At 31.2% G+C, this 72089-nt stretch overlaps 4 protein-coding genes and 2 pseudogenes across 15 annotated transcripts; 3 read left to right on the top strand and 3 right to left on the bottom strand.

Moving 5' to 3' along the window:
- The first annotated feature begins 19784 nt into the window (after positions 1–19784).
- On the top strand, positions 19785–21327 carry LOC111283763 (adenylate isopentenyltransferase 3, chloroplastic pseudogene; annotated as a pseudogene). The gene is made up of 2 exons (XR_016339444.1): positions 19785–19994; positions 20238–21327. The product of XR_016339444.1 is annotated as an adenylate isopentenyltransferase 3, chloroplastic pseudogene (transcript).
- A 2520-nt stretch (positions 21328–23847) lies between these two features.
- On the bottom strand, positions 23848–24276 carry LOC149519771 (uncharacterized). The gene has a single exon (XM_089757837.1). It carries the CDS (start codon positions 24274–24276, stop codon positions 23848–23850), a length of 429 nt encoding a protein of 142 aa, XP_089613963.1.
- An 8550-nt stretch (positions 24277–32826) lies between these two features.
- On the top strand, positions 32827–39554 carry LOC111283467 (DUF21 domain-containing protein At4g14240-like; annotated as a pseudogene). The gene is made up of 10 exons (XR_016341017.1): positions 32827–33236; positions 33375–33453; positions 33612–33649; positions 33729–33842; positions 35538–35605; positions 36185–36272; positions 36409–36932; positions 37227–37273; positions 37379–37460; positions 37605–39554. The product of XR_016341017.1 is annotated as a DUF21 domain-containing protein At4g14240-like (transcript).
- Positions 39555–41268: 1714 nt separating this feature from the next.
- On the top strand, positions 41269–45798 carry LOC111283434 (uncharacterized). Of its 2 annotated transcripts, none has more exons than XM_022871996.2 (9): positions 41269–41406; positions 41843–41907; positions 42162–42324; positions 42566–43407; positions 43667–43840; positions 43947–44063; positions 44491–44670; positions 44781–44827; positions 45256–45798. In XM_022871996.2, the coding sequence occupies exons 2-9, from the start codon at positions 41860–41862 to the stop codon at positions 45572–45574; spliced, it is 1890 nt and encodes a 629-aa protein (XP_022727731.2). In that variant the 5' UTR covers positions 41269–41406; positions 41843–41859; the 3' UTR covers positions 45575–45798. The 2 variants fall into 2 exon arrangements, with proteins under 2 accessions (XP_022727731.2, XP_022727732.2); XM_022871997.2 differs by having other exon boundaries at positions 41382–41513.
- Positions 45799–46429: 631 nt separating this feature from the next.
- Positions 46430–46824, bottom strand: LOC111283435 (small polypeptide DEVIL 14-like). Its single transcript, XM_022871999.2, has one exon. It carries the CDS (start codon positions 46683–46685, stop codon positions 46569–46571), a length of 117 nt encoding a protein of 38 aa, XP_022727734.1. The 5' UTR covers positions 46686–46824; the 3' UTR covers positions 46430–46568.
- An 8309-nt stretch (positions 46825–55133) lies between these two features.
- Positions 55134–67269, bottom strand: LOC111283999 (protein HUA2-LIKE 3-like). 9 transcript variants are annotated; one of them, XM_089758557.1, is made up of 14 exons: positions 66910–67269; positions 64893–64969; positions 64170–64293; positions 62763–62851; positions 59906–61996; positions 59144–59609; positions 57765–57873; positions 57541–57653; positions 57282–57469; positions 56734–57187; positions 56187–56622; positions 55874–56069; positions 55663–55715; positions 55134–55572 (listed from the first exon to the last, which is right to left on the bottom strand). In XM_089758557.1, exons 4-13 carry the CDS (start codon positions 62771–62773, stop codon positions 55682–55684), a joined length of 4098 nt encoding a protein of 1365 aa, XP_089614683.1. In that variant the 5' UTR covers positions 62774–62851; positions 64170–64293; positions 64893–64969; positions 66910–67269; the 3' UTR covers positions 55134–55572; positions 55663–55681. The 9 variants fall into 9 exon arrangements, with proteins under 9 accessions (XP_089614683.1, XP_089614685.1, XP_089614687.1 ...); XM_089758559.1 differs by having other exon boundaries at positions 55890–56069; XM_089758561.1 differs by having other exon boundaries at positions 55914–56069.
- Positions 67270–72089: the final 4820 nt, after the last annotated feature.

Raw genomic sequence — 72089 nt, 5'->3', positions numbered from 1 at the left:
AGAGCATGAGAGATTAATGGATGTTAAGGATGGAGGGACATAATTAAGTAGAGCACAAAACTTTTTTTCTTTGGTTACATATAAAAATAGTCTATAAATTATATATTTTTTTGTTAATTTGGTACCTAAAAAAATAAAGTTATTAGTTTGATACTTTAATTTTTATTCCGTCATTCACTTAAGTATTTAAAATTAACGTTGTCAATTAACTTGTTAATATGACATAAACATTTAATAAGATGCTGACATGTGTCAAAAGGTCCAATTAGTGCTAATAATCAATATCATGTCAGCATTAAAAAAATTTCAAATAAATTTTAATTTTTTAATTATAAAAAATTAAAAAAAATTTAAAAACCTAAAATTTTTTTTAAAAGGTCTAAAATTTATTTTTAAATATAAAAAATTCCAAAAAATTTTTAAAAATTCTAAAAGAATTTTTAAAAATTTTAAAAAATTAGAAAAATAACAAAAAAATTCTAAAAAGTTTTAAAATTTTCTAAAAAATTAAGGAAACTTAAAAATTTTCTAAAAATCTCAAAATTTTTTAAGAAATTCAAAAAAAATTCTAAGAAAGAAGATTTTAATAAAAATAAAATTTTCTTAAAATTAAAAAGACATTTACTAAAACTTTAAAATATTTAAAATAAAAAATCTAAAATTCTTTGAAAAAATATAAACATTTTAAAACATTTTAAAAAATTATGAAATTTTTTCTTTTTTTTTTTTGGTTTTACAATTTAATTTTTTTATATTTTTTGAATTTTTTTTTTATTTTTGTGATTTTATATTAAATTTTTAAGTTTATTTATTTTAATTTTTAAAATTTTCAGAATGTTTCAAAATTTTAAAATTATTTGATATTTTCAAAATTTTTAAAAAAAAATTTAAATTTTTTTTAAAGTTTGCATATTTTTTCAAAAATTTTATATTTTTAAGATTTTCAATTTTATATTTTTTTAATTTTCAAAAAATTTAAATTTTATCTAAAAGTTTCTTTTTTAATTTTTTGGATTTTTTTAAAAATTTTCAGAATTTTTGAATTTTTAGAATTATAATAAATTTTATAATTTTGAAAAATATTTCTTATTTTTTGGCTTATATTATTTTAAAAAAAAATTTTATAGTTTTTTTAATTTATTAAAAATTTTAGAATTTATTAGAATTGTTTGAATTTATTTTTAACTTTTAAAAAAATTTTTAAAATTTTTAAAATTTTTAAAATTTATTTTCATATTTGCCTGATATTGATAATATAATGTTAATTGAATATTTTTTATACATTTCAATATCTTGTGAAATATTTGTACCATTTTAATATTTCAGATTAATGGTATTTGTTTGAGGTACAAATGTAATAACAGAAATCAGAGTTAAAATACGAAACTGATATCTTTTTATTTAAATATCAAATTGATAAAAAATATAAAATTTAAGGATCATTTTTATATATAAACCTTTTTTCCTTCCACGTCGACCGTGCGTGAGTGTATAAACTAATGGATAAATCAAACTATCAAAATTAGGTTTGAGCGATCCATCACTTGATTATGCCTAACATGTACGGCGGGAAGACTTTTTGGCACAAATTGAATTATTGATATTGGAAAAGCAAGGAAAACACCAAAGATAAAACTGGCAAAAAGATGCATTGATCTTCCGAATCTAGAAAAGGACTTTCATCCTTTCACGTCTATGGCAAATTCTAAATGGATTCTCTTTAACTTTAAAACCAAGTGTTTTCCAAGAGATTATGCTATGACTTTGAACGTAGTTAACTGGGAAGAAAAAGCTTGTAATTGTTACATATCAATCTTTCGGCACTGCTTTTTCCTGTTCATGAATCCAATCTAGATAAAAGAAATAAAGAAAAAAAAAAAAGAAAGAAAATTCTTGTTACCTAATCATTATTTTCTATCTTAGGTCAAACTATGATATTAATTATCAAGTAAAATATATATATATGATAATTTTAAATATGATATAATAATATAATATAAAAATAATATAAAAATATATGAAATTAATATAATTTAAAATTTTAAAAAAAATTATTTATATTTTAGTAAAAAAAATATATTTTATGTTTAATTTACTAATATGAACTATAATATAAAAATTATTTATTTTACTCATATTTAATATAAAATAAACATAATATAAACAGATAAATTTTAAAATTTCCAATTAAATGACATTTTTTTTAGTATATTGACAAATAACAGCTCACGATTCTTACTTCTTTTATTGATTTTGATGATCAGAAGGGGCAAATCATTGTGAAAAGCTTTACCACATCTTGTTGACTGAAAGTAGTCAACAATGCCATTGTTGGAAAAGTCTGATCCTGGAGATTGTTTGTGATAACCTTACACTTTCCATTTTCGAATCGGAACCCTCCATCTCAAACTTTTTGAGCTTTTTGTTGGCTAAAAAAGAAAGGATGAACTTGTCGACAGCTACATTTTTTAGGGAAAGTAGTAATAATTATGAGATGATTACTTGTATAATTTGTCAGATTGACGTTTCTCAAACTCGTATCAGAAGGGGTTTACAAACTCAACGACTTCTTCTTATAATGAATTTTGAGGGGACTTTTGGCACGGCTGATGCGAAATCCTGGGCCAACGTTACCGTGGACACACCACTGGAGGAGAGAATCATGCGTGAAAGTGCCATTTGCAGTAGAGTGCAGCTACAGATAGCCGGGAAAACATTCCGGGGTTACTGTATAAGAATCTATTACAGGGACATTTGAAAACAAAATAAAAAATAATGGAGTTGTCATCAATTTTTTTTGATTAGGTACAATTGGTCACCTACTAAAACATATCCTTTTAAAAAAATTTTAAAATTTATTAAAAATATAATTTTAGTAGGTGACCAATCGCATCTAGCCAAAAAAAAATTGTGACGACTCCGTTATTTTTTATTTCGTTTTTAAATTCGTCGGACGGACACAAAATTGTTACGATAAATTGACGACTTCATTGGGGATACCTTTTATTTTCGAGAGTCAAGCCAAAATTAACTACTTGTTATCCTCAAATTTTGATTTAAATAGTCCTAATCAATTTCTTAAATTTTTATTCTTCATTTTTAGTAAAAAAAAAAACAAAACAAAAAAAATCAAAAATACAAAGCAAAAAAATTCACACACATTTCTTTTATTATGCCTCTTATGTTTTATTGTTATGTATATATTACTTTCAATAAATTAGGATATATTTGCACACAATGGCACGATGCATCTCATACATGAGCTTTATACCCGGGCTTCGTCATTTATAGGAGGAAGTAAAGTACCTATGCTCTCGTGAGATGATAACCTCCGTAATGGCAAGCGAAATACTTTCACTCGAATTGAACCCTTTCCATTCGTAGCCTGTAATGGGTGAGGACCGGGGTGCCTTACTAGTCCAACATGGACGATAATGAGGAACAATTTGGGAACCTTTAGACCCTGTCAATCCAAACCCAGCATATAATAAGCCTAGGAAACCAACCTTATGTAGAGCCTTGTCCATCTTCTTGTAGGAAATACCTAAGAATAAAAGTTGTGTATAATATGAAACAAAACAAAATAAAAAAAAAATCTAAAAAACACTAAGAAACAAAAAAATGTTTTTTTTCGAACCACGCTAACTCAATTTTGTTTCTTTTTTTTTGCATTAATCATATCATACAATTTTGCATCGAGATATTTGCTCTATGACATATTTCTCCTAAAAAGTTTTCATGGATCTCGTAAAACTACAAATTTGCTCATCCTCAGTCAGTGTGCCATGTGAATCGTATAATGAAATACATGTTTAGTCGAAAAAAGTTCAACAAAAGAATGAAGATTGTTTGCCTACCGATTATGTGTCTGAATTACCCGAGAAAGTACATTTAGATCTCACACAGAATGATTTAAAAGAGTTAACTGCTGTCTGGGGTCAGTTAAGTGAAGAAAGAAAAGAAAGCTTTTGCAAAAAGTATAGGCAGATTGCATCCCTCATTTCAGTAGTGATTGATGAATAGCTGGTCAAAGCAGCTATACAGTTTTGGGATCCATCCTATAGATGCTTCACTTTTAATCAGGAAGATTTTGTGCCAACTATCGAGGAGTATTCGATTTTGCTCGGGATAGAACTATAATGTCCAGATAAAGTATTTACCTAAAAGCCAAAATCAAGTTATCGCAAAGAGTTAGCCAAGCTTATGGGGGTTAAAGTAGAAACCATTTATTCTTTCGTGAAATCTAAAGGTGAACATCTCAGTATTCGTTGGGATTTTCTTCGAAACTTCATTCAAGAGCATTTAAATGATGACCAAGGTATGGCTGTGTTTGCTCTAGCATTGTATGGCATGATAATATTTTTGAAGACTTTGGGTTACATTGAGATAATTGTGGTAGACTTTTTCGAGCAAATTAAAACTCAAGCAATTAATCCTGCTCCAGCAGTCCTAGTCGAAACCATCAGGTCATGAAATTTTTGTCGACAAAATGGAAAAGGGCAATTCATAGGATGTGCATCTTTATTATACGTATGGGTTAGAAGTCATTTCAAGTGTGGAAAGAGTGCATTTTCGAAACCATATCTTCGAAATAAGGCACCAATCAAAGAGTTTTGTAAAAGTCAATGGTCAACATTGAAGACTAAGGAAGATTGGATCATTTTCTTGCGAACGCTTACCAATGATGAAATTGAATGGATGGCACCTTAGATGCCTCGAGTGCCTTTGTTGTATCGTAGAGGAAATGAGTCATGGATACCGTTGTTAAGCTTATGAGGTATTGTAAGTTACGCTCCATTAATGGTGCTTAGGCAATTTGGTGCAAAGTAATTTATTCCTGCCACTCATGGCTTAGCCCAAGTGGAATTCATTTACGAAAAATCAAATTCACCAAAAATCTCAGAGCAGTTAATCCAAGCATGAAAGAAAACACGAAAAATGAGACTAGGGCCTTTCATCGACAAAGTCACTCCTGATTATCAGATTTGGAAAGCAAGGTGACCTAGAGACATAGTACTCTCTCTTGATGATAGCTCACACTAATAAGTTAATCTTTCAACAGAAGTTCAATTATCAGAAGTTGAGCTTATGAAGAAAGAATTAGAAGTTGAAAAAGAAGAAATGAAAAGAAAGAATTTGAGACTTCATGAGAATGTAAGACAATTGAAGTATGAAGCAGAGTTACAAGGGAGCAAATTAGAAAAAATCATAAAAGAATGAGATGTGGCTAATAGTGATTTGAAAGATCTACACCAAGAAAACAAGAGGTTATGAATCTAATTCAAAATTGAAAAAGTCACTAAGTCTTACCTTAGTCGGCAACATGAAGTGGATGGGCTCCGAGAAGAAATAAACCAATGAAAAGGCAAAGCTCAAGAAAAATAAGAAGAGACCACTAGAATTTCTCAAGAATGCTAGAACTGAAAGGGGTTATACTCTACAACCTCAGCAAGATTGGCAGAATACCAAAAAAAAAAGAAAGATTGAAAACCATGCTGGCAAAAGAGAAAAAAAAACACTTTGAAGTACTAAATGAGAAAGAATCACTTCATCGGATAATTTGAAGGTTAGAGCTATAATTGTAAGATCACAAGAACCATATTTCAGTAATGATAGATGAGTGGCATAAAAGGAAAAAAGATTGGATCTTCACATGTGATTCAGAAAGAGATGCTCGCATGATGTGGAAAGCAGAAAGTTTAGGAAGGCAACAGTACATAGAGCACATAACCAGTCAAGTTTGTAAGGCAGTAAAAAGGTATGAGAGATGGTTGAAAAGGTAAAAGCATTAAGACAAGAAGTCAATCTTGTAAGAAAATATGGACAGCACCTAGTAAACTTTCTAGACGAGGTAAAAGACCATTATGAGCAAGTTAAACGCTTCTATGGATATAATTCTAGGATGATAAATCTCATGTAATCAAAGTTGTATGAAATCAATGAAAATTTCTAGTATTGAAATTTGTCTATGAGCAAATATTTTTTTACTTGCATTCATGCATCATTTGCACAATTTTTTTTAAAAAAAATCTTTCAAAAAAATAAAATTTCACATATGGCATTCTGATTTTTTTAAAAATTTTGTGGTAATAAAGGTTCAAAAATAGCTCACCCTTCAAAAATTTTGTGGTAATAAAGGTTCAAAAATAGCTCACGCCATTCATACAATACCAAGACTCAAATAAGAATTATGAAACAAGAATAGACCAGTTGATTTGAGAGAATCAAGAAAGCTCAAGAAGAACTAAGAGGAGATCTTAGTACAATAATGGATATGCTCAGAAAACTTGACAAGGGAAAAGCAGTGGAAGAAAATCTCAGCTTTCAAGAACAATCGCCAGACATGATGGATCCTATTTACCCTCCAGGGTTTGAGCCACAACTGACTCAACCTTCTCAAGGAACTGGAGTACAAATTTTTATTTTTGGTGGATATCCCAATCCTTATCCAGGAATGACATCTACACCTACTTTGGGATAATTTTAAAATTTTGTTAATCTTGTTATAATGGAAAAACCACCCGAGCTAATCCTAGTTCTTGATTTGGATGATCCCAAAGAAAGAAAAAAGCTAGGGATAAAGATATCTGAAAAAGTGAAAGATAATAGTGCTCAAGAAAAGATAAAATTATTAAAAGAAAAGCTTAGAGCAGTGGAAGGAATGAATTTTTATGGTTTCACAAATGCAACTGACCTTTGTTTAGTCCATGATATAGTCATTCCGTCTAAATTTAAGGTCTTTAAATTTGAAAAATATGATGACACAAAATGCCCGATGACCCATATCACCATGTATTGTTGAAAGATGGCAGTACATACTCACGATGAGAAGTTGTTAATACATATATTTTAAGATAGTCTTACGGGTTCTGCAGCTAGATAGTATGTTCAATTAGATAGGACTCGTATTCATTCTTGGCAAGAGCTTACAAAGACATTCCTTACACAATATCGACATGTCACGTATATGGTTTCAGATCATCTATCTCTACAAAGTATGAAAAAGAAAACAACTGAAAACTTCAAAGAGTATGCATAAAAATGGAGAGATGTGACTGCACAAGTTCAACCTCCTCTCATCGAGAAAGAGACAACTGTTTTATTTGTGAATACTCTGAAAGCACCATACTATGAGAGATTGATAGGCAATGCAACCAAGAACTTTACAGATATGATGATATCGGATGAGATTATCGAAAGTGCTATAAAGAATGATAAACTCGATACAGGAGAGACAAGTGAAGTAAAGAAAAGTGGAGCTCCCAAAAAGAAAGAGAATGAAGCCCAAGTAGTAAACTATGTAGGGTAACAGTTCAAAGGTTTCACGTCCTACCCTGTACCAGTCTACCAAACCCATTACCCTTTCATAAACAATGTTACGTCTATCCCTTATCCATATCAACCATACCAACCACTACAACCACCAGCTTATCCATATTATTTTTAGCCATATTTTTGGACACCCACCTATTCTTATAATCGTCCTACTATACCTACAAGACCAGAATAGAGACCTAATAATCGTCCAAGAGCCCTAAAAACTATCTAAGAAAAACTCACTTTCGATCTCATTCTCATGACATACACAGATTTGTATCCCTGACTTATTGAGAAATATCTACTTGCTCCTATTATTATTGAACCTTTAAAACCTCTGTTTCCCAAATGGTATGACCTCAGTTCGTATTGTGATTATCACTATGGGAATCCAGGTTATTCCACGGAGAACTGTACTACTTTGAAGCGTAAAGTGCGGGGGTTAATAAATGAAAGAGTATTAAATTTTGATACCAACCAACAAGAGACTCCAAATGTCAATGGAAACCCTCTACCAAATCATACTAGGCCATCAATAAATGCTTTGGTTGATGGGCAAACAAGCTATGTGAAAAGAAGAATAGAAGAGGTCAAAACACCTATGGTTAAAGTGTTTGAAACGTTGGTAAAAGCTGACATGTTGAAGCCAATAGAACCTCAAAATTACTCTGAAACGATTAATTTAACTGAAAGCTGTAATTATCACAGAGGTGTTCTGGGGCATTCTATCGAGAATTGTCACCAATTCCATCAAGAGGTGTAAAAATTGATGGATGAGGGTCGAATAGAGTTTTACCAAAAGAGAGAAGAGTTGGTGAAAGCTGAAGTGTCTACCATTAATTCAAAGAATAAGTTTATGCGTAAATTAGTAACTATCTATGATGATGAGAAGCCAACAGCAAAGCTAGAAAAGCCCATTTCCCTACCAGTGGTGACAATTAAAGTTTCTGGCCTTTTTTCATATCATAATGATAAAGTAGTACTTTGAAAGTACGATTATGATGTCGTAGTCAACCCAGATACTACCAACATAACGGGTGTATGAGGCATAACTCGAATTGGCAGGTGCTATACCCCAGAGGCTCCAAAAAAAGCTAGAAAAGAGAAAGCCAAGGTAGGAAAAAAAAATGAAAGTCAGAGTAGTCTTGACGTAACCTCAAAAAAAGAATGCTAGAAGCCAGTATCTGAGAGTGAAACAAGTGAATTTCTAAAGTTAATAAAACATAACGAGTATAGCATGGTAGAATAGCTTAGCAAGATACCAGCTAGAATTTTGTTATTGTTATTATTGCTCAGTTCAGAGTCACACTGTAATACTTTGTTCAAAGTGCTAAATCAAGCATATGTGTCTCACAATGCTTCTATTGAATATGTGAAAACAGCTTGTTGGCAATCTGACGATTTCAAACTATATCTCTTTCAATGATGAAGAAATTTCTCCTGAAGGTAGAGAAAATACCAAGGCTTTTCACATTACTGTGAAATGTAAAAGTCATATAATGGCTAAGGTTTTGATTGATAATGGCTTATCCATCAATATTATGCCTGTGACTATTTTGGCAAAACTTTTTGTTGATGGATCTTATATGAAACCTAATCATATGATAGTGAAAGCCTTTGATAGAACCAAAAGAAAGGTGCTAGGAGATATAGAAGTGCCATTACAGATTGGCCCATGCACTTTTAACGTGAAATTTTAAGTTATGGACATCTCTCATTCATACAGTTATTTATTGGCTAGACCGTGGATCCATATGGTAGGTACTGTCCCATCTTTATTACATTAAAAAGTTAAATTCATTGTTGAAGGGAAGCTAACATGTGTGACAGGAAAAGAAGATTTATTAGTAACTCAATCGATAAATACTCTAGAATGCTCTTATAGATCCTTCGAGATTGCCAATGCAACATATATAGCTGAAAGATCTAAATTGTATTCACCACACTTGTCTACGATAACTAAAATGGTAATCAAACAGCTTACCAAGATGGAGTGGTGACCTAAAGCCAGACTTGGAAAGAACCTGCAAGGAATCACGAAGCCATCGACCATATATGAAAAGAGAGACAGATTTGGCTTGGGATATAAACCAACAAGAGGGGACAGAATAAGAATAGTGAATGAGAAAAGAGATAAGAGGATAGCTAATCTTAAGGGATATGAGCTGGAGTTAGAGCCCATAATCATTTCATACTTCTATGATTCCTTTCACTCGAGAGGATACATTTATTCAGATTTATCGGGAGCCCCAAGTGCAGGATTCGTGGAAAAATTTTCAGAGCTGGCCATTCAAATGATGGATGATGGAAAAAAAGAGTCAAAGTGAAGAGCCGTTCGTGTACCCTTGTCCTTTAGATTTTAAGCTGGATAATTGAAAAGTTATAAAGCTACCTGTTGTCTTTAAAACTTTGGAAAAGTAATGTACTGTGAAACTTTAAATCCCTAATTACTTTTTACGAGTATTAGGAGATCTTTTATGGTATGTTTATGTTTGTCATTTTAATAAAAGACTTAAAAGATGCATCCATATTTTTTCTATTATTTTCATCTTCATTTTACTTTTCATTCTTTTCTTTCCATCATTTTCTTACCATTCCATTTTTATGTGCCAATATTCTCTTCATCTCACCCTTTGTAAGGTCCCAAACAATGAACATGAAGATGATCATGGCAATAATCTCAAATTTGATTTTGAAAACTTAATTCATGTTGATGAACTTGATAATGAGAAAGATTCAGATAACTACACACTGCCTCTTGATTTGTTAAAATTAATAGAACATGAAGATAAGCCAATTGAATCCCATCAGAAAATTACCGAATTAGTGAATTTGAGAGATGGTGAAAATAAAAAAGAGGTTAAAGTTGGTATATCTCTTTTACCAGCTGAAAGATAGAAGCTAAAAGAGCTGCTCCAAGAATATGTAGATGTGTTCGCGTGAACTTACCAGAATATGTCAGGACTCAACACTGATATTATAGAGCACAAGTTACCTTTAAAATCAAGATGTAAATTGATGCAGCAAAAGCTAAGGCGCATGAAACCAAAGATGTTGCTGAAAATTAAAGAAGAAGTGAAGAAACAATTCGATGCTGAATTTTTTGAAGTGGCAAACTATCCTGAATGGGTAGCCAACATAGTGCCAGTTCCTAAAAAAGATGAAAAATGAGAATGTGTGTCAATTATCAAAACTTGAATAGGGCAAGCCCTAAAGATAACTTTTCTCTACCTCACATCGATACTCTAGTAGATAATACTGTTAGGCACTCCATATTTTTCTTTATGGATGGTTTTTCAGGCTATAATCAGATCAAAATGGCTCAAGATGATATGAAAAAAATCACATTTATGACCATGTGAGGGATATTCTGTTATAAAGTTATGCCTTTTGGGTTGAAAAATACTGGTGCTACTTATCAAAGAGCAATGGTAACTCTCTTTCATGACATGATGCATAAAGAGATAGAAGTGTATGTGGATGATATGATCATAAAATCTCGTGAAGAAGAAGATCATATAGTCAATCTTAAAAAGCTGTTCGACAAGTTAAGAAGATTTCAGTTGAAGTTGAATCCTATCAAATGTATATTTAGAGCCAAATCAGAAAAACTATTTGGCTTTATAGTCAGTGAAAAAGGAATCGAAGTTGATCCAGATAAGATACAAGCCATCCAAAACTTATCTCCTCCATATACCTCAAAAAAAGTATGAGGTTTCTTAGGGAGATTAAATTATATTGCTTGGTTCATCTCTCAACTCACTTATAAGTGTGATCTTCTTTTCAAGCTTCTTAGAAAACATGATCCTGAAAAATGAAATGACGAATGCCAAAAAGCTTTTGATAAGATCAAAGAATACTTATCAAATCCACATGTGTTAGTGCCACAAATGCTAGGAAAACCTTTGATTTTATACTTAACAGTGTATGAAAATTCAATGAAATGTGTGCTGGGGTAAAAAGATAAAACTGATAAGAAAGAATGAGTAATTTACTACTTAAGTAAAAAATTCACTGATTATGAGTTAAAGTATTCACTATTAGAAAAGATGTGTTGTGCATTAACTTGGACAGCTCGAAGACTTAGACAATACATGTTTTATCACACTACTTGGCTCATAGCAAAGTTGGATCCTATTAAGTATATCTTCGAAAAGCCCTCATTGACAGGAAGAATAGCACGGTGGCAAGTTATGCTTTCAGAATATGATATCATTTACGTGACTTAAAAGGCTATTAAAGGGAGTGCAATAGCTAAATTTCTTGCTGATTATGCAGTTGAAGATTATGAGCCAATAAAATTAAAATTTTTTTATGAGGATGTGATGGCCATTGAAGAAAATGAACCTGTTGAAAAATCATAGAGGATGTATTTTGATGGAGCTGCTAATGCTTTGGGTCATGGTATTGGGATAATTTTGATATCTCTTGATGGGCATTATTACCCCATCACAGTCAGGTTAAATTTTAATTGCACAAATAATGTGGTTGAATATAAGGCCTGTGTTATGGGTCTACAAGCAGTAATTGAAAAAAAGATCACAGTATTAGATGTGTTTAGAGATTCAGCTCTAGTCATCTATCAGTTACAAGGTGAATGAGAGACAAGAGACTCTAAGTTAATTCGGTACCATAACTACATCTCTGAGTTAGTCAAGCAATTTAAAGAAGTTCAGTTTGAGCATCTACCTAAAGAGAAAAACCAAATTGCTGATGCTCTAGCTACTCTAGCTACAATGATTAAAATATATGCAACTACTGAAATTCAACCTATCAAGCTAGATGTAAAAGATGTATCGGCACATTGCTCAAGTGTTGAAAAAGAAATTGATGGGAGACCATGGAATCATGATATCATGCAATACATTAAAAGCTAGCAATACCCAAAACATGCAACAGAAAATGATAAAAAGACTATCAGAAGATTGGTTATAAGTCTCTTCATTGATGGAGATATCTTTTACAAAAGAGGTCGAGATCAAGTGCTCTTAAGATGTGTAAATGCAACTGAAGCAAAGAAGATTATTGAAGAAGTGCATGATGGAGTTTATGGGGCACATACAAATGGTCATATGATGGCTAAACAAATTATGAGGGCTGGTAATTATTGGTTGACAATAGAGGGTAACTGTATTGATTGTGCTAGGAGATGTCATAAATATCAGATTTATGCTGACAAGATTCATGCTCCACCATCAACATTACACGTTCTGGCTCCTCCGTGGCCATTCTCTATGTGGGGCATGGATGTCATTAGTCCCATCACTCCAAAAGTTTCGAATGGGTATAAATTCATTTTTGTGATGATTGATTACTTCACCAAATGGGTCGAAGCTACATCATATGCTAGCGTGACCTGATCTGTGGTATGTAAGTTCATAAAAAGAGATAATATATAGATATGAGCTTTCAGAGATAATTATTTTTGATAATACCAAAAACTTGAATAATAAAATAATGAATGAAATATGCACTCAGTTTAAGATCCGTCATCGTAATTCAGCACCGTATCGTCTGAAAATGAATAAGGCAGTGGAGATTGTGAATAAGAATATCAAAAGAATTCTGGAAAAAATGACTGAAACTTACAAAGATTGGCATGAGAAGTTACCTTTAGCTTTGCATGCTTATAAAACATCAGTTTGAACATCTACTAGGGCCACGCCGTTCTCTTTGGTATATGAAATGGAAGCTGTGCTACAGATCAAAGTAGAAATTCTCTCACTAAGAGTCTTGATGGAGGTAGAGTTAAAAGAAGCATAATGGGTTCAAAATCACTATGAGCAGTTAAACCTTATTAAAGAGAAAAGACTGTCAGCATTTTGTCATGGTCAATTATATCAAAAGAGGATAATGAGAGCATATGACAAGAAAATTCATCCTCGTTGCTTTAGGGAAAGAGACTTAGTGCTAAAAAGAATCCTTCTAAATCAACATGATAATCGAGGGAAATGGACACCAAATTGGAAAGGCCCGTATGTGGTGAAAAAGGCCTTTTCTGGTGAGGCATTGATTTTGACAAAAATGGATGGAGGTGATTTACCTACCCCAATAAATTCAGATGTTGTGAAGAAATATTTTACTTAAAAAAAAGAAAGAAAAAAAATGATGACTTATCTAAGCTGAAAACTTTTAAAAAAGGCTTGGATGTGAAGCAGAAGCATCATTAGAAGAAGATCCTATAACACAGGGGCAAGTATAGTTTGACGAACTTTAAAGAATCAAGAAAGTCATCTAATATAGTTTTAGAGAACGAAAGAGAAAAAAATGATGACTTATCTAAGCTGAAAACCTGAAAAGATAACTTGGATGTGAAGCAGAAGCATCATTAGAAGAAGATCTCATAACATAGGGGCAAGTATAGTTTGACGAACTTTGAAGAATCAAGAAAGTCAACTTATTTAATTTTAGAGAAAGAATCTGGAATATTTTGTTCATGATTATCTTGTGATCATTATTTGGGCACTTTATTTCAACTTAAACACTTTGCCATGCACTTGTTATCAGCTTAATGAAATACACCTATCATTTTCTTTATCCGTATCTGATATTTTTGTTCATCGTACAAGTGAATAAGAGAAATGTGTGATTGCATTTTATTTGTCTTGAACTTAAAATGATGAAAAAAAAAACAAACATGAAAGATCTCAGCATTACTGTTTAAAGTTGACAAAGGTAAATGAAAAAGGATGAGAAAAATATGACAAGACATTGATGTTATAGACTTTAAATGAAAAAAAATGAAGAATAAAATAGTCAGAAGTTAAGAACAGATTGGTCATATAAGAATTCTGATAAAAGAAGCCAAAAGCGAGAGATTTTGAGAACCTTTTTACTACAATAAATAATTTTGATTGCATTACATGCATTGCATTTAGAGCACTCAATACATGCATTCATGAAAAGTTGTAACAAAGATAAAAATTTTCCATTTCTTAACGAAAAACAAGATTTTGGTAAAGACAATGATCAAACAAAAGAATTCAAAAGAGAAAAATTTACTTGTTCAAAGATGAGAACTCAAATTTGAAAATATATGAGATTTTTAAAGTTGTTGAGCCTCTGCTGAGATGAGCTTTTTCAGATGAAAATTTTAAAATTGTTGAGCCTCTGCTGAGAGGAGTTTTTCCAAGATAAAGATTTTAAAGTTGTTGAGCCTCTTCTGAGAGAAGTCATTTCCAAAAAGAGATTTTAAAGTTGTTGAGCATCTGCTGATAGGAGCTTTTTTTTCAAGATGAGATTTTTGAAGTTGTTGAGCCTCTACTGAGAGGAGCTCTTTTCAAGATATGAGAATTTTAAAGTTGTTGAGCCTCTGTTGAGAGGAGCTTTTTCAAGAGAATTTTAAAGTTGTTGTGCCTCTGCTGAGAGGAGTTTTTTCAAGATTTTTAAAGTTGTTGAACCTCTGCTGAGAAGAGCTTTTTTAAGAGAATTTTAAAGTTGTTGTGCCTCTGCTGAGAGGAGCTTTTTCAAGAAAATTTTAAAGTTGTTGAGCCCCTATTAAGATGAGCCTTTTAAACTTTCAAAAATATCGATTGAACCTCTGTTGAGAGGAGCTCTTTTCTGTCGAACCAAAAAAAAATATTTTTTTCTTTTTTTTCTTTTCTCAATGTTTCATCTTTTCAAACAAAATAGTTGTTTGTTTGTCTTTGTCTTATTTCTGATTCACAGAAATATGCAAAGAGGGGCAACTGTAAACACCATTTTTATTATTATTATTATTATTATTATTATTATATATTTATTTTTTTCCTCGTTTTCTTTTTTTTTTCTTTCTCTTTTTTCTTTCCTCTTTTCTTTTCCCTTCTTCTTCATCTTTATCCGGTTCAAATCTAGTGCATTAAATGCATAATCCCTAAAGTCTAAAATCATCGCCTCTAGCTACCAACGGCAGACCGACAAGCCCCTATCACGCATGATAAGTGTGAATCACCAGTTGAAAAAATGAGATTCGAATCCCTGAAGATCTGGGATTTGAATCCCAACAAGCTCTATAAATAGAGCTTGTAATTTACGAAAAAAGGGGAAGAACCGAAAAAAAATGATAAAAAAAATTTTACAAAAAAAATAAAAATAATAAAAAAAATTTTCTATCAAAATTTTTTTTTGTAGAAACATAAAAAAAAAATCAGAAACAATCCCCTGAAACAGGGAACCCAGCGCCAAAATATACCTACAAAAATACACACAAAAAAACAAACCAAAAAAACACACAAACCAAAAAAAAAATATTTACCGAAACTTTGAAAGTCGATCTGGGTCGTTTGGGATACTTTATGGAGAAATCAAGCCCAGATCTGTGTTTAGGGGGACGAGGAGGATCTTTTGGGTTTTTTGAAATTTTTTGACCATCGAAAACGGTGGCTGGTGACCGACGAACGACGGTGACGGCGGCCTGTCGACCGGCATCCTGCTGAAGAAGAAATGAGAGAAAAAAAAAGGCATTTTTTTTCTAAGAAACGAGAAAAATGAGTGAAAAAATTTTTTTTGAATCTTTTATATAAACACTAAAAACCAAAACGACGACGTTTCGATAAAGCCCAAAGCGACGTCATTTTAAGCACCCAGGATCCGCGTGTCAACCAGCAACCCGACTCGAGGTCCGCGCACCCAACCCGCGACCCGCTTCCTCCATCAGTCTCTGACTGGTCTGACTGAACCGGAATCGAACCGTCTAGACCGAACCAAATCGGTACTGAACCATTGAGCCACCTAGACCGTGCTCAAACCGAATCGAACCATCGAAACGAATGGAGCGTTGACCAAATCGTTAACCGGTTCAATTCAGGTAAAAAAAATTTTTTTTTTGAATTTTTATATATTATTTTATTAATATTTATGCATATTAGAATATTTATATTTGTTAGATTAAATGATGAAATTGTGGTTAAATTTTTTTATATAATTATGTTAATTTTTAAAATAAACTTTAAAAATAATAATATAAAAATAAATTTAATAATAATACTAAAGTAATAAAAAAGGAAAGAAAAGGAAATTTTTATCCAATAATGATATTTAAAGGTATTCTGAGTAGTGATGCCTACAAAATCTCTAGGTGATAAGTTTTTTTTAAATACTACCAGTGTATTAGAGTATTTATAAAAAAAATTTTCAATACAATAAAATTTTCTTTTCTTGACAAAAAATAAAATTAATTAATTTAAATAATAATATAAATAAAGAAAAAGAAAATTTTATCCAATGATGAGATTCTAAAAGTATTTCGAGTAGAGATGCTTTAAGAAATCTCTAGGTGAGAAGATTTTTTGTAAAATATTACCAACGTATTGGAATATTTATAAAAAATCTTCAATATAATTAAATTCTTTTTTCTTCAAAATTTCAATTTTAAATAAGAATATTAATAAAATAATTAATAAAATTTCTAACAAAGGAGAATAAAATGTGTGTATAAACATGGTAACATTTTTACATTACATGCATGACATTTTTTTACGAAAAATAAATTCGAGCCTCCGAAGATGAGATTCTAAGGTATTCCGAGAAACGATGCCTAAAAAATCTCTAGATGAGAAAAAAATTCTTCTAATGTTACCAACGTATTGGAACATTTTAAGAATTATTTCAATAAAAAGGTTTTAATTCATTTTTCTCGAGAATAAATTTTTTTAATAAATAAAAAAATCAAGAAAATTATTTTTCGAACACCGAAAATTGGAATATTTTTATCAAAATCAAAGGATAACACGTTGTTAATTGGTACCGTTTTTAACGGGTGCTGTAGGGGTGCTAATCCTTCCCCATGCGTAACCGATTTTCGAACCCAGACTGTTTCACAGATTGTAAAATTATCTTTTTAATAACTTTTAATTAATTTTAAAATTTTTTTAAAATGATATGTTTTAGTAGGTGGTCAATCACACTTAACCAAAAAAGATTGGTGGCGACTCTGTTATTTTTTATTTCGTTTTCAAATTCGTCGGACGGACACAAAACCGTTACGACAGGAGGAAAGTAAAATTATTGGTCTAAATTTTATTTTTTATAATTTTATTTTTTTAGTTAGATTAAATCATAAACTCATTTTTCTCTAAGATTTTTTAAAATTATGAGAAAAATGTAAAGTTTGTATCACTTTTGACTTTAATAATAAATTTTATAATAAATTTAGACCAACCCTAACACGCAAAGCTGTATTTCAAGTCCCATGATTAGGTAAAATTGTATTTCTAGTTCTATAATTGGACACCTGAAAATAATTATATATATTTTAATTTTTATAAATTTAAATATTTATTTTTTATTTATAAAATTTCAGAAAGATAATAATTTTTTAATTATAAGCATAGTTAAAGAATGTATAAAATAAAATTTTAATAAATTAAATTGTTTTCATCTAGATAATGTTGTTATGTTAGAAACATAATTATATGTTATAATATGTTATAACAAAATTAATTATAATAAAAACAGCATTTTTAAAAGAAAAATGTACCAAATTGTTTCAAAATTAGGATTTTTATTTTTTTTATAATTTTAAAAACATTATATTTTTAACATATGAAACATAGTTGATCATAAAAATTAATAATAAAATCAATTTTATATTTTCAATATCAACAATGTTTCTTAGTATGAAAACGTAATAATTGATAAAATATAAATATTTTTATATAAAAACGTAGTTGTGGTAGGTTAGTATAATATAATATTTATTTTGATTTTACCTACATTTTGTATATAAAAAACATACTAATTGATAAAACTAAAATTTTATTTATATTTCTCTATATCAATTATTATGCTTCTTGTTATAAAACGTAGTCATTAATAAATCGTAGTAATTGATTACTTAGAATTGATAATGTTTCGAAGATAGAAAACGTAATTTTTGTTGACAATATAAAAAAATATTTTTCATAATTCAATAAAGACGATGTTCTTAAAATAGAAAATGTAATTTTTATTGAAAACATGAAAAAATATATTTTTTAGAATTTAATAAAAATGATGTTTTTAAGATAGAAAACACATTTTTTGTTGAAAAGATTGGGTTTTTAAGATAAAAACCCAATATTTATTGAAAATATAAAAATTATATATTTTAGAATTTAATAAAGATGACATTTCTAAAATAAAAAAAAAAAAAGAATCTTTGTTGAAAATATAAAAAAAATTATTCTTTAGAATTCAACAAAGATAATATTTTTATAATAAAAAATGTAATCTTTGTTAAAAAGATGACATATTTAAGATAAAAACAAAGTTTTTTGTTGAAAACATGAAAAATTATATTATAACATATAAAATCTAAAATGCATTTACTTTAATATTATTACACATAAATTTTATTTGGGAGCAAAGCCCTAGAATGGAGGTTTACCACTCTCCTTCCAACCCCACGTCGACCTCAACATGAAGGTCAATATGCAAGATTCTTTTGCATAGGAATAATATCATGTTATTTATATGTTAGTATTATGAATATCACATGTTATTCATATGTTATCAAAAAAATATAGTAAAAATTTTTATTAGGTAATCCTACATTCCATTGACCTAAATATAAAAATCTTATATTCTCTAAGTTAACAAAAACTTAGGAATCACATCCTTCAACATCACTTTTCCCAAAATTATTTTCTCTTTTGGAATATAAAATTTCGTGAACCAAACATTTTCTTAAAATTTTCATGGCAGATCATAGTAAACTTTAAGGTTGAAAGTACACCTTTTTCCCATTCTATTATGTATTGTGAGTATTGATAATGGTAAATTTATTAATCATTAAATTTTTTTTATTTGAAAAATGTCAGAATTCAAATTTTAATAGTTAGAACTATAAGTCATTCTACCAACAGACACACAGGCAAATTTCTCTTATAGGTTAGGGCGAAAAAACTTTTAAAAGTCGTACATTTTCTTGGTTTTTCCTCGTGTTTGCATTTACTTTCCAGGAAAATTAAATCTCAAGTAATTATGCTTCTTATTAACAAATTTTTATAAAATAAAAGCTAAAAGTTTCTGTTTATATATCTTTATAAAGTGCAAAGCATGGTGAGGATAGTAATCTGCACATATTTTAATTTTTAGTGATAGTTTTTCTTATCCCATAGCAGGCGTGAAGGCACATAATATTGTCACCATCTATTGCAAATACAGGACAAAAAAACCTACAAAAAACCCATATTCTTCTACAATTTGCTATTACTATAACCGCATAAAGAAATACTAAATCAGAAAAAGAGAATCATGTTGCCATTGCTTTATGATACTGTGCCATTCCACGTTATTGGAGGGTCCAACTCCAAGTATTTATATAAAATACAACAGACATTAAAAATTATAGATCTAGAAACTAAACAAAGCAATTGAACTTTTATAAGGAATATCAATAAAATTACTTATTCTTTGACTAGAGAGAGAGATCAGAAAATGTGACTGCAAGTTGACTCCTGGGGCTGGCATTGCCCTATAAATTGCATTGCTCCTGCTCGTCGTCACTCGTGCAGTTGTTTGAACTACTTGAGAAGAGAATTATTATAGTCTTGGCCTACTTTCTTTCACAATCTTATTTTCTTTGCACGCGAATACAATTCTCTCATCCCAAATTGTAACCTTCATTGGTATTTTCTAAGGCCTGGACGCCTGGTACGATCTTTTTTTGGACTTTCTTACTCAAACCTTCCTGATCAATTTGCGGCATAGACTGAAAGGTAAGGTTTCCCGAAGAACAATTATTTTATGTTCATTTATTGTTATTCAAATTTTCTACCCGTAAATATCAAGGTATTCCAAATCAGCAGAGGTACTAAACAGTATAAATTAAAGTGAAATGAAAGTTTAATTTTTAAAACTTGGGTTCAGCTGGTTGATTTATACAGCCGCCCTTAAAAGGTGGTATTCAGTGAGTTTGAGATTTTTAACTATTCACTTAAAAGGTTGCTGTTTCCTGGCAGATTAATCATGATGAAAGTTGCGCTGTCTATGTGCAAACACACAGTGTCTTTACTGAACGTACCTTCTGGGGTGCTGAAATCGAACTTCTTTAGTCCTAGGCAACAAAAAGAGAAGGTTGTGATCCTAATGGGAGCAACAGGAACAGGCAAGTCAAGACTCTCCATTGACCTTGCAACCAGATTTCCAGCAGAAATAATAAATTCAGATAAAATACAAGTACATGCCGGACTTGACATAGCCACCAACAAAATCACCGAGGAAGAACAGTGTGGAATTCCACACCATTTGTTAGGTATAATAGATCCCAATGCAGATTTTTCGGCAACAAATTTCATTGACCTGGCTTCACATGCCGTGGCTTCAATTTTGTCTCGCGGCCAGCTTCCAATTATAGCTGGAGGCTCAAATTCATACATTGAGGCCTTAGTTGATGACAAAGACTTTAGATTCCGATCAAAATACCAATGCTGTTTCCTTTGGGTCGATGTAGCAATGCCAGTACTCCATCAGTATGTATCAGAACGAGTAGATAAGATGGTTGAAAATGGCATGGTTAACGAGGTAAGGAATTTTTTTGATTCCAATGCAAATTATGCACGGGGGATTAGGAAAGCCATTGGAGTTCCTGAACTCGATCGGTACTTCAGAGCTGAACCATTTTTGGATAAACAACACCGTGCTAAACTGCTGCGAGAAGCAATACAAGAAATCAAAAGAAATACATGCAAATTAGCTTGTCGCCAATTGGGGAAGATTCACCGCCTGAGGAATAAGAAGAATTGGAAGATACACAGGCTCGATGCCACTGAAGTTTTCTGCAGGCGTGGCGAAAATGCTGATGAGGCATGGGAAGAGCTTGTAGCTGGTCCAAGTACAGAGATAGTGGCAGAATTTCTATACAATATCAGCTCTGAGGCCCTGCTCGCTAAACCTGCCAGTAGAGTGTCTTGTGGCATAATGCTGTAAAATCACATCTGACCAGGAAAAACTAGTGAAGTAATAATACATTTCAATGTTAAATAAAATAATGGATATATGCTACTTAATGGAAGTCACTTTTGGAAAAAAAGATACTCCGATTTCATGGCCCCCGCCAATTTAATGATATGAAAGCATTTTTTTCCTTTTTAGTGTCACATCAGTTGAAACTTGAGATGCCATTTTTTTTCCTCATATTCTTGTATCGGAAAGCACTGTTAGGACACCTTTATCTTGCCATTTTAACTGCAAAAATACAAATCAAGTGGTGCAACTGTTTAAACTTGTTACTGGGATTTTGAATTGTACTGCAGATTTAAGGAGAAAAGACCCATGCAAATGTAAGTTATTTTGTTTTTATTTTCATTTGGCAAGACATGTTGATGCAAGTTCATTGTTGACAGAGTGTAGAACAATTTTATCAAAAACACTCCGAACACAAAAAACAGTACAACAGCAGTAAAAGAACTCAAATGCAATGTACTTTAATAGTGGCCGTACAGTTGGAATGCAACTTAGAAACCAGTGCTTGCCGGCTGACTTATAATTTTTAGTGGGGGACTTGGGCTGTTGGAAGAACACGCCTGCTGCTCATGCCCCATGGCTAGCTGGTGGTGTCTGGTAGCTGCTCAGATTCTCATTGCCACTGGCCAAAAGAAAAAGACTGAAAATTTGTTATTAACAAAAATGCATGAGACGCAGAAGATGTTCTGAATAAAAAACGCTTATGTTGGTTATCAACTTTTTTTTTTCTTTTTTCTTTCTTCAATTTTCTTATTTCTAGGTATATATCAAGGTTCGTCTCTCAGGGAGCAATTTACATAAAGTTTTTTAAATGAAGATTGTGAAATTTTTTATTAAAATAATTTAATAAAAAATATAAACTAATAGGTTCATAGAGTTCAATAAAAGATCAATAATATATAAAAAATTATTAAAAATATAGTGTATAATTAAATTTATTCAATACTTATTTAACGGTAAAAATTTTATCAAAATTTTTATTAAAAAATTTATCTAAAAAATATTTCAAAATTTATTAAAATGTTTTCAAAATTTGCTTACTTGATTTATATAATAAAAATTTTTTAATCTATCAATTTTCGTATTCAATTTTAACTTTTATTTAATCAATTTTAATAAATTTTATATAAATCTTTTCCCGTCTCTTATAGGAATCACTCGTTGACGTTCCTTCCAAACTTTTTGTGGTGATAAAAAGAATGTCAAATGTGAAAGATGAAGGATCATTTCCAAATTGGAAACCTAGATAAAATGCTCTTGAGGGATGTGATGCAATATTCTTATTTCTTAAGAATGGCGATAAACATTCATGATCAATTATAAGTTCTTTTATTACCATGTGATCAAATTAAGCCTAATTATATATATATATATATAGAATTTCTTAAAAAATATATAAGTTCCGTTTATTAGCATTTTGAATGGCAGAACCTTAGAATTGTTGGCCCTGCATGTGAAAGGAAACTTAACAACTAGAGGGTATTGAGCTTTGACATTAAAAAACAAATAAAATATATGTAATCATATGTGCTGATAGATTCTTTAGCACCAAAGAAACGAGAAGTGGAGGTTTTCTCGTACGTGCAAAGTTGTGGTGTGGTCCAATATTTGGTTACAGGATCGATTATAGCTAGCATAACCAAACAGTAAACCCCTTATTCTGTCTACTGGGAATTGGAATCAAAGCTAAGCCAATGAATAAAACTTTATTCAATCAATCGATCAGAACTCTCTGTAAATTTCATTCGGGGGACTATTGTTTGTCGTTTCGATCGAAAAGATATATTCTCTTGTGGATATGATGGTAACTCTGGGTATCGAATCCCATGAACTATAACCCCTAATGATATAAAAGTGGATTGCAACTTCTGGTTTGCCTCTGGCTCAAGTGGCCTTGACTCTTTGAGTGTAACCTCTGATGCTGATTCTGATCTGAAGTAGTGTAGCTTAAAGAATCATTTACAGTTGCATTTTCCTGGAGATTTCTAATTATTCAAGTGTCTTAGATTTATCAATGGAATTGTTTCCTTGAGTTGGAGTCGGAAGATGAAAACAAGAATATTTCTAGATTTTTGTATGTTCCTATCAATATGAAAAAGACGATTGAAAACCAAGTAAATGCTGATAAGATTTGGGATAGATATGACAATTTATATATTTGGGTCATTTTTGTTTTGAATTAATTACATGTAAAATATGAAAATTATCGTGTCAATTTCATATTGATACGTTAATTATTTTTTTTTTTTGTTAAACCTATATTTAGTTTTTGTCATAATTTTAAATTATATCATTTTCGTACTTTTTTTTGTATTAATTTCATATTATGTTTAAAGTTACCTGATCTAATTGAAGCAAATAATATGAAGGGCTGAAGCAATGAACAATTGTATGCCTGCTCATTATACATGTCACGAGGAGAAGTCAAGAACCAGCGTAACTTTTAGCTTTAATTTAAACAAAATTAAACAGCTACATTGTTAACTTTCTATGAAAAACTAGCATAATAGCAATATATGTTTGCATCAAACTTGATACTAAATGCAGATAGCCATAATTGAATTACACAGAATAAGTAAAATGATCAGATGAAAATGAGCAGCTGCATCATATTGTTAGTCGCCCTCCACATGAGTAGGTGAAGCTGCAGGTTTCACCAAGAACGACAGTGTAGGTATGGTTAAGCCTCGAAAGGAAGGCGGGCAAGTGAACCAGAATGTCACAGACACACTCAATGTCCACCACCTTCAACCATCGACAACAATTACGTTGTTCAGGTGTCCCATGATGCCCATGACTTTGCCTGTGCCCGTGCCTCTGCCCATGCCAGTGTCCAGCTCTGCGTCCTGATTCTGGTGGGGGAGGTGGCAATGGGATTGGTGGCACCGTTGCACATGCAGAGTTCAACAAGGCATATTGGGAAGCGCAAAGTGGACAGGGTGGTGATATTTTGCCTGGCATTAGTGTCAGATTATTTGGCAGGGCTAGGAAAAACATGGAGAAGAGAATTAATATATGAATCCCTTCCTTTGCCATTCATAATCCTGTCTCAATATTTCCTTTTTTCAAGTTACTATGCACCGAAAAAGGGGGATTTTGGTATCTCGTTTGTATTTCAATTTATACTCGGTTCAGTCGTAAACTTCTTGCCTTCTTTCTTCAGTTCAAATTTCTTCTGAGGCAATTAAGAAATATAAAAAATGGACGTCCAAGAGAAATGGGGGAATTGGTTGTTGATGTTATGGAAGAGTTCAGGTTCTGAATGCATTTTTATTTTTTGCCATTCATTTAGTGTGAAGACTTTGTTAGGTGCCAAGTTGTTGACAATATATAATATGCTGATCTCATATCATTCCTCCAACAAAAATACCACAGCCTGCAATTTGGTTGGTGGTGGCCTCCTGGTGATAATCCTTTTGTTTTTTATACCACAAAGCATATCTAGAACGACACAAAACTTAATTCAATTAATTCATGTCTTTACTTTTAAGAAGTATAATTTAATAAATCTGAAATTCAAATCTTCACAGATATATATATATATATATATATTTTTAGGCTGAGAGCTTGAGACCTCCCTTGTAAAAAAATAAATAAAAAAATGTCTAGGGGATAATAAGAATTACTTTGTTTTATAAACTGCAATACATTTCATCCTAAAATTAACCATGGCTATTTGGGGCCGGTCACCATTTCTTTAACCAGAAAGTCATAGTGAAAAGGGAAAGCCAGATGGCTTTTTTCTGCAATGGCATAAGCTAGCAGAGGTGCATAACATTAACAATTACCAAGCACAAACTGATCACCTTACAAATGGATTGGACGGGATAAGCTCCGGCCAATTTACAAAAGAACATATTGGTGATCTGATCAGCTAACTAAAACATGAAATAGTTGGATGGATAAACCATCAAGAGTAACTTTGGCTAAATCCATAACCTTTTTTTGAACATCAAGTTTCAAGAGGTAAAGCTAAGTTCAAGTAACAGATGAACCTCGATTTCCATTTTAAAAGGACGAACCTGGCTTTCACATACTTTTAAGCACACTGAATGATTTAAGCTTGGCAACTTGTTTCACAGCAGCATTTTGGGCGACCCATAGGAGAATGCTGGAATGAGTATGACCCACTGTTAATCCTAGAGAATCCACTTGAGATGGGCTATTGTATCCAAGCTAAGTAAACAAGCACAGTATGGCCCACGAGTAAAACTTTTTTTTTTTTTTTTTGATAAATGTCAAAAGATTGTAACCGAAAATCACCCAGTTCTAAGATCTCATCCATCTTTATCATTAAATTTAAGTGTCTTAAGTTGGAGACTTAATTAATTTGATTAGTGCATCTATTTTAATTAAGAAATGATATTTAATCAGTTTAGAGTCTAAATTTTGACATTTATAATTAGAGGTGGGTTTATAAGTTTAGCTAAAAGATTGAAAAATTAGAAAATTAGAAAGAAATTTTTTTTCTAAACATCTTTTTTATTATAAAGTTGATAAATTTATATCACTAATGTACCACTACATACAATCTTTTTTATAATTCTCATATTATAGCCAAAAATTTAAGTGTTTTTCAAACAGTTTTACTATTGGCATAGCCAGAAATTTGTATAAGTTGGGTCAATATTATAATATTATTTTTATAAGTTAATAAAATATTTAATATGATATTTAAACTTTAAAAATTTTTAATGTGATATTTGAATTATAAATCTGTTAATTAATATGGTATTAACTTTTAATATGACTAACTTCAAATGATAATACGTGAAAGATAAATAGCTTTCTAAACATAACATTAATTAACAAATTTATAGCTTAAAACCATATTAAAAATTTTAAAAGTTTAGATGCCATATTAAATATTTCACTATAATTAATGATCATTCATATTATTAATTTTTTTATTTATAATACTTTATTCCTTAATATAGCATTAATAAAACTAAATATAAAAAAGTATATCATAATATAATATAATTTTTAAATAAATACATATTTTTTTTACAATTTAGTCATAATTGAAATTTATCTTAATAGTTTCATTAATGGTGCTATTGAATTTTATTTAGAAAATAATTCAAGTAGATGATACAATATATTTTTTATTTCTTTTATAGTGAGAATACATTTATAATATCGACAAGATTACATTTATAATATCAAATAACTAATTACGTATGATTAATTATATCAAATATAACAAATCAATCATTTATAAGTTGAATCTAATTCATGTATAATATGTATTATAAAAAAAATTAAAGAGAAGAATTAAAGTCGATAAGTGAGATGGCAACAAAGTAAAGAGAAAATTTTACCAAGAAACAGGTAACAGAACAAAAGTACAATAAAAAAAATTGGATTAATAAAAAATTAATTAAAATGCATGTAAAAAATTTTCAAACTGATAAGTTATACTTATACTCTTAGTGAAAGAAAATTATTAGAATTTTTTAATTAAGATGAATGTAAAAATGAAGATTGAATTTTTTTTTTTAATCTTTTTCTTAACAAATTTTAATAGTGTCAAAATAAAAAAAAAATACTAAATTTTTATGGGGTTAGATCAACTTATATCATTGTAAAATTTTTTAGTTTTACACTTTTTTAATTATTGATTTTAATAGATGAATGAGAGAGATAAGTAAAAAAAAAATTGATTTAATCTCATCTATTGGATTTATTGAAATCAATGATTAAAAAATATTGTAAAATTAAAAAGTTTTACATTAGTGTAAGTTGATCCCTTCTCATTGTTTATATCAATTATATATATATATATATATATATATATATATATAATTCATTTTCAAAAGTTGGGCGGTTGTAAGATAGCTAAGTCAATGAGTTTTACTAAAGAATATCTTTTAAGTCATGTTTAGTGTATAAGATGATGATAATATAAAATAATAATTATCTTATATTATATTATATTTATATCTAAAGAGATAAATAAATCATAAGGAGGATTAATTATTCTCTTGGTATATAATAATTTAATCCTCTCAAAATAGAGAGGATTAGATTTAATTTATGATATTAAACTTACATGTATTAGTATATTTTTAAAAATTATATTAATAATTTAAATTGTATAGATTTTGAAAAATGATAATTTTGATCAATAAATAAATTATTATATTTTAATCTTTACACACATCAAATACAAGACAATATAACATTATTTAATCTAATTATATTTATAATATTATCTTATTTTATCATATCATAATCTTATACACCAATTATATCATTTGAATAATATATAAGACTAGTTTTTTAACCCATGCCATGCACGGGATTTGTTTATTAATTTTAATAATTAAAAAAATTATTAACTTTAACTTTTTATATTCTTTAATAAAAAATATGCAAACATTTATTGATTTATTATATATAATCATACATTCATAAATGTTAAGGTACAATTAAATAAGAGTTTATATATATCGTAATACTTTTTCAAAGTCAAAATTTTTGTAAATTTTCAAAGAATTATAATTTTTTTTTCATAAAAATTATTTTTTTAATTCATTTACTAAACAATGAAAAATTTGCTACTTCTTTTTTCTTGTTTGATAAAAAAAAAAAGTTTCAATTTTAAATAACCAATATTTTTATTATTGGTTTATAGTTTTTTAAAGAAATATTGTTATCTACATTTTTGGATTCCTCATGTGATATTCGTACAATTTCTTTAGGGTTTATATTCTTTATGTGTTTTATCATACTCTTAATTATGATTGGATATTTATAACTATTTCACTACTTTTAATAAAAATTTACTTTGGCCTATTAAAAATAAAATAGTCAAGGTTAATAATGGTTTACATGTTGATATGAATAAATAAAAAATATATCATTTGATTAAATTGTAAAAGACATTTATATTAGCAAAATATTCTTAAATTATTAAATCGTATAAAACTAATCCAAAAATAAAACATCAAATAATAATAATAATAATAATAATAATAATATATAATCGAACTACAAAATATAATTACTAATTTGCTTATAACTATTTGCTTTTTATTAATTCTTATTTTTTTTTTTACATATATACTTTAACATACATAGTTTTTTTTTTATTAGAACATAAACCAAATATACAAATTGAGCATTATATATAATTTAGATATTTTACATTTATGCATAGCAAATATCTAGTTTAACTATATATATATATATATACATATATATATATAAACATATGAGCCAATTTATTTTAGAATAAATCAAATCTAGATGCATATATCATATAATGCAAATAAAACCAAATAATAAATCCGAAGAAACAAACAAATAGAGGAAAATAATAAAAAATATATATATAATATAAAAAATTAATGAACTATATCTATTACCTAGTTGAAATCCAACCAAATATGCTCTCATTTTCCTTTCATTATTGAAATCTAAAAATAAAAAACAAAAATCAATATTATAAAAAAGAAAAACAACCCAACACCATCACAAACTTATTTTTGAAACTAAAAAATAAAAATAAAATAATAAAGGCATAATATGAATTTACTTGTTCGTGAGTATGATGTGGTTATTATTTTTTTTAATTTTTGTCAAATCCATATATCATAATTGTCAAATAAAAAAAATTTCTAATTCTAATAATAACATATAAAATAACATTGGCTAAACAGTGATACACTTACTTTATGAGTTATTTATTTTTATTTTGAAATTTTGATTTTAACAAATAAAAATTTATGAAGCTCACACACACACCTAAATGAATATATATATATATATATATATATATATATATAGAGTTATGATTAAATTTAAAAAGAAAAAGATAAATTATGATTTAATATATTTAAATTCAAAATTTATGTAAAATTTTTAATTTTTGATAAATTTTGATTTGAATTTAAATAGTTACCCAAAAATATTAAATTTATATAATTTATTCAATAAAATTATTTGACACAAGATAATAGTTTATTAAGCCTTTATATATTTTGAATTATGATTAAATTCAAAAAGAAAGATAATTTATAATTTAATATATTTAAATTTAAAATTTATGTAAAATTTTTAATATTTTATAGATTTTCCTTTAACCAAATATATAAATTGAGAACATATATATAATTTAAATCTCTTATAAAATGTTGGAAGAAACTAAATAATAGAGGGAAAAAAAAAAGAAATAGAATATGAAACAAATAATGAACTCTACCTATTACCTAGTTGAAACCAATCTAAAAGTGTGCTCATTTTCCTTTCATTCTTGAAATCTAAAAAACAAAAAAAAAAAATCAATATTATAAAAACAAAAAAAAAAAATCCAACACCATCACAAACTTATTTTTAAAACTAAAAAAATAATAATAAAAGAAATAAAACAATAATAAAGGCATAAAATGAATTTACATATTCATGAATATAATGTGATTATTATTCTTTCTAATTTTTACTAATTCCTATCAAAACTCATAAACCATAATTATCAAATAAAAAAATATTGTATTAGTTAATTTTTAATTCTAATAATAACAAATAAAATAACATTGTTTAAAGGATGATGCTCTCATTTTATGAGCTATTTTATTTTTATTTTGAGATTTTTATTTCAGCAAATAAAAATTTATTAAGTTTATACATACACATAAAATATATATATGTAAAACTATGATTAAATTTGAAAAGAAAAGATAAATTATGATTTAATATATTTAAATTTAAAATTAATGTAAAATTTTTAATTTTTGATAAAGTTTGATTTGAATTTAAATAGTTTTTCAAAAATATTTAATTTATATAATTTATTAAATAAAATTATTTGATAGTAAATAAAAATTTATTAAGCCTATATGTATTTACAAGTATAATTAAATTAAAAAAGAAAGAAAATTTATAATTTAATATATTTGAATTTAAAATCTATGTAAAATTTTTAATATTTTATAGATTTTGATTTGAATTTAAATAATTATCAAAACACATTAAATATACATAATTATCCAAACATATTAAATTTAAATAATTTATTAAATAGAGTTACTTGATAAATAATATAATATAAATATTATTTTACATGTATAAAGAGAGATTATCTATATAAGCGTCCATATCAACACATCTTATTCGGTAATTTTGTATCTTGTAATAAATATATATATATATATATATATATTAGATTAGAGTAAATAGCATCTCTAATCGAATTTTTAATTGCCTAAATATGTATCATCATAGTCCTTTCATCTACTAGATTGTTTAAATTAACGAAAAATATCACTTGACATAACACATAAACTTTAAAAATTTAAATATATAGAATTTTAAAGTTGATTTGAACATATGTAATTAAACAACTTGGAATTAAAAAAAATCCTAAATTAAAACATAACACAATTAAGGACAAAATTTTAATCTAACTCAACAAAAATTTGTTCTTTATTGATCAGTTGAATATATGTAAACTAACTTAGCACATGTATTAATTTCTAAAAGAATTTAGCACAAATTTGTATCAATCAATTGCTCATGTATACATTTAATAATAAAAGAATTGTAAATTAAGATAACTTCAAATTCTTCACAGGATTCAATTTTTTAAATAAAAAATTAAAATAAAAAAATTATCCAAGTTTCCTGTAATCATATGTAGAAAGAAACTCTATTTTTATGGGTGATAAGAAGAGCCATAAAATTTCAACATAAGACACCACAAAATAAGAACCGAAAGGCTACTTTAGTCATCTTGAATATCAACCAATACCATTAACCCATCACCAAAATCTGAAACAAATGAAAAATGATTTCATCAATTTCTTTTCTCTCAATTTTCTCTTGGTTTTTTCATTTTGATTTTAGAGGGAACAAAGGGGAAGATTGAGGAGAGAGGTCGCCAAAATCTCGACTGGAAAAGGGTTAGATTAGCCCCATTCCATGGTGCTGTCCTAGGAGCTGCAGCAGTGAAGATTGAAGAGGTAAGCGACCCATTCCAAGTTGAAGCTAGAGCAGCGGTGATTGCGTTACAGTGTGCTCATAACACAGGTTTTACAAAGTAATACTTGAAGGAGATTGTCTGGCTATCATTGATGAAGTTGATCTTTCCCCCCCCCCCCCCCCCCATAGAAACCATCATTGATGAAGCTAGATGGATGATAGCCATGTTCGAAGGTTGCCAAATCATGCATGTTACTAGATTTGGGAATAAAGCAGCCCACCGACCATAGTTTGCATTTAGACAGGGATGAATACTGGATTGAAGACCATCTTGATGTAATCACTATAGTATTGCATGATGATTGTAATCAAGTTTAATAAATGAATCTCATTTTTTTCCTAAAAAAAAATGTTGACAAATTGAAAATTTTAAAATCTTTAAAATATCTTTTAATTTAATATTTTATGATATTATAAAAAGATGTTTGGCATATGCATTTTTAAAACAAAAAATTAAATAATTAAAGCAAAATGCATATTAAAATTGGAAGCACGTAATTTATAAGTACACAAAGGCTCTGCGAAGCCTTTATTAAAAAACATCAATGCATAAACATCTGCATCAACAAAGTATGGTCTTCTAGCATTCTTCTATAGCCTTTTAATTAAAAAAAAAAAAAAAAAAAAACCAGTGCATAAAGCTAAACAAGTTTCATAATCCAAGAAATATAATATTGGCCTATGTGTAGTTGAACCACTGAGGGCTGGACTTTCTCAACATCTTTGCAATAGTAGTCTAAGGCTACTTTGAAGAAAGAGCCAGAGAAGCCAAGGTTGAGGCCATAGACAAGAACTATGCCATAGATGAAAGTTGGATTAAGCTGGGAATATAGCATTCGTAGCTATTGAATGGGCTCAAGAAAGACTGAGAAAATATTGCTTTTCTTGGGGCTCTGCGAGGTCGCTTTGTTTGAAATGCTCGCAGATTGCTGGAATGAACTCGATACAAATTCTTCAACGAGCCCATCTTTTTCATTGGCATCCATTTTTCAAATTAGAAAAATAAGGAAATATTGACCACAAGATCTTCTATAACCTACATTTTCTACATTTATATTTTAATCTTTAATATCTTATTTCTCTTTTCTAATTATTTTTATCACATCAAATTCTAATAATTATTTTTTTTAAAAAATTTATTCAAACAAAATAATTATAAATTCTAATATTTTAAAACGATACATTTTAAAATATTTTGCTTTTTAATTTTTTCAAAATTTTAAAACTCTCCCCTAATCATAGTCTAAAGAAAACCAACCACCATGAATTATAACATGCTGATTTGTAATTTTTTAAAAATAAAATGCTGACATGTAAAGAACCGCACTTAATGGTAATAAAGGTTTATTAAAATTTGTTTAAAATTTTTTAAATTTTGTACAGTAAAAAAAATTTTCAATTTATAATTTTTTAATTTTCAATCTTAAATTTTATTTAATTTTTAATAAAAAATTTTAAAAACTTATCCAAAAATTTTCCTCTAAATTTTTTTCACTAAAAAGTAATTCAGTTTGAAAAATAAAATTATAAATTATCTTAATCCGGAAAAAACTCATTTGATTTGACCGCTCCTCTGTATCGTTTTCATAAATCTCAAAGGTCGTCTCCAGCACGCGACACACCCCAGTCCCCACATAGGCACATACAATCCAACAAACCACGAAACAAAAGCAAGAGCGCCACCATTTCATCTGACACCACCACCACAACCACCAACTACAACCCTTCTCTCTGGCCAAAGCAGCTGCCAAAGGAGAAGGACATGCTGTTGGGAAACGCCATTGCCTTAGCTCGGACAATCATGACATCGTCGTTGTCGAGCCACATCGTATTTGAACCTGACAACATCCCCTTCGGCTCCGTTAAGTGGTTCGTCTATGCGGGATTCTCGTGCTTGCTTGTGCTCTTCGCGGGGATAATGTCCGGCCTTACTTTGGGCCTGATGTCTCTGGGTCTCGTTGAGCTCGAAATTCTACAGAGAAGCGGCACTGTCACCGAGAAGAAGCAAGCTGGTAAAACTCCCATTTCAGTTTTCTCTTTTGTTTTTTAGTCAACGGTAACAGAAAAACTAGTAACAGTTCCTGGTAATTAAATTTGTTTACTGTTTCAAGTTAAAGAATTCTTTCTCTTTCTCTCTTTCCTGTGTGCAGCTGTTATCTTACCAGTTGTTAACAAAAGCAGCATCAGCTTCTTGTAACTTTGCTTCTTTGTAATGCTTGTGCCATGGAGGTGAACATTTATCTGTTGTTACTAAAATCAGTGGTAGTTTTAATGGTTATTTGTTTTTTTAAAAAGAAACTATAGCATTTCTTTGATTTATTCTGGTTTTTTGGTTTTTGCGGCCCTTCCTATATCCCTCCATAAAATTTTTCACCCCTTTGTTGCAGTGTTGTTGTCTGTCACTTTTGTTCTGGCCTTTGGAGAGGTATTGTGTTTTTCAATGCTTCATTTTTCAGGTATTTAAGCCTGTAGATTGGATTTATTTTATACTTATTTTTAATCAGATTATTCCGCAAGCAATATGTTCAAGATATGGACTCTCTGTTGGTGCAAATTTTGTGTGGCTTGTGCGTATTCTGATGATCATTTGTTATCCAACTGCTTACCCTGTCGGAAAGGTAGTATCCCAGTTGTAGTATCTTGGTTAAAAATTGTGATTCCACTAGCATTATTTAGACAACAGAGTAGCTTTCTTTGTGTTTCTGCTACATTTATCTGCTAGCAAGCATCCATATTTTGTTAAATTAAAGGCCCGTTGTTCAATAAAGAGTAAAAGTGTTAGTGGGTTTTTAGGAGGATTTGGCATTGGGCAAAGAAAGAAGTTCTGATGTATTGAGTAATTAACAATTTGCAGTGGCATCTCAGGTGTACGGTTCTTAAGTCTTGATATTTCTTGATTCCATTCAAACGGCCCAATGAGTTGTGTTTGAAATTCCCTTAGATATATGTTATTTCTTGAGAGATGTGGTTTTGTTGGATATTAAATTCTGTTTGAGATTTTATACCAAAACTTTTGTTATGGTTGAGCAATCAGCATGTATCCTTGGCTAGTGCTTTATTCTTTCCTGAGGTTGCTCAAATTACTTTTTTGCTTGTCAAATGATAGTCCTGTTTTCATGGGCATCGCTTTAGGTTCTGGATGCTGTGATTGGCCACAGTGATGCTTTGTTTAGACACGCTCAGTTAAAAGCCCTTGTCTCTATCCACAGCCAAGAGGCAACTGCTTTAACCAGACAAGATAATTTTGCCTAAGCAAGTTAGTCTTTGCTTCATTTGAACTTCCACTAACTTGTCATTTCTGTCCTTAATAGGCTGGTAAGGGCGGTGAACTAACGCATGATGAGACAACCATAATTAGTGGTGCACTAGATTTAACCGAAAAGGTAAATGCTGTTGTTGAAATAGCATTCCATGAGTCAACATGGCCTGTCTCTTTTTGTCTTTGTCTGTAATAGAAACTTCCAGTATTCTGACATTTCATTTTGTAGAATATGAATATTGTTCTCTAACAATACATGATGAAAAAATATAATCAGATCTGGATCATTGCTACAAAAGCACAGCCAGATAAACATGGTGAACACACTCATTAAACTTAACCAGTACTAATTATCAAATCCTAAGATATACTATTTCAGTGTAGTCGAGATCCAGAAGAATACACCTAATGACCTTTTACCTGGACACCTGCCTCTATTGAGGGGAAAACTTCCCTGGAATATCACCCTGGGCTCTTAACTTTAACTATTTAAATTGTTTTTTAGAATATGAATAGTGTTCTCTGACAATACATGATGAAAAAATATAATCAGATCTGGATCATAGCTACACAAGCACAGCCAGATGAACATAGTAAACACACTTATTAAACTTAACCAGCACTAATTATCAAATCCTAACATATACTATTTCAGTATAATAGAGATCCAGAAGCATACACCTCATGGCCTCTTACCTGGACACCTGCCTCTATTGAGGAAACTTCCCTGGAATATCGCTCTGGGTTCTTAACTATAACTATTTAAACTGTAGATACAGTGCCCCAAAATGGTAAGTTTTTCTCTACAAGGTTGTGACGGTCTACTAAGGGTTTACAGCTTCTTCCTCTCTCTATATATATTCTCTTTTAAATTGCTTGGCCATTTTAACCTACCTGTCTGTTTGGTTGTTATTACTTCAATGCTTCATCTGTTCCAAAATCAATTAGTTTCACTTTCAATTTTCCACTTTGGGACAACTTAGAAGCTGACAAGAGCTCATTGCACCGTCCTTTATAAAATGGTCACACGCCTGATGTTTGTTGGAAAATGCAGACTGCAGAGGAGGCTATGACACCGAGTGAATCAACATTTTCCTTGGATGTCAATTCGAAATTGGATTGGTGAGTTTCAGCTTGATGGTGTTCTACTTTTTGTTACCACATCATTTTTGCTTCATCTTGCAGTTAAAGAAGTTTGAAGTGATAGAAGCTCACATTGTTCCTATTCCAGATTCTGGAACGCCAAAAATAATCTGAGACCCATTTATCTGTGTTTTTGAGGAAGGGCTCAAATATAAGTTGTCACTTTTAATGATTGGATACACCTATATGTTTCTTGAGTTTTCTGAGGTTTTACATGGGAAAATGAATTGTTGGATGAGTGACGAATCTTGTGATAGGTGGGGAAATTTTCTAGTTGGATCTAGAACTTGGAATATCGCACTGATAGGCATAGCTTAAGAATCCTATTCTAATGAGGAGAATACTTTTTTTTTCTTCTTTCATGCAATGCCAGCTGCTCCCTTTAGTATGATACTATAGAAACAAGATTGATTTTAAAGATCATCCCCTGCTAAAGTGGTAAAGTTCTTGTGAATAAGATGACCCTTACCCTCAAAGGTGTTTATATATAAAGTGCTTCCTTCACTAGTCCTGCATTGAAGTTAGATCATAAATGGATTTATCTTCCTTTTGATTCAGGGAAGCAGTTGTGAAAATTCTTGCACATGGTCATAGTTGTATCCCTGTCTATGCTGGGAATCCAAAAAACATCATTGGACTGTTACTGGTTTGTTTAATAACCCATTGAATTTCTTATGGTTTTCTTTATGTTGAAAATTTCTTGTTAGAGGTTGCCAGTTCAATGTGGAATTAATTTTCTCTTCTTAAAATTCTTATGAATTCTCCTTGGTTTTGAGATTTAGGTTAAAAGTCTTCTCACTGTATGAGCAGAGACAGACTCCAGTTAGTGCCATTTCCATCCGGAGAATTCCTAGGTGTACACATGTTCTCCCCATTGTTTTTTATGTTTCTCTATATATGCAAAGGAATGAATTCCATGCACAGACATATCAGGGTTCCAGCACATATGCCTTTGTATGATATCCTCAATGAATTTCAAAAGGGAAGCAGTCATATGGCAGCTGTAGTGAAGGTTAAAGGAAAGACCAAAGACCCTCAGTTCTTTGATGATGGAAAGAAATTTGACGAGCATAGAGTTACCAATGGGAATTCCCAACTAACCACCCCTTTGCTGACCAAATATGACACCAAATCAGATAGTGTTCTTGTCGATGTTGAGAAAGCTTCAAGGCCTATCACCATCAAGAAAACTCCTCAACCAAATGGTGTCACAATAAAATACTTGAAACATTTTTCAGATGACATTGAAGATGGGGAAATCATTGGTATCATTACCCTAAAAGATGTTTTTGAAGAACTTCTCCAAGTAAGTGCTATTTTGATATCATTCATCCATCTGTTACTTTTCTAACCTTTAGCTCAGCCACCAGACTTGTGGATATACCATGCCAACTAAATTCTTCCGTTCTGGTGGATATATCATGCCAACTAAATTCTTCCTTTGCCCTGTCTAATCTTCTAACTTCAATTAATTAAGATCAGTGGTTTGGCAATTAATTTTGTGAAAATGTGTTTTATCATGGGATTTCCATATTGTTCCTCTTCAAATATTTTATGCAAATTGGATAGATGTACTTGCTTATCCCTTTCTGCATTGTAGGAGGAAATTGTAGATGAGACTGATGTATAGGTTGATGTACATAAAAGGTATAATGTTATTATGGTTTCATAGCTTTTCATCACTGTCACTCTTTCAGCTTGGCTAATAATGTCATCAAACATGAAACTATCCTTTTTTCTATTGTTTTCAAGGATACGAGTGGCTGCTGCCACTGCTGCTTCATCTGTGGCACAGGCTTCATCCAATCATAGATTGATTGGCCAAAAGCCTTCAGTAAGTAAACAATATTTATTTCTTAGTATCATGTTTCTTTTGTGTGCATCATTAGATCATTAGCAAAGTAACAAACTAAAACCAGCATACTGTGGTGATATGTTACCTAGGAGATAATATTAAATTGTGTCCATGATTAAATAGTGCAGAGAAAGAAAACTTTTGGGCATTCTCCATCTATGCGATCTCTCGAAACCTCTTTGGAAATGCATGTCTGGAGACATCCCCTTGGACTGTTTTTGTGTTCGCGCACATCTTTCTGACAGGAAAGAGATTGACAAAATACTTTTCTTTATCAGAGACATTGCCAGTTGTGGCTAATAATTTGGAAATAGCACATAATAAGCTTCTGGACTTTTAAAGATCTACAGCGTGTTCCACAAGTATCATGACACACTCTCCGCTTACAGCTGTGAGCTGGTGAGAAATTTCCATTAATCATCAATTTACCATTGATATCATTTCAGAGTGTTCAAAGTAAGGAAGGCAAATGACATAGAAGTCTGTGGATGATGATTCACAAACAGGGAGATCTCTGGTTAACCCAGGGGAACCTCTTCCAGGTAGTATCTAATAATCTTAGTCGGTCAAAGTAGAATAGAAGTTGACTGATTTTCTCTCCTTGCGGTCTGTTGTAAATTCTCAAATTAGGTTGGGTATATTGCAGCTTATGCATGTAGTTCAAAGTGAGAAAACTAGGCATTTTTAGTGTAAAAGAAAATTAGGGGACATTTTGTGTATGTTAGTGACTAATTCCACTAGCAAACCAGCTATCTAGGTATGAATCCTCCTAAATATGGGTATTGGCTGGTAAGAGTGGTGTTTTGATAGGATAATTTCCTTTCAAATGTCTTGATACAGGTAAAACAAATAAAAAGGTTTTGTATAGAGCAAGGTGATCAGGCTGATCTATTTCTTTCATATGCACAAGTAGTTTTTAATTGCTACCACCTGTGGCCATGAATTACTATGACAACATGAAATGTGATAAAGGCAAAAATATGCCTGTCTATCTATACAAACAATTAAAACTGTACCTTTCTTATAATGAATAGCCAGATCATTTTTGTCTTATAAAATAATTTGAGGGGTAATTTTGAAAGTAATGCATATATTTGAGAATAAAAATGTCTTTCAGTACTGCTTCCCATTTTTATTTCTTCATTGTTTTTCAGTCTTTTTCTACATTGTTTCTTTTCTTTCTTCATGTAAGTTTTCGTTTTGTTCTTCTTTTTTTTTTATGAAATTGAGACGGTTGACATTGGTGTTTAGGTTTCATTTTCCATCAATTTAATTTTTGGGTTGAGGAGCAGGATATGTGCCCTTCTAGGTATAATTTTTGTTTGGGTATGTGTTGTTTTGGTTTTTCCATTAGTTGTATCTGTTTTCATGCATTGATTTCTTTGCATGTGTTGGTGGAGGCTTTTTCTTTGCATATTACTTTCACCTTTGGGTTTTTTTTTTTTTTTTTTTTTTTGTTAATGGAGTTTTTCATTGCATGTTACTTTCATATTTGGGTTTTTTTTTTCTTACGGTGTTTTGCGATGGTTTTTTCCTTTCATCAGCTGTAAATTATATATATATATATATATATTTTTTTTTTTTTGCTTTTGGTGACCGAATTTTTGAAATGTGGATTGCAAATTGATGGAATTGGTGTTTGGTTTTTGATATTATCTTTGTTCTATGCCTATAGTGTTTGCAATTGTTGTTTTATTTTTGTGTCTTTGCTCATTCTGTTTCTTTTTTGGTTTTTGCTGGAGGGCTTCTCTTTTTCTTTTTAATTTTGCTATTCCTGTTGTTAATGATTTTATATTCATTCTTAATGTTAATGGGTTATTTCTGTGCTTTTGTTTTGTTTTATAGGTTTTTCTTTTTTTTAATACTTTTGTAATCATGTTATCACTTTTTTAAGTTTTGTAGTTTGATTTTGCTTGTGATATTGTGGTTGTTAACAAGTTGATCTAGAGTTCACTGAAGAATCCTTGCTAAGAACATTCAGATTAAGGTTCGATCATTCTTTATTTAATTTTGTTCCTGCTTTTAAGTGCATGTTCATCCCTTTTTATTTGAGTGTTTTTTTTTTTTTTTTTTTTTTTTCAGGGTTAAGACTTGCATATCGAGACTTGCATCATTGGTTGGAATGCAAGTCATCGTCTTGTGTCTTTATGACTTAAGGCAGAACAAACTTGTGTGATTGGCTAAAATGCAAGTCCTAAAGTTAGGATTAGTAGTATTTCTTTGGCAATCAAATTCAAGGTCATCAAACCTGGATGTTGGCTAATTTTGCTAGATACGTGGATTTTTCTTTCTAATACCAGTTCTATTTATTTGAGATGGCTTTAGCTTTAGGATTTTGTTAGGGTTATCTTTGTTGTTACGAGGTTGCTCCATTCTGTACAAGACAATTTTTTTGGAATTAGGATGCTTATGATGAAGAGGTATTTCTCGAACGGGTGATGTGCATGAGCGGGTTGCTGTGGTGTTATGGTAAAGGTAGAATAAAGCTGAAGTCTGGTAATTTTGTTTTTTTTTTTTGGTTTTTAAAGGGGGGCAGAGGGCCCCTTGTTGTAAAGCTGACAGATGTTTCATTCAATGAAACAAACATTCCCAGGATACCTCATTTGCTGACCATGTCATTTAACCGTATATTTGGAAAAAGAAAACATCATTAATTCATTGAAATAATGAATTTTTTTGAGGAAAAAGATTTTTTTTTGAATTATTTAAAAAACAAGATGGGTAAAGTGCATTTATAATTTAAAATTTTTTATTTGAATTTTAGTTTGATTTTTTATTTGAATTTTAGTTTGATTTTGAAAGGAAACAAAAGTATATTTTCATTTTATTTTAAAATTTTAACTTAAAATTTGAGATAAAATGGTACTTTAATTTTTTTTTATAATACAACAATTATAAATTTTTTTTATTTTTTTAATAAATACATTTTAATATGATTACAAAAAATAATAATTTTGAATTCATTATCTTGATTTTATTTTATTTTATTAAAATTTATTTTCCTAATATTTATAAATTTTAATAAAAATATAAAGTTAAATCTTGTTAAAAATAAAAATTATTTTTAACAAAGAGAAAAAAATAAAACATATCAAAATAATTTAAACTAGAGTGTAAATCTTGCACTATAACACTACGAAAAATCATTAAAAAAATCTTAATATCAAATTAAAAAAATAAATTTTAATGAAATGCAAATGATGTTATAAAGCTTAAGTTTAAAAAAACTGAATTATTTAAAACTAAAAAAAATGATTACCGATAATCACAAAATTACTAAAAACAATAGGTACAATATAGCTTAATAATAAATCAAGACAAAGTTCAAGATTCAAAATTACATAGTTAAAAATTTTGTCTATTCAAAAACTATATAAAACACTATGTGTCTTATATACAAATAAAAGCTATATTAAGTAATATTATCAGATCTTAATTGTTAAAAAAAAAAAAAAGGACAAATACAAATTCCGTGGGAAAAAAATTACTGCTTAGTAATTACAAACGAATTGGGAGGTGGGTGAGGGAACCTTCCCCAATCAAATAAAAAAAAAGTAAAATTACAGTCCTCTCCTCCTTCTCCAATCACAACGACCCAAAGGGTAGATTTTTATTTCCACCATGAAAGTTTGGTCAATGAAGTCGTTTGTATATGAAACACTATTAGACGAAAACACCCTCAAACAAAATCTCTAATCACGGTGATATCCAATTTTTTAGCTGAATAGTCTTCTCCTCCCCTTTCCCCCACAATATATATATATATGAATTACTATTAGACGAAAACACCCTCAAACAAATCTCTAATCACGGTTATATCCAATTTTTTAGCTGAATAGTCTTCTCCGCCCCTTTCCCCCACAATATATATATATAAACCAACATTACCTTCCCAATCTCTCCCTCGAAACCTCGCTTCATAAAGGTAAGTTTTTTTTTTCCTTTTCAACAGTTAAATTCTCTTTCTTTTATTTTTTTTCCCTCTGCCGCCAGACACAGCATTGTTTCCTAATTCGTTTTTCTTCGTTTCATGTAAGGATTCCCTTCCTTGTTATGTATTCGTCATTTTCCTTAACAGAGTGTTAGGATTTCTATTTTGGGTTTATCTAATTCTATGATTCTATTTTTTGATTAATTGTATTTTGATCCTTAGGTTTTCTTCATCATTAATTACAAGAAAACTTGTGAATTTATGGTTTTTTGGATGTAAATAATTTTAGATTGTTTTTCTTCAATTCCGTCGTAAAAATTAAGGTTTTATGGTTTAAATGTGTTTAACATTATTACAATTATGATTCTCTTGAGACTATTTTCTTTATAGTTTGTGAATGTTGTGTAAATTTTTGTTGCTTTGTTTGCAGGTTTATAGCTGTCCACTATGGGGTTTAATAAGGTTTATCAATGCTTGATGGGTATTTTTCCTCAGGTACCTCTGTTTACTCATTTTTAATCCAATGCTGTTATTGGCTTTATTTTGTTTTATAAAACACAAAACGTAGTAAGTTGGAAATTTTCAACTTTTCTTGTGATCCCTTTTTAGGTATTTGTAAACCATCTTGTTGAAATTCAATCGGTTGCTTCAGCTTTGGATTTTCCATATTATTTCCCAAATTGTAACTCTATACTCCAAAAACATAACAAACATCCAGTAAAAATGTTTTTCTTATGCCTTCTGCACAGGTTGATTCTCGTATTCTAAAAGCTGTTGCTATCGAAAACTCTAAGGATGTCGATGCAGCAGCAGAGATTGTTCTGTCTGAGATTATGCCTTACCTATCTAAACGAGCTGTGGCTGCTAGTTCTTCCTCACAGAACCAGAGTCCTCGAGTGCAACCAAATGAAGGTAGCTTTTGTCATGATTTAGTAGTAGACTTGGTTTATTCTGCAATGTGCTTAGGCTATTTTCATGGATTTGCCCAAATCATGCAAGTTTGTGGAAGATTCAGTTAATTTATCTGTGCTTTCTATATCGTGGATTAGAGGATAATTGCTATTTAGTCTATGCATGTCTATTATTTTCATATTGGGTTTTATTCATTTATTTTTTGACCTTTTTATTCATAAATTGCTTGTTGAACCTGCAGCTGTAGATGAGGAAGAAAACAATCAGTTGAGGAGGCGAAGGGCATTCTTGGGGAAAAGAGCATGCTCTTCTACAGGATCGTTGTTGGAACCAAATGAAGTTGTCAGAGATGCTTGCCTTACAGGTGCTGCCAGCAATGTGGATTCTTTTGAGGCACCAAATATAGCGACTACTTCAAAATTCCATGAGAACAACAATAATGAGGCTGCTGATATTGAAACTGAGGAATTGATTTTGTTAGGGAACCCAGAAAACATTTCTGAAATTGGGAAAGATAAGTCTAGTGTCAGCTTGAATGCTTTAGGGATTGAGAATTCTCTGCTATATGCAGATCCTGAAATCAAGGAGTCAGGTTCATTGAGTAAAGACCAAGCCATAGACATCAAAGATGGGTTTGTGAGGACTCCCCATGTTTCACCAATCACCTCAGCTGATAATTCTACCTCACTGCTGGTTAATACCAGTAGTAGTGGCAGCTCTAATGATTATTTAAAATTTGATGGGCCTGTGGGAGTGAATGTAGATTTCTGCAGAAACAGTTCATTAAATGGAACCATGGTAGGGGAAGAAAATGCTGTGACTCTGCTGTTTGCATCAACTTCTCAAGAACAAATGCCAGAAGGCCTGAGAGCTGGTCCTTGTTCTGAAAGTGGTTCTATTATTCACTCTACTGATTCCGAGAAACAAGAAAGAGGTTCACTAGAACTTAAATCCCAGCAGGACTCCAGTAGTGAAATGGGTGATAATGAGGATGATACCTTCAATTCTGTTGTTAGTAGGTCTAGTCAAACATGCAGAATTGATCTACTTCAAGAGATCATTGAAGATGCTAAAAATAACAAGGTACTCTTTGCTCTCGAACTTTTTACTTCCTTTTGTAATTTTTAGTGGTTATCTAGGTATGAGAATGAATCCTATGCAATGTTAACAATACTACTACTTAGTCTGTTGTGTCATTCAATTGTGGCATGATGAATAACTTATTGTGAGATTCTGATGTTATTGGTTGTATAAGAAGCTTTTTAATATGAAAAGTAGTTTCGCTATTTCTTTTGTTCTATTTTGGGAGGACAGACCCTTAACTCATAAGATTTTGTTGCAGAAAACCTTGTTTCAGGCCATGCAGTCAATTATGAACTTGATGAGAGAAGTTGAACTTCAAGAGGAAGCTGCAGAACAGGCAAAAGAGGAAGCTGCTAGGGGAGGTTTTGATATTCTCATCAAGGTGGAGGAACTTAAACAGATGCTGCCACTTGCAAAGGAAGCAAATGACATGGTTGTTTACTTGTTAACAACCTCATTTTTTAATTATCAATAATAGAGTATAGCTCTATGATTCTTTAAAAAGTATAAAAACTCAGCTGTTGGAATTCCTTTTGCAGCATGCTGGAGAAGTATACGGGGAGAAGGCAATTCTAGCCACTGAAGTGAGGGAGCTTCAAAGTCGCTTGCTCAGCTTGTCAGAGGAAAGAGATAAATCTCTTGCCATTCTCGATGAGGTATCTTGGAACAAATTAAATTGGTCATCTAGTTCTAGTAGATATTTACTATAACATCTTGTCTTGATATTATTTGCTCTGCATGGTTCATTTGTCTACTCAGTTATCTGTATGTCATAAATTATCATTATCATTATCTTGGTTGATCAATATGTTTATCCATGTGGTGGAGAGTATGGAGAAGTTGAAAAATTTTCACAAAAAAATATCGTATCTTTGTGCAATAAACCAATGTTTGGCTGAGTTTCGTAATCCTAAGATAAATAAGCCATTGCTTGAAACAGATTCATGACTGAATAAGTTGTTTGGAGATTGTACTAGATCATCCTTGGAATTTTATGGTGTATTTAAGAAGAAGATGATATTGATATGAAAGACTTTGAGCTCCTTATAATCTCATCTTATTCCTGTATACATTTATCCATAGATGCGACAAACCCTCGAAGTCCGACAAGCTGCAGCAGAGGAGTTGTTGAAAACAGCAGAGCAGGAAAAGCGGGAAAAAGAAGAACATGCACATAATGCTCTTGCTGAACAAGAAGCCATTAGGGTGAAGGTGGTTGAAGAGTCCAAGATTTTACAACAGGAGGCAGAACAAAATGGCAAGGTAGCTTTCATTTCTGTATAATCTGTACTATCCTTTGTGAGTCATAAAAAAAAGTTTAAAATAGATTACTTTTTTTTTACTTAATATTCTATGTTTTTTCTTCATTGCAGTTACGTGAGTTTCTTATGGAGCGTGGTCTGATTGTTGACTCATTACAGTAAGTCTTATTGCCTGATTATTTATTTTTGTCTATTTGTATCCAACATTTTATCTTTTTTTAAGTCTGATTTATGAGTTTGCTGGAAAATTGTTGACTGATAGAAGTGGTATTGGTTATTCCATTCCAGTTAAGTTGATGTGTTCTTGGTAGTAATCAGAAAGTAAACGAATGGTGGGGCAAATATGAATCACCATCTATATGATGGTTATGCTTCTGCTATTCAGGGTCAATCAGCACCAAGGATATTCAACTCATGTGGTAGAATGGATGAATTCATGCATAATATTATTATTTATGGATATATTTAAAACTATGTTCTGACAAACTTAAGTGTGTTAAGTTTACTAGCATTGATTTGTCGTATGCAAGAGGAACTGAATAGCAATGCAGAAATGGTAACAATTTACTTTTCCTACTTTTTGCAGGGGAGAAATATCTGTTATTTGTGAGGATGTGAGATTGCTTAAAGAGAAGTTTGATGAGCGTGTTCCATTAAGTAAATCTATATCCTCAAGCCAAACTAGCTGCATCCTTGCCTCTTCTGGCTTATCTCTGAAAAGCATGGCATCTGATCTTGGTCCCGAGCAGGGGGAGAAAGCTATAACCCTAGAGAAGAGAAGCTCGACACCATCTGTTGATAAGCAATCACTGAAAATCAGATCATCAGAGGAAAGATACAAAGCTGATGGCAAAGAGCTGTTGGATGACGGATGGGAATTTTTTGACAGAGATGCTGATTTCTGAATTGCAGAGTGAAGCTATGATGCAACATAAACGGGTCCCTTCTGGCTTCGGTTATAAATGGCGTTTATAAGTCTGCATTTTTAATGAAATAATCATTTGCTAAGTAAAAGGATCCTTGATTCAAGCACTACTGAGGGACTTGGTATTTCTTTCTTTAGCATATAGGCATTTTCCTTTATAACATTATATTTCTATATTAGTGGCAAAATACTATTATTGCTCAATCTTTTTACAGCATTAAGTATTGAACAAGTGAGTGAATTTAGGCAGTTGCTTTATTTTTCTGTCCATATCTTTACAACCCTTTCGATTGAATGCCGAAGCTCGTGATTCTTTAATCTTCACGTTGATTGAGCTCGTGCATGGCAGGTAGCAAACTTGGGTCGGTACTGGCAGTTCTTGGATTGAATGTACTATGTAATTTTAGGTATCTTCTGTTTCTGGCTTTATAATTCATTTTAGTGGAGTAAAAAAAAATTCTAGTATTTGGATTCCCTGTTGATGCTTAATTCAACACTTCGGTGGATTAAATAATCAAAAGATGGAATGGAAGCATTTAGATGTACGGTGAAGTGCACAAGAGATGAAGGAAATTGAATTTAGATAGGTTGGGTTTTAACTTGAATAACCAAAGCAATTTTGTTAATGCGGAGAAAGCTAAAACTAAAAGTCCTAAGATGAAAAACTTTAGGGCCTTTTAGGTGAAAGCAAATCAAGCTTCAAGAAACATGGTGGCAAGATAAACCTGTGGTGGGAACTCTGGTTTTCTATTCTTTGGAGTGGCAGAGAAAGAGAAGATTTTATAGAAGCGAACGAGCAAGTTCACTATTTACAAAAATTGAACTAACATGTTAATTTTATCAGCTTTTTCTTCTATAATTCATGTAAATCCAAAACTCTCAAGCCTCGCAGTGTATGGAGAATTAGATTCCAGATTGAATTGAAGCGGATGTGGATCCATTCCAATCCAACCCCAAACCATAAGGCAGGGTAGCTAGTCATGCCAACACAAGAGTAACACAGTACATCTCCATATTATATAAAGCCTAGCCCGCTGCTCTCTAATTTGCTTTGAACACCTTTGCCATGATCGATCCTTCATATTCCTCATTGAAAACGAGCTTTCTGCTATATCAACAGTGGAAGGAAATGAAACTTTTTCTTTGGTAATATGCGTAAGAAGTTTGAGTTTTGTTGTTGAGTTTGGAAGGCCGTGGAAGATTTTGAAGCCCTTTTATAGGAAGAAAAGCAGTTTGAGATGCGAGTGAAGCATATATGTGGTGGGTGACAACTGTTGGCCCCTACTTGGTTCACTGGCATTAGGACCCAGTAAGAAGACAAAGCAGAGGCATTAGCTTGTCTGCTTGCCAAACTCTCTTGAAAAGGACTTGTCGTCAACATCTCCCCCTGGACGGTCATCTCGTCTGGCATGCTTTACCCTTTTCATGCTTTACCTTAGCTTCATTCATGCACTTGTCATAGAAGATATGACCGAATGAATATTTTTCAAATTGTATTGAACTTGTACAAAGTATAAGATATATATACAGATTATGTTATACATAAATGAAATAATAGTAATTATTTATTCTAAATCAGTGTAGTTAACACAAAATCTTTGTTGAAGTTTGATTTTTTTCATGATTTATGTGTCTGATTGGTTCTTTGATATAGCCTTTACATTTTAACATAATCTGTCGATTGAAGGATTTGTTTTGCCTGTGACCACAGCTGTTAACTGATTCTCCTTAATACGTCCCTGCAAGATAGGTGTACCATCAACGACACCTATCTTGGATCGAAGAGAAGCAAGTTATGTTCTTGAGACAGGTTTTGTGAGCAAATCAGCTGGTTGGTCCTTGGATGAGATGTGAGATGCTACGACTAATCCCTTGTTGACACAATCTCGAACAAAATGATAACCAATGGCAATGTATTTCATCTTGGAGTGAAACACTGGATTAATACAAACATAGGTAGCTCCAATATTATCACAACAAACAGTAGGTGTTTTTGTGAAATGGATGCCTAACTCAATAAATAAAGATTACACCCAAGCTAGTTCTGACATAGTGGTAATGACTGCACGATTCTCTGCTTCGATAGATGAGCGAGCCACCTAAAGTTGTTTGACGGAGCACCAAGAGATTAGAATTCCAGCAAGATAATGCAAAAGGTGGATGTTCTGTCATCATATTGCCGGCCCAAACGGCATTTGAAAAGGTTGTAACACATGATAAACTTTGTGGTTGAACAAGAAGACCATGATTGATTGTCCCTTTTAAGTATTGAAGGAGACTTTTAAGGGTGAAAAGGACAATGCATGAATTGAGATAATTTATTGACAACAAAGGCTATGTCAGCCCTTGTCATGGACAAATATTGCAATCCACCAATTAATTTTCTGTAGAATGTAGCATCAACCTTTGGAGAACCATCATAAGAAGATAACGAGCAAAAAGTGGCCAAAAGAGTTGCAACTTCTTTTGCACTTGTCATTGATGATTTTTCAAGCAGCTGTTGAATATATTTCTGCTGAGATAGAAAAAGACCAGATTTTATCTTCAAAACTTCAACTCCCAATAAAAAGTTCAGTTCTCCAAGATCTTTTAGAGAAAATTTGTGAGATAGAGCCTAAAAAAAACTGCTTAAGGAGTTATCACTTCCTGTAAGGATCAAATCATCAACAAAGACCAAAAAAATATGCAGTGATGGTAGGAGTGGAATAAATGAAAAACGAACTGTCTGACTTAGATTGAACAAAGCCATAATTCTAAACAAAAGAACTTAATGCATGATACCATGCTCGATGAGCTTATTCAAGCCCGTAAATGGCTTTTTTTTAGTCAACAAACATGTTTAGGAAGAAAAGAATCAAGGAACCCAGCTTATTGTTCCATGAAGACATCTTCAGTCAGTGTACCATTCAAGAAAGCATTATTCACATCTAATTGATGTAAGGGCCATTTTCGAGCCCCAACAATACATAAAATAGTTCGTACTATTACCGGTTTTATAACTGGACTCAAAGTATCTTTGAAGTCCAAGCTAGGGCATTGGTGAAATCCTTTTGCAACCAATCTGGCTTTATATCGAGCTATGCTTCCATCACTACTGTATTTAATGCGAAAAATCCATTTGCAACTAATGACATGTTGATTTGGTTGAGATGGAACTAACTCCCATATTCCATTAAGCATAAGTGCCATGAATTCTTCAGACATAACTTCTCGCCACTAAGGATCCTTTATTGCTTGGGACACGCATGTTGGTTCCAATGGTTAAGGTAGAAAATGCCCTTGTGACTATGAACAATGATTTAGGCTTGAATATATAATTTTGAGAACGTGTGGTCATTGGATGTGTTCTTTGTGATGGTTTAGATGCAAGTAAAGTGTTGGGTGGTATGGTGATGGAATGGACTGGTTGAAGGGTTAGAAGGAATGGGGTGAGTGGAAGAACCTGGAATAGACATTGAAAGAGAAATAGTTGGGGAGCAATCTTAAGACGATGATGCGTTTTGTAATGCTATAGAATTTGGTTGATGTTGTCACTTTTAGATACAATTGGCACAATAAAGTGAGAAGGTTTTGGAGAACAATTAGATGTATACCACATGAAATCAGGAATAAAAGCTGTGGATGATTGTGGTGAAGGTTGAGTTTGAAAAGGAAACACTGACTCATGAAAAATGACATGCTTGGAAACATACACTCTGTTAGTACTTGGATCAAAACATTTATAAGCACTTTGATGAAAAAAATAACCAAGGAACATAGAAGGTTTAGATTTTAAGTCTAATTTATATTTGGCATATGGTTTTAACCATGGATAGCAGAAACATCCAAATACCCTTAATTTCAAGTAATTTGCTTGTTCATGAAATAGGACTTCAAGGGGTGATTAAAATGAAGAAGAGGAGTGGACATTCTATTAATAAGATAAGTTGTTGTTTGAAAGACATAGGTCTAAAAGGATAAAGGTAAGGATGCATGATGCAACAATGTGAGTGCTGTTTCGATAATGTGACAATGATGTCGTTTTGCTGTGCCATTGTGTTATGGTGTGTGTGGTGGAGTTTGAAGATAAGAGATACCTTATGTGGCAAAATATCTTTTAGTTTTTCATATTCTCCACCCCCATCAGAGTAAACGAAAGTTATGAAAGTGCCAAAATAGTTTTCAACCAGAAACTTAGGAAATAAAGAGAAAAGATCTAACTTGTTTTTGAGAGGATAGAGCCAGATATGTTTGGTAAAATGATCCACAAAAATAACATAATATGAGAAGACATCCATAAACTTAATAGGAGCAGGGCCCCAAATATTAGTATATAACAGTTCAAAAGGATGTTGACTTTTTAAGGTCGAATAACCAAATGAGAGCTTGTGACTTTTATTACAATTGCATGAATCACACTGAACATTAAGGTTTTGATTTGAAACACAAAGAAGAGAATTTGATTGAATCATATGTTGAAGAATACAGATAAAAGGATGACTAAGTCTTTTGTGCCAATCACATTTGAAAGTTCGAAAGCTAACTACGGTCATTAGTTGCAATTTTGTAACTTTGACTAAAGTAGGCATCACATAGACATCATCCTTATTTTGGCCTCGTGTTAAGATCACCCCTGTGGGTAGATCCTTTACAACAAAACAATGAAGGAAGAATTCAACAGATGTGTCAGTAGATTTGCAAAACTGAGAAATAAAGATTAAGTTTTTCTGAATGGATAGAACACATAAAACATTTGATAAAGAGTGATTGGCAGATTGAAAGTTCAATGCAGTGAAACCTGTGTGTGTTATTGAAAAACCTGAGCCGTCACCAACTATAATCTCATCTAAGCCATCATAGGGTGAATGCAAGGACAAGTTTTTCAAGTTGGCAGTGACATGATTTGATGCTGCTATGTCCATGAACCAGTTCTGATTATTTGACCGAGACATATTGGCACAATCAGCAACAAGATATGGTTGAGAGATAAGTAGTTGTTTGGCCTTTGTAGCATTATCTTGTAATGTGCTCAATCTTTTCGCATAATTGACAAACAAGTTTGTGCATTTGATATGTGCCAGACTAATTTTGGTTGAAGTGGATTCTTGGTTTCTACTTGGGCAAGGAGCTGGGACTTGAATGAAAGTGGTTGGATGAAAAATTACGACCACGCCCTTGATTATGATATTGTTGGTGCGCTTAGTATAACTTGCTGTCAATATTAGAGTTTCTTGAATAACTTCAATTTTTGACAAGAATTGTTCATACTCGGTGAGTTTGTCATGAAGTTCTTCAAATGTGATGGCTGTTTCTCTTGCCCGAATTGCTGCTCCAATCTCCTTATATTCAGGTCCAACTCCATTTTAAATGTGCAACACTAGGTCATCTTCTTCTACAAGGGCACCAAGTAAAGCTAACTCATTTGCAGAACATATGATTAGCTCTAGATATTCACTGATTGAGAGATCTTCCTTTTTAGTACCAGTGAGACAGTCTTTGAGAGTCATCATTGTTGATCTAGATCGTTTGCATATAAACGACCAAGTTTGCTCCAAGCTGCTAATGACATCTTGGCAGAGGCAATAAGAAGTATAACCTTTTCTGTGATAGAGGCAATAATGGAATGGAGTAGTAATTTGTCTTGTTTGCGCCATTAAGAGTATGCAGAGTTAGGTGTCTCTATTCTGTATTTGACTAATGTGGTTGGTGGACAAGGATAGGTTCCATCCATAAATCCCAAGAAATTGTACTCGAATAGGAAACCATTAAACGGAACTTTCCATGATGGATAATTTTTGGAGGTAAATTTCAAAGATAATTGTGCAACAACACTAATCGACACTAAAGGCTGAGAATTTAGAACATTTTGAGTAGAGGAATGATGGATTTCAAGGTTTGTAGAGCTTGTACTATCATCCATAGAAGTCGAAATTTTAAGTTGTGGTGTAGGAATTTTATCAAGTTTATTTAAGCAAAAGAAGGCTGTGATACCATATAGAAAATATGATCGAATGAATATTTCTAAAATTATATTGAACTTATACAGAGTATAAGATATATATACAAATCAAGTTATACATAAATAGAATAATAGTAATTGCATATCTTAAATCAGTACAAATAATACAAAGTCTTTGTTGATGTTTGATTGATATTTTTCATGATTTTCGTGTTGAATCGTGTGATCTTAACGTTTGAACATAATCTATTGATTGAATGATTTGATTTGCCTTTGATTATAGTTGTTAATTGATTCTCCTAAATTCCATTTACCAATCAAACCCTGTGCACCAATCACAATTTGTGGTAATTGTTGTTTACTTGTTTTATTTACTCAATCCAATTTTTGTAATGAAAGAAATTCATCTTGAAAATAAGAAAAAAAGTTATAAGTAATGGTTTAAATATATTAAATTTTATTTTTTAAAAATAATTATATGAATCAATTAAATTAAATTTTAAAATTTTTTAACTCAAATTTTTGACAAATGAAATTAGTAGAGATTTTTTGTTTATTTTTTGTTTTGCTATTGCTATTTGTTTTTTTTTTATAAGAGTTTAGAAAGGAAAAAATTTGACCTTAAAATTTATTTTCTCTCTTCACTAAAAATAAAAAAGTTTTATTATCAATTAGATTATAATTTATTTTTTGATTTGGGAAGGTAAATTCAATTACATTTTTTAATTATATTAATCATTGAATCAAATATATTGATACAATAAAATAATATTATAATTAATTTAAAAGGATTAATTACTAAACAAGAGAAATAAAATTATAATTAAAGTTATAAACGAATTGAATATAAACAAATGAATATATGTTTATGGTTTTTTCATTTTTTTTTAAATGTGTTTGGGTTGATTTATGTTTAATAAAAAAATTGCTTTGTTCGTTCGAGTTCAATTCATTTGGTTAGATTAAGTTAAACAAATTCATTTGTGAACATGTACGTAATTTGTGAATATATACATAAATATTAAATGAACATATTTATAAACAATAAACAAATCGTAAGTAAATAAATTTAAACAAACTAATCTTTAAAAAATTAGAAACAAAACTTTAAATAGAATTTTGATAAAAGATAAAAATATAATTTTATTATTATTATAAACAAAAAATAAACGAATAAATTTTAAATAAATCTTAAATGATTTTGTTCATGAATATAAATTAACCAAACATATCTCTATTTATATTCAATTTATATAGCAAACCAATGTAAAAATATTATTTATAATTATTTATAATTTAATAAATAAATATAAACAAAAAAAATATTCATCAACAATTCAACGAAAATTTTATTCATTAACTTCCATAATTATAGCCTAATTCAAAACCAATGGTCATTGCCACTATTATATAATTATTAATTAAATTAGGGGAACAAAAAATCAGAATAAAAGAAAATATAAGTGCATCAATTATTGCTGACATTAAATATGTGTGTATTTGTAGCCGACGCCACACAAAAAATTGCTGACAAAATCAGCTACGATTGAAGGAACAATGAAAGTAAAGTGTCATCAAACCTTTCAACAATGAAATAGATGCATACCCAAATGGATAACACATTTTCATTTATTGCAAAGGCCAGGTCTCTTATGAGTCAATGCCATCAAGCCCTTCAGGAGCTTCTCGATAGGGAAGTACTCCACTTACCAACCGTCTGAATCAGCATAGCTTTTTTCATATAAAAAATTACATGAATTAATAAAAAAGATGCTCATTATTTGCTATAAGGCTATGCACTCGCGTGATTCTCTTGATCATGTTCCTGTTATATAAAAGCATCAAACTGTAGATGAAGAGAGTGAAGGAAACAAGGAAGTCTTTCACCCAATGGATTACATAAAAATCAATAGGTTATTAGAATTAGAATTTAAATTCAGATTATAGTATCTAAAAATTATTCACTGGACCAACTATTATCTTGCTAACTCTCCGCTTTCACGTGTGCCGTGTCGAGGAATGGCCAACCGATAACCAGTCCTGCTCAATACAACATGCCGGCCACCTATCATTGCCGGCCGTGACAAATCAGTTCAGAGTTCAGTTTTACATGCGCCCTCGTGTTTCATAAATTTGCTGTCCTACTTAATCCTCATGGGGGCCGATAACCCTCAACAATTTCACAATAAAACCTATAATTTTTTATTATAATATTATAATTATTTAATTACAATAAAAAATTATATAAGATTCATCACTTACAAGCATAAACTCCATATAAAATTTTGATAAATCTTATATAATTTCTAATTACAATTAATTAATTATACTATAATTATTATATCGTTATATATTACATGCTCCCGTTAGTGTGAACCAATTAGGCCACAGTTTCCATGGTAGTGGACTGAAGCATGCTCCGTTTGTTCTTGGAATCGGATGATTGACGATTGCATATGCGGGTCCAGCCCACGTGAGGAACTGTCCCATTGTTGGTGGAAACGATTTTGTAAGGAAAAAAGTTTTGCTACAAGCTATATCCGATTTAAGGAAAAAGCAAAACAAGAAAATCAGAAGACAAATTTTCTTTTTGGTGATATAATCGTGACAAATATGTAACTAGCTGTGGCCATGGCGGTGATGATAAGGAAATACATACATAAGAGAAAGCAAAAAGAAGTGGGGTATCAGTGTCAAGAAAATGGTTTGAAGCATGAGAATGTTGCTGCAAACTTGAATGCAATTCCATGAAAAAATCCAAGTTGTCGGGGAGATTTTATTGCATTGGTTATGATGGAGATTCATAGGAACGGTAAGTTGTGTCCCCCAATTTTAATGTGCACCCAAAATGATTTCAATGCAACCAACAAAATCGAGTTGCTTGATGCATCCTTGGTAACTCTGCAACTTGTTGTGGACTGAACTTGATTATTATAAGCACAAATATCCAGATGGTTGCTTCTGATGATTTAGATCTTACTCTGAAGTGGTTTTTAAGGTTTGGAGCTCGTTGTTGATGTTGAAGAAAAAAGGCCTATCAGAATCGGCAAATGGTATTCTCTGTATAAAATGTCTAAAACAGCTGTAAATTGGGTGCTATTAGCAGTAGGTGACGATGAACTTCCTAAGAAATTAATTGCCCAATTGCAGCAAAGAAACCATCTAAATGATTATTAATGGTAACCACAACCATTTTTTTAAACTCAAACAGTAGGTATCATTACATGAGACATTTTCAACATGGATAAAAACCAATTGTCGATCAACCAAAATTATAGCACTCATTGTCATTGGCATGGCAAGCGCAGTAACACTTCCATCTATAAATTTTAGAGTTCTCAAGGATATAGGGTCTAAGGCTAACGCATAACAAAATTTGTTGATATAAAATATTTTGGATTTTACCATAAAACAACATAAACCCATTTAACTGAAATACAGAATAGACAGACAGATTTTTGTGGGAGCCCAAAGATATCAAACACATTAAGGCAGATCATTTCCAAGTATGATAAAATAAGCAACTTGTTCCTTGCCCCTTCGAAAGAGAACCATTGCTGCATTGACATTTTCACAACAATAATAGATTGGCACAGGCATGCATACAAGTATATTATATTTGGTTCATTCTGATCCACTTTATTGAACCACTGAAATTTTGACAGTGTAGTAACAAAACAGACTGTTTACAGCCAAAATGGGGTGGTAAAAATGAAATCTAGCAAAAGAGGTTGCTAAGCAAACAAGTTTCTAGCGTATAAAATAAATTAAGCAAAAAGAAAAAAAAAATTGATACATTACCGCCTAGAGTTAGGTACAGCTCTATCCCCATTCCCCAATCTCTACAGTAAGGCACATCTTACTGTCCTCCCCGGTTACGGTAGAGGTGATAGAATACATATTTACAAAACCAGGTATCTCCAAACCCATATCCGGGTATCTGTCCCTGGCATCGTGAAGCAAACAATATAGGGCCAGGAAAAAAGAGTCGAACTCTCTTCAACAAGCCTCAGAACCCATGTCAAAAAAAGGGTTTATACCTAAACATGAGTAACCAACAAGGAATTTGATGAGAAAGTAAGCATTAAAAAGACAATAAGTTGTAAATAAAAATAATGATAATAACATACCAATTAGAACAGCTCAGTATTATTTGGTCATCTTGGCCGCCAAATGCTTGGAGCTGAAACACATAAAAAGACACTAAGAACTTGCCCTGACAAAAACCTACCTAAATGAAGGTTATCTAGCAAGTATGAAAATGCATATGCATATATGCACAAGCAAATGCAAATGATAAAAAAAAGAAGCTTTCTTTTTAATTTTTAAAGAACAATCTACCATGAGAAATGCAGACCTCTTGATCCAACCGGAACCACACCTTCTGGAGGCAGTCTGACAGGAAAGGAGTCTCTGTGATTCATTGCAGGGGGATGGAAGCCCCATCCTTGGTTTGGCAACCTCGTTGACTCACACTGGGGCCCACCATATGAACCATGGCCATAAAATGCTTTGGCTTTATCAGCATAATGCGGAACTAATAGGAGAAAACATAAAATAATATACAATCACATGTCATCAGATAAACGAAGGCATGATAACAGTAGATTGTTCTCTAGTATCTTTGGTGCAAAATATATTTAAAGGAACTTACCAGAGAAAGGTGGTGGATGAAATCTCCAGCTCTCTCTAAGTTCATTTGGGGCTAATTTCATTCTGTCATGACTATTATAATAATTTCCACCATCAAAGCTTGGTGAAAAGTATCTGTTTGAATAGGGAGGAGGTGGGGCATCCCACATGGAATTCATTTGCTGGCCTGAATTAACATATGAGAACTGATTTGATGGTAAAGGATGAGGTCGTGGAGGGTAGGCCTTGTGATGAAAGTTAGGGCCATCAGGTTGTTGAATATTATTCACTGGATGTAAAGGGTAACTGTTGAAAGAGGTATCACAATCAGAAACCTGCATAGGCACTGGAAAATCTCTAGATTCAGGCCCATGATAAGGGACAGTAGTATTGCACATTGAATTAATTCTTGGTGCAACTGATGCTGGAATTATAGATCGCAAATGGTCTTGCCTATTCTGCAAACATAATCAAAACAAATATTAAATAACATATTTCACTTTTATGTAATAATAATAATGATGATGATGATGAAATCACACAAGGCAACATAAAAAAGCAGGACCTACATGTATACTTGTGTGAATTGTTGAATCAACAACGTTTCCATTGGGGCCAGATATAGGACAAGGAGGAGGGATGGGAGGTGGTGGGGGTGGCAGTGATGATGGCAGCGGTGGTGATGAGCGAGGCACATCATGAGATAAAGGAGGGACAAATGGCAATGGCAAATGTTGATCACACTGCTCACATGAAGTTTGTGCAGTATTGACTCCAGCAGCAGCACTGGTTGAAGTCATTTCAATCTCAGGAGCAACATCCTCCATTTCAAGCTCACCATCAACATCTTCCAAAATATGTCTGCGCTTTTCAATTGCAGGTTTTGCCTCTTGTTGTTCAGGGCCTCCAGAATAGTGTTCTGGAGTGACAGCCTCAAAACTCCCTCCATCAGAATCACTTCCCTCATCCTCATCCTTGAGCATTCGGGGCATACAAAATCCAGGAAGCTGAAAACTTGAATTGCTGAGGAAACAAAAAAAAAAAAAAAAAATCTTAGAAATGCAGTTCTAGAATTTTTAAAAGTAATCATAAGTTAAAGAGATCCCAAAATTCATACCTGCCATACTCATCCACAAGCATACCCTCCATGTCTCTGACAGGATCATCCAATGCTCTCTCTGTTCTAGCTGAGCGGCGACAAAAGGCGCCACCAGAAGACGAAACAATAAGTGAATCAAGTTCTCGTATATGGTGGCGAACAACAGACTCCGGAAGGATTCTTCTTTCCAGCCAAAGTCTTAAAACCTATTTTAAAGAAAGTGGGTGAGAAACCAAAAATTCACAAAAAAAAAAGCAAAAGCACCAAAGTCACTCACCTTTAAGCACTGCCGACGATTTTCCTGTGCAGTAGGACCAGGGGGAGCTGCAGCATTGAGTAGACGAGGCAGTGTTGCTTGAATAGCTGAAGGGTAGATGCCACCTACATCGCCTGCATACTGAACTCAATAAAAACATGGCCACATAATAACTTAGACTAAACACCTATCATCCAGTTAAATTATATGTTCATCAAGTTTTTAGTGGATAAACACAAGTATACCTTTCAAACCCCGGGAGCATTGAATAATGGAATCCACAAGAAAGAACAAGTCCACCCTTCTGTGTAAGCTTGACTCACGTTCCAAATTTCGAGCAACAATTTCCACAACCTAGGTTAAAATGAAGAAATCAATCCATTCAAATAATATAAGTTTTAGGATATAAAGATATATCTGTGTACATACTCTCAGTACACAAAACACTTTCTTTCAGTCTTCACTATAATACACCATAAGTCTTAATATAAATCCTATGCCTTTGATAAGCACTTTAACAATCTGCCTAGAAAGAGAACTTCCCCAAAAATATACTTAACTACATGAACAGAAAAGAAATATAAAAACATCTAGAAGCTCTTATAAAACTTATTTGCCCTTATTTATCCTTAAATAATCACAAGGACTTGAAACAGATGATTAGGGATAAAAAGTTTTCATATACCACAAACAGTGACATGTTAAACTAATCAAGACCCAAGCAGAGTATGATAAGAGCACAAGTTTAGATATATTCGTCATTGTAATTTTTTTGGATTGCCTTTTACATAATTGTTGGTTTATTTGGATGACCTTTTTTCCCAAACCTAACAATTTTGAAAAGATTCCCAATCAATTTACGATTTGGAGTCTCCATCTTTTCAGACTTGATTAAGTTGCCAATGTTAGGAAATCGTCTGATAAAAAGTTCATGTAAAACATATGAATAATGAAATTATCAGCTTTTTTCTATCCTTTTCATTTTTAACTACATATCCATCAGCACAATGTCCTCACTTTCCTTCCAAAACATAAATTCTTCTCCACCACAGGCCATATAAACCCTCTTCTGATACCTTAGAAATCCCTCACCATTTTTAATTCCATCAGAATCCAAATAGATAATTAAAACCCAGATATTATGGTAAGAAAATTCCAGCACCAACAATCCTTCAACACAGCCACCATGTTGACATATCAATCCATACAACCCTAATTGATTACCAAATTCCTAGTTTTGCTAGCCACTGCAGTTGCAAAGCATAGCACTCTACTTTTCTAGAGAGTAAACTCACCCAAAGTAGAAAAAAATTAGTCAAACATGTCCTGGATTTGAAAGTTGGAGGAAGATTAAAGATTGATATATGAGAGGAGATTTTATCCTTAAAACAGAAGCAAGAAGAAATCCACCCAAAATTGATTTAGATGATAACGATAACAATAATTTAGCGTCTATGAATATTAAAGTCAATCTCAACATTACATAGAATAACTCCACTTCTGCACATTTACAACACTTAAAAGAGTAAAAATAACTTTTAAAGTAACTTTTGTGGATCTGCATAACAACTATAATTCAAGCAAATAAAAAATGAACACAAAGGAAAGAAAAGAAATATCCTACCTTCACAGAGACACCAAATTTTGCACAATCAATTGCTATGCGTGTCACACGAGCAATGCTCTCCTTTGTCCTTGTTAAGGTCACAAGCATATTCTCAAAAGATGACAGAGCAGCGTGTGCTTCGGTGTAAATACTGCACTTACCGACACATTGTGGTCTTTCAAAGGCCACAGAGTCACCTTTACCTTCGTCATCAGCAGCTGATGCACATAAAGATTTGTTGGGACAAGAGTGAACATTTGGACTACAATACCCATTGCTTTGAATAATATTAGCACTCTCAGAAGTAGAAACATGGCAAATTAAGGCATTGGAAGGAGAGACCCTAGCAGGAGAATCTACTCCATCAGCAGAAGATGGACATGACAGGACACCTACAACATCCTTGTCTGAGTTGTCATCACAAATCAAACTAGAAGTTGTCTTCTGCCTTTTTTCAGGTAGAAACTCTTCAGCAACCTCACACCTAAGTCAAACAAGAAAGGAAAATCTACAAATTAATAACAGATATCCACTTAAGACAAAAACTGAGAAACCATATTTAAGGCAGACCCTCTTCAGGAATTCAATTCTTTTATGAGGTCTGTTAATATTAGCATCATGCCTATTTAATTTGCTTCCTATAGTTGTCAGCCACTTTCACAATTGCAGGCGTAAATTACACCATCAAATGTTGAAATTTAATGTGATATCTTTAAGAAAAAATAATTTCAATATTATTACACAGAATAGCTGTGATAAAAACAAGGCAAATATGCTTACATGCTGTTTACTAAGCTGCTGTCATCAGTTTGAGACTTCAATGACTCACTTTTCTCATGACTGGAATGCTCAGCAGTGCACTGAAATGCATTTGAACCATCCTGAGATGATACTTTACAAGTTTTCTCAGTCCCTATGACAGGATCCAAACTCATGTCAGCATGTTCTGAAGTATTTAATTGTTCATCAGGATTTTCAGCCCTAAAATTTCTCAAGCGAACAGGTCCAGCACCAGAATCATCCTTTGAAGGCAACTGCTGATCTGAATAACCACAATTGGGTCTGAAAGTAGCGCTTTTGTTAGGATTAGGGGACAAGTGCTCTAAATTTTCACCTTTATGAGTATCATGACTAGCATGGTCAATAGGCTCCACAAAGACATCCTTATGAAATTCATGCTTCTGATTGTTGGGACTCTTAGAAGGTTGACTGCACATATCTGGTTCCACCAAAGATTTGGCACATTTCTCCAAAGGTATTAAGTTTGATAAAGAAAAAATGTCATAATCACTATTCACAAGCAAATCCACTCCATGTTGCTCCAACCCATTAGCTTCTTTGTCCTGAACGGTTATATGAGAGCAACTCCTTATTGGAGAACCATGACATCGATCATCCAATGTTTTCATGGTTGGTGAATTTTCAGCAGATGCCAGATTTTCTTCAGCAGCATTAGCAGACATAGCTTCCAAAGCACGATGGAGGCGTTTAGATGGAGGCAAGGCAGCTTCGCCACCTGCCAAACAGCCTATTTGATTTCTCACTGCTTTACAAGGTTCTGGCCTACTTCCTTCAATTTGAGTGTCGCCATTTAAAGGTGATACATTAGGTGATACATTAACCAAAGCACCCTTCAACACTAAAGATTTTCTACCAGTAGGAGAATCATTGCGGCAGCTTGATGATGTACTCATCTGCTCCAATGAATTGACAGCACCTTCACTAACAGGCTTTTCTTCAGTTGGAGAAGAACTAGTGAACTCATCAGCAGCTGACAGTTTGCCCATGCGAACCCTTGCTCTTTTCACCAATGGTAGGTGCTCATCTCCATCATCTTTAGAATATCTCTCATTTAAATTTTCACAACTATTTTGCAAATTTTGCCTAGCATTATTGATTCCAAAATCCAAATCTGCTTCTGCATCCATTCTAGCAGGAGGCTCAGCATAGTCATTATTCACTCGCTTTCTAATTGGTTTCCTTTTCTTCTTAATGACAGCAGCCTTTACTTGGAAATCAAGCCCTTTGCTCAACTCAACATCTCCCTCCAAACACTCATTGACAGTCTCAGAGTGATCAGGTTTATAACTAGAATCCATAGTGCTGCCTTCATTCAAACTAACAGCATCAGTATCAACGGTGACAATTTCAGACCCATTATCATCAATGCTACCGTTTGACATTAATACAGATGAGTCCACATCATCACTCTCAGTCTCAGAAGCAACTGTAGACTTTCTGGCTCGTTTATTCTTCCTTAGGGATCCATTCTGGATCATATTTGCTGATACATCATCAGCAGTCCTAACATCATTAGATGACATCATAATGTTTTGGAATCTAGAGGATTCCACCCCTGCTGAGCTTCTAGCCCTTCGAACTGGTGGTACCTTCTGCTGTGCAACAGACTTTTGATATCGTAAACCCCCAGGTCTTTTTCTTGATGAGTACGTAGTCAATACAGGTGTTTCTTTAACCAACATTGTATCTGGAGGTTCCTCTGAGACAGATTCTTTTTCACACAGAGCATCTATTTTTGCCTCAGTTTGAGCAACCTCAGTTGCAAGACTAGGATAATTTCGATTGGTAACAGCATTTGAAGTTTCTAATCGAAACTCTAGTGTTCCCTCACAAGTGTCACCCAGATCCTTTGATGCAGATGAGTCCACTGAGTTCCCACAATTTGTCTGAGTGGCTCTATCAGCAGAATTAAAATAATCAACCTGGTCCTGCTTCTTTGACTTCTCATAACTTTCAATAATTTCCTTGACAGCACGAACAAAATCTGCGCCCTTCCCTTGACGTTTGATCAAAAGAGATTGTTTCTTCTCTTCTGTAAATGATTCTACATCAGCAGGATTACAGAAGGCTCTGCATGACAAGATATCCATATGAGAACTAACAAAAAAAAATATGTAGAAGGAAATTATGTATGAGGCGCAAAAGGATAGAGATAAGTTCAAACAACCAATAAATATAGATATCCAAATGACAAAGACCACCAGAGAAAAAAGGTTTACAAAAATTTAATATAGTAACAATATTAGCTCCTGGAAAAAAAAAAAGTTAGCTTTTATCAAACTTCCATGTGTCTAATTCCCAAGGGCAATTAGCTTACAGAATATCACTTGATAAATAAATTATTATCATACATACAGGTGCAAAACATAAAAAGAAAGCATTTCTCTTCAAACCCCCCCCCCCCCCCCCCTTTACATTTTTTAAAAAGGTTTCACAAATCTTTCACATAAAAAGTGAAACAAACACAATACCATTAGGTCAAAGAAAGTTTAGTTACAACACAGTTGATAAATATATCAATGAACTTGTGAACCCAAGTTATCAAAATGACTCCTTATATTTTTGCTAGTCTTTGAAAGATTTTTAAATTTAAAGACTACATCTTACTACAATGTATCTTGGATGACATCAGCATTATCAAATAACTAAATAACTTTTCCTAAATCTAAAAAATGGACCAGTAATGTTTCCAGGATCTTGATATTCTAGAAACTTTTTTCCAGCATGTAAAACTTCTTTTCGACAACATCTCTATTATGTAAAAAAAAAAGTTGCAAGAAGAAATATCACAACCACAAACTGAAAAGAAAAATGACAAAAGTAGCATCCAAATTACCCATACATCATGTCTTCACTTGGAAGCCTCCAAAAAGTCCATTTCAGATTACAGTGGCTCTACCCTTTGAAAAATCAAGTCTAGGTTCTCTAAATGAAAACTTAAAAATTTATTATCAGGTTACATATTATTATAATATAAATGGAAGAACCAAGGACAACCCAAATAAAGCATAAAGCTAGCTCACCATTAGACAATAAAAAGGAAAGGAAGATCCAATCTACAATCAGGAAAAGACCGCTCATGTAACCAGCAGGATACTAAGGTCTTAATAAGATTCAGATTTAGCATCACCTAATGTAGGGTACTACAGCTTTAAAAACACAATATGAGACTCAATATTACAATAATTTGCAGTAATGAACTAAATTCATAAGGAGTTTCAAAATTCGTAAAATAATAAAATATGCAAACTTCACATAGAGTGCAGCAATGCTCCAGTAAGGAGTAATTAACATTAATTAGAAGGAAATATCACCGCCTTGCAAAAGACAATAGGAAAACGAAAGATTTAGCAACCAAAGATCAGTATGGCTCAACATAATAGAAAACGGAAACTCATAACTACTCCCTTCTTGTATTCATTGCCTACATAAAAGAAAGCACCTATGGAATAAGGGCACTGATTAGCGCAAGAGAAAGAAAAGGAAGCAATTGAAGCAGCAGTGAAGTAAAAGCAAGATATTTTGCCCACTCTTGGCTAGACTTAAAAAGGTTTATAATCTGGTAGCTGTTTAGGAGCACTTTTAGATTGTAGGGTTCTGGGAAAACAACATCACTAATTTTAGATCAATGCAAACATGTTCTTTTCCACCTTATTTTTCATCTATGCACCACTTAGCTACCATATCCTCACCATAACTTCATTCTACATTTGAGCTTGGTGTGATTTATACTATATAAGGGTTATAGCTACATGGATCACGTAAACAACTTCAACACATTAGAGTTAAATATGCAAAAAGCTTGCAATATTTTAAATAAGTCAACATTGACTTTGGAGTTCAACAGCACCTAACAAACTACCTTCATGAATAACATTAACTCAAGTTTAGTTCAACATCCATCCACTCAAACAAATCCCCAGGTAAATTCATCTCTACCACGTTTACACTTAATGGTTTAACTAATATGAATAAACAAATTTATATGGGAAAAGAAGAAAACAAAAGCAAGAGAAGCCAAGAATGCAGATGCGGTTGCAAATTTTTTAACAATACATCATCAACATTAACTCTTGAAATCCTCCCATCCTATAATACTAATTATAATGCACAAAAACAGTCTCATTTAAAATGTTTTAATTGAGCATTCAAGCACCCATATCCGGCTGCATAAGAAGCAAAAATTACTATATCATAAACATTCAATTCAAAGATAGATGACAATGTATAATTTAAAAGATACCTCATAGATTTACGTATGGAAAGTGATGAAAGGAAATTAATTCATCCATCTCCACATGATTATGCCTTTCCCTTGGTGACAACAAAATATCACCACCGTTGACATGGGTTAGGTGGTTAGCTTTCTGGGGAAAAAATATTACTAAACAATGGATCCATTGTCGTATAAATATACTGAAGAAGAAGACGAAATTAAAATAATACTGATGATAATGTGTAGTAAAAATGGTTGAAACAATAATCTTAACAAGAATAACCAAATACTCTTAGACATCAAGGACATGGGCACTGCAATTATTTCAACAATGGTGATGATTATGACAATGGGTTGTCAATATAGTTCAATAAATCATCTAAATATAGAATGCCAAATGCTTTTACACATCAAAGACGTGGAAAACCCAAATTATCCTATTCATAATGATGAAAATAACATATAGAGCAATAAATCATTTAATGAGACTGCCAAAAGATTACATGCAAGAAGGACAGATCAAATCTAAATCATATTCCCTTACGAATAAAATTAACTCAACTAACATCAGTCACCAAAAAAGTTTTACAATATTACATAAACATCAAAAAGAAACACCAAAAACTAAGACCATAGAATTGCAACTTGGCATGATTAATTAATAAGTTAACAGAAAGACAATAGGGGGCAAAAAAGAGAAAAGAAAAAGGCTGAATTGAACAGAAAAATAATATTGAAATGTGCACTTACATTTGCTGGGTTCCAAAAAAGTAAACCAAAACCTTCTTCCAATCAGATGAATAGCCCCACTTCTCAGGCTCGCTTACCTGCCACAATCAATCAGAAACATAAGCCTGACAGGTAATCATTATATCACTGAAGGAAACCAAAATAAAGAAAGTAAACGGAGCGAGAGGTAAAAATAGAAAAAAAAAAAATAAAAAGCATAAAGGCAACAGAATAGGTTAGTTGGGAGAATTAAGAAATCAAAAGTAAAAAAGTTAGATATGAAAAAAAAATTAAGGAAAAAAATATAAATCCACAGCATCTAAGTAATTTTTAGCAGCATTGAGAAACCAAGGATTCGATTTTGCCCACAAACAGTTTTGCAAACAGGATTTCTGACTTAATTTTCTAATAGATACATTCAAGTTTCTCAATTAACGAAATCCAAGCACATCATCCTCTTCGGAGTGGTGAAAAGTAAATATAAAAAATAATTATTTATCAAATATGTAAATAAAAAGAAACCCCCAGGAGTTCCTCCTTTTTAATACACTTTCATCACAGAAACAAACCCTAAGGGGGAGTTTAGTTCGCAGAATCTTGGATTCCGGAAGAAAGTGTGATACCTGAGAAAATTTGATACCTGGGGTTTTGTTTATTTTTAGGGCATCTTGTAATCAAATTCACTTGTTTGGTTGGAAGGAATATTGATTTATTAATTCATTTATAATTACCATAATTTCCTTGACAAGCTATAAGCAACCTTTCATTTTGTTTTAAGAAAAAATACCCAAACGACAAATGATACCTTTAGCAACAAAAGAAAAAAGAGATTTTATTTTTTTTAATTAAATATACCCAATTATGGTGTTCAACTAGGCATCAAGCCATAATTGTTGTAATAAAATATAAAAAAATATCAATTATGACATTTGGAAGAGCTAAACACCCATATGCTTTTGTAAACATGTTGAAAAAAGCATCAAATAAGGCATTTGTTCAAAGGAAACGCCTTATTTGAATTTGCAAAGATTCTAGAAAATCGTCTATTAAATAAGGCGTTTGTAAAAAGGAAATGTCTTATTTGAATTGGCTCTGTAAATATGTTGGAAAAAACATCAAATAAGACGTTTGTTTAAAGAAACCCCTTATTTTCTTTTGTAAAGATTCTAGAAGATCATCTATCAAATAAGATGTTTGTAAAAGGAAACGTCTTATTTGAATGGGTCAAATAAGGCGCTGGTTCCTTGAAATGCCTTAATTGCCACAAAAACATCAAATAAGGCATTTCTTAAAACTGAATTAAAAATAAGACAATTTAAAAAAAAATCTAAAACTGAATTCCAAAGTTGCTTTCAAAAGGGTAATGGATATGTGACAAATTTCTTATTTAGGTCAATTTGGAAATAAGGCAACTTTCCCCCATAATCCTAAAATATCACAGGGAGTGGGTTTCTAATTCCGAGATTTTGGGTACTGATGGGAACCTTACATTTTTCCCCCATATTACCTTAAACCAAACATGAAAAACAAGTATCCACTATCAAGATTCCGGGGAGAAAATTTGTGGATTCCTCCGAACCAAACAGACTCTAAATAAAAGAAATAATCATGCCATTTAAACAGTGACAGATCCAGGTTTTTTTTCGTGGGGGTTTCCACTTATAATACATATAAAAATCTGCCAACAAATTTATTAATTTAATAGACAGAAAGAACGTCCATAAGAAAATTTTGAGGTGTCCAGTGAAAATTTTTCTTTAAATTTCTTATTTTCAATCTTTGAGGGTGTCATGGCAAAATTTTGGAGGTGTCCAGTGGAAATTTTTCCTTCAAATTTTTTTATTTTTCAAATTTGGGGGTGTCTAGATGAAAGGGTGCATTCAACCCTGCACCTAAATCAACAATAAAAAAATACTTAAAATCTCACATGCAACAAAAAACAAACCCCAAGGGAAGAATAACAAATTTTCTAACATAACAGAGATTTCCAATACATAAAAGATAGGAAAAAAAGATAGTGATATAAGTGTTGGCATACCGTGGCAGGCCAAGCAGGGAACCCTTTCACTTTAGCAAGGACAAGATCGCCGACTTTCCATTGGCGGCGAGCGGCGGCGGCAGCAGCAGCCTTACTGGAGCCTTTCCTTCGGCTGGGTGCCATCGTAGAATATATTAAACTATTATCCCAAACTCAAAGGCACCGAAAATCCTCCAAAAGGCGTAACACTTTGGCACTCACTACCGTTCCGGCGCAACAATTTGGCACGAAATTTTGAAGGCATTTGAAAACCCCTCCCCACCCCCGATTCAAACCGAGTGAACAACTCAAGTCTGTTAAAAAAAAGAAACCCTAATTTTTTCAAAAAAGGAATTTTTTTTTTCAAACAAAAAGAGAATCACTCGATGGAAGCATATGCAAGATATTCAAATGGAGCGGCGGTTAGGAGAGTGCTAAGATACGCAGGTGGGTTGTAGGTTAAGAGTGAGTGGCGGAGTCCAGAGTGCAAATCCACGTGACTTACCCAACTAACCAACTAATAGGAGGCGGCGACAAGGCTATCATCGTTCAAATGTTAAGGACCATACTTAGGAGTGGGCTCTCTCAACTCATCCAATTGGTATTTTCAAAACCCCAATAAAACATGAAACAATATTCTTATCGAGGTTTGGGTTGGAAATGGGCCCACTGGTTATTAGTCCTTGAAAATTTAAGCCCATTTTGGACCCTTTTTTGCTATTCAGAAAGGCTGGTTCGGGCTTCAACCATGGTTGCCAGGGCCGCTCCTTTTTCTTTATCCTTGTTGTAAAATGCAAATGATCAAATCATTTTTTTTGTTGGAACTTGGAAGAGAGGTTTTGATATAATTTTCTTCGTAGCTAAGATGTAAATATTGTTAGTGGAGGAATTTCAAATTCCGCAATGTAATTTTAAATAAAATAAATTTAAAATTTGGATGGACTATAAAATTATTCTAATGATATTGAAAATAATAATAAAAATAAAATTAGTTACAATAAAATAAACTTAATCATTGTAACGATGAGATTAAAATTAATATTGAGATATATAGATATAGATATAAACATAGCATTGATAGTAAAATAAATTATATTAAAAAAATATCATTAAAGATATTAAATTAAAACTTTATGTAATACAAATTTGTATGTTTATTTAATTTATTATTTACGTACTTATTTATTTTAATTAAATATTTAATTACGAATATGTTTATTTATTTATTAGTTTATTATAATCAATTTTATTTATTATATTAAATCAATAAAGTTATTTCAAATTTTTTGAATAAAATAAATGTAAAACAAAAAAAAAGGAAAGATTAACTAATAGGTACATTTTTGTTCCTTCATTATATCATTAAGGGTTAAAAAGAACAAAAAAAGTAGGGATGAGATTGAAAATGAGGGGTTTTAAATGTACCTAGTATTTTATTTTCACACCTCGATTGTTTTTTAAAATTTTATAAGTGAAATTATTTAATTATTTTTTTTATAAATTTTTAGATATTTATATCTGAAAAGTTATATAATTTATCAAAAATAAATTTTAAAAAAGTTATATAACATTTCAAAAATGGATTTATGGAAGGAATGGGAATGAAGGTTTAAGGAAAATTTTAAAAAATTATTAAAATTTTTTATTACTTAACGTAATAAAAAAAATTATAAATTTTAAAATTAATAAAAAATAATATTACTATTTTGATTTTCTTATAAATTTAAAATTCACATTTTTTAATAAATATTTTTTTCTTGATATCGATTATTAAAATTTTATAATAACTCTAACTAAATTTAATTTCTTAAAAAAATCTCTTTATCTATTTATCACAATTTGTTTTTTCAATTAACATATTAGATTTTGACATAATTGTATAATATTTAATAAAATTACTTATACAACTTTTAAGAGTTTCAACTTTCAGATTTTAATATGATTTAATAGTTTCTTTATCATCTCTCGCAATATCAAGAGATAAAATGTTTAATTAAGATTTTATAAGATTTTACTTTTTTTCTAAAGTTAAAATAGTAAGATACACAATTTTTTATTAATTTTAAAATTTATGATTTTTTACATAATTTTTTTTAATTTTTCTTAAATTTTCACTTTTTCACCTTCTAAAAATAATTTTTCAGAAAATATTACTTTTGGAAAATTCAGTCATATAACTTTTCAGAAATTTATTTTTAAAAAGTTATATAATTATATAAAAATTCATTTTTGATAACTTGTGAAAAAAAATAATTAAATAATTTTATTTATAAAAATTTTTTTTAAAAAATATGAAAAGTAAAACTTGGAGTAAATTTAGAAACCTCTAAAATAATTTTTTTATATTGAGAAAGTAAATTTCAACTGGACCTAAAAGGTTCAGTAAAAAAATAGAAGTGAGAGACTATTACTTAACCCAATTGTATCTCACCGTTAAATCCATTTGAATAACAATAGCTGATTTTTGGATGATAACCGCACCTCACCGAAGGGCTATTGTATCCAAATGCAACTTCACATATAACAATACAATTGATCACATGAAATATAAAAAGGTTAGATGAGATCAAATAAGTAACTAATTCATTAATCTATACTCTTTCTAGCTTCTTTTGATATCGACTACCCTCCCTCGCTTTTTTTTTTTTTATTTGAACAAATACTAATTTAGATTTTGGAGTGTATCATGAAGTTTCAATCCTTGAATTTTTCTTTTCTTTTATAGATTTGATACACTCATAAATTCGATTTTTAATAAACTCGTTAATAGAGATTGTAATAGATCAAATCGAAACAAATTTTTATCCGTCTTGAATTTAACTCAACTTTATATCTATAATACTCGAACCCAATTCGATTTTTTTTATTTTTTTATATTTGAATTCGATCTAATTCGATATTATATAAAATTATATTTGATCACAAATTAATAAGTTATTATTTTTAAAATATAAAATAGTATTATCTAATGTAAATGTAAAATTAAATAAACATAAATATATATATAATTAAAAAATAATTATATATATAATAGATTGGTTCTTAATGAATTTATCTAAACTCAATTCTAATTTTATTCTATAATTACTTGATTCGACTCGAAATTTAATTTTTTTAAAAAAAATTAATCTTAAGAGATTAAGTGGAGTCGAAATCCATCATATACGAATTAATTTATTATCACAATTTGTCAACCACTAAATTAAATCCAAAAATAGATCAACACACCTCCAATATTATAATTTTTTTAATAAATAAAAAAAAATCATCTTATGTAGATTTGTTTAGATTATGTCCATAGGCATCCAAATTATTACCATTATTATACAAAAAAAAGTACATATTATGAGAATATTATCAAGTCAATTTTCCGTTTCACCAACCAAAAGCAAAAAAAATAACACAGTTGAAAAGTTTGGACGACGGCCGAACTCCATGTCTAAAAGTCAATACAAACATTTTAAACGCGCAGCTACCTGGGCACCGCCATTGCAAACTAGTTCATTGCATATTGACCTTTTATCCAACTCAACCATCTCGGCTCTCGCTTTAATGTCTGCCAGGCATTAAGCAGAAAAGGCCCGCAGTCACCCACGAAAATTAACGGTAGTGATTGTTAGGGATATTTTTTTATCTAAAAGGTAAATGGATAATTTTTTTCATTAAAAGTTATCAACAAATAAATATTTTTTATTTTTAAATTAATTTGAAATATATAATATCATTTTAATTTGATTACTATATTATATTATCCCATAAATTTTTTATTTTCAGTTTATAAATAAAATCATTTAATATTATTAATTTAATTAAACTTTTTTTTTTATTTTTTTGTTTTTTCTCTTTTTGATTTCTTTTCTTCTTACATCTGATTCGAGCGTTTGAAGAATGCAAACATTACTTTTGATTCGAAACTTGATACAAACAGTGATCTTGTCAAATCTATATGCTCTACTTAGAAATATAATCAATTAAATTCAAACTGATGTAATATTAAATTCAAAATCGAGCTTAAATTCGAGTTCAATTTTAAATTTAAAACTTGAAATTCGATTCAAATTTGATCGAATTTTATTTTTTTTAATTCAAACTCGATTTGAGATAAAATTTAAATTATTTAAATTCATTTAATTATGCTCGATTATTATATAAAAATAAGTTTAATTCTTATATTCGATAAAAACTTAATTACTTATACTTGAATTTAAGTTTAAATTCGAAATATTTTATTAATTAAAATATAAAAATTTAATTAAAATAATGAATTATTCGAATCAAATATAAAAATATTTAAACTCAATTTAATTAATAAATTAAATTACTTAAACTCAAATTTAAATTTTATTCGATGATAATAATCGAATTAAAGTTAAATATCTTATAAATATTAATATATTATTTATCTATCAAATTGCTGCCGGATAACAGTAACCCTTTTTCTATGCCGGATAACATTCATTGGCACAGGAAAACATCTGTATCCCATTGCCGCAATGTCAACGCTGAAGACATCGTATCGTACCAAACCAGAAGCGTTGGTCGTTCATCAAACTCCACGACAACAGCGGTGTTCCTCGAGAATCGTCTTCGAGGCGGGGACAGCTTTTTCCGAATCCAACTTTGACAACAAGAGAGCTCGACCGAAGACAAAAGTGAGCATTCTAGTAAGCTGAAAACCAAGCGAAAAGATGCTGAAGCATTAGTAAGGTCGTTAATCCCGTATCGATAACATTTTGATTTTTTAAAAATATATGATATATATCGATATCGATTATTTTGATATATTATTTCGAATATTTTGATTATATAAATACATTTATAAATATATATGAATTTATATATTATAATATTATTAATAATCCATAAAATAATTATATAATATATTTAAAAATCAAATAAATAAATTAAAAAATATAAAAAATAATATCATAAATTTTTATGATACTTTAAACACTTAAACTGATAATATAATATTTGAATAAATATTTTTATATAAATATTAAAATAAAAAAAAATTAATCAAATTTTTATGACTGTTAAATTTTATAAAAGGAATATAATTTTTTTCTTGAAAAAAAATTAAAATATTTATAAACTTTGGTTTAAAAAAATAAAGTATAAAAAAATTAAAATAAAAAATAAAAAAACTCAACTTTTAAAGATTATTTTATCAATTAATTTTATTTTTATTAAGTTAAAAA

Source organism: Durio zibethinus, chromosome 3, assembly GCF_047325235.1.
Source record: "Durio zibethinus cultivar Kanyao isolate XHJ-2024 chromosome 3, ASM4732523v1, whole genome shotgun sequence".
Classification (NCBI taxonomy): Eukaryota; Viridiplantae; Streptophyta; class Magnoliopsida; order Malvales; family Malvaceae; genus Durio; species Durio zibethinus.
Note: the sequence above shows the minus strand (reverse complement) of the source record. Positions and strands in the feature narration are given on the sequence as shown.

Coding starts and splice junctions, on each gene's coding strand:
- LOC149519771 (XM_089757837.1), bottom strand. CDS start 24,276: ATGGCAAAGGAAGGGATTCATATATTAATTCTCTTCTCCATGTTTTTC.
- LOC111283434 (XM_022871996.2), top strand. CDS start 41,860: ATGGGGTTTAATAAGGTTTATCAATGCTTGATGGGTATTTTTCCTCAG. Junction 41,908..42,161: donor TGATGGGTATTTTTCCTCAG/GTACCTCTGTTT, acceptor CCTTCTGCACAG/GTTGATTCTCGTATTCTAAA. Junction 44,671..44,780: donor AGGCAGAACAAAATGGCAAG/GTAGCTTTCATT, acceptor TCTTCATTGCAG/TTACGTGAGTTTCTTATGGA.
- LOC111283435 (XM_022871999.2), bottom strand. CDS start 46,685: ATGAGGAATATGAAGGATCGATCATGGCAAAGGTGTTCAAAGCAAATT.
- LOC111283999 (XM_022872720.2), bottom strand. CDS start 67,032: ATGGCACCCAGCCGAAGGAAAGGCTCCAGTAAGGCTGCTGCTGCCGCC. Junction 57,654..57,764: donor ATGCTCCCGGGGTTTGAAAG/GTATACTTGTGT, acceptor TTCAGTATGCAG/GCGATGTAGGTGGCATCTAC. Junction 57,470..57,540: donor ATCGTCGGCAGTGCTTAAAG/GTGAGTGACTTT, acceptor TCTTTAAAATAG/GTTTTAAGACTTTGGCTGGA.